Raw genomic sequence first — 72,089 nt, 5'->3', positions numbered from 1 at the left:
GGGTAATAGTAGCCATTGTTCGCATAGGGCGTCCCATGATGATTTCAAATGGACTCAATTTGTGTCTCTGGGACGGGGATGACCGAATTTCCATAAGGGCCAGTGGTAAAGCAGCTGGCCAGTTTAACCCTGCAGAACTACAGATTTTTGCCAGCTTATTTTTAAGCACACCATTTCGCCTTTCCACTGCCCCTGCACTCTGTGGATGGTAAGGGCAGTGCAACGGGTGGGTGACATGTAATACCTGGTTTAGATGTTGTACAATTTTTCCAGTAAAATGTGTTCCCCGGTCACTAGACAAAGTGGCAGGAATTCCCTTGGTAGGGATAATGTGGTTTAACAGACATTTTGCAACGGACAGTGAATCAGCTTTGCGACAGGGAAAGGCTTCAATCCAACCCGAAAACAGACATATTATAACTAAAATGAATTCATATTTCTGACACTTTGGCATTTGTACAAAACCAAGTTGCCAGTGTAGGAAAGGTGCTTGAGGCAAACCCCGGAACCCTTGTGTTACTTTTACAGATTTGCCAACATTGTGGCTTTGGCAAGTAACACAAGCGGCACAGTGGCGGGTTGCAAAGGAGCTGAAATGGGGAGCCCACCACCCCGCCTTACTCATAGCAGAGACCATCCCCTCCTTGCCGACATGCAAAACACCATGTAGCAGGGTGTCTAGAGACAGGTAGAGTGAGAGGGGGGCTACAAAGGTACCGGTGGGCGATCGCCAAAGGGAATCAGAATGCAAAGAGCAACCCAAAGCACTCCAGGAGTCTCTCTCTGTTTCTGGGGCAGAATCCTGGAGCTGAGCGAGATGAGACAGGGATGGTGGCATTACAGAGACAGAGAGGGGACCAAGAAACGCTTCTGGTGAAGGTTTTATAGTGGCGGCATGTTTTGCAGCAGCATCAGCAAGTGCATGACCTTTTGCCACCTCGGTGTCTGCCACTGAGTGGCCAGAACACTTAACAATTGCCAAGGCAGACGGTAGTAAAACTGCCTACAGGAGGGCGGCCATGTAGGGGCCATTCTTGATAGGGGTACCAGGAGAGGTAAGAAAACCTCGAGCCTGCCAGAGGGTGCCAAAGTCATGCACAACCCCAAAGGCATCCCGAGAATCAGTAAAAATAGTGGCAGAGAGCCCCTCGGCTAGAAAGCAGGCACGGGTTAGAGCAATCAGTTCAGCCACCTGGGCAGAGGTCACAGAGGGTAAGGGCGTAGCTTCTATGGTCTCAGAGAGAGAGACCACAGCGTACCCTGCAAGAAGGTGGCCTTGGTCATTTCTATAACAGGCCCCATCAGTGAATAATACCAGGTCAGAGTTAGGGAGAGGTACATCTGAAAGGTCGGGGCGCGGGACAGTGACAGCGGAGACAGTTGCAAGGCAGTCATGGGGTTCACCATCACTAGGTAAAGGAAGGAGGGTAGCAGGGTTTAACCGGGAGCAGCGCTTAATAGTGATATGTGAGGCTGAAAGCAGCAGAAGTTCATACCTAGTGAGGCGAGCAGAGGAGAGGTGAGCCGTGTTGCGTTGCAGAAGGAGAGTTTCCACAGAATGGGGAACCATGAGAGCGAGAGGAGAGCGGAGGACAAGAGCCTCACACATCTCGACCAGGCGTGCTGCAGCAGCTACAGTGCGTAGGCAAGGGGGTAAACCTTGGGCTACAGGGTCCAAGGTTGCAGAAAAATAAGCCACCGGGCGATTTCTGTCACCGTGCTCCTGAGGAAGAACCCCGAGGGCACAAGCAGATTGTTCATGACAGAAAGGGGTAAAAGGCTTGTCATAGTTTGGTAACCCTAAGGCAGGGGCAGAGGCTAAATTCTGCTTAAGGGAGATGAAAGCAGCATTTGCTTCAAGTGGCCATGGCATGGGGTTAGGTACAGAGGATCAAGTGAGTTCTTGGAGTGGTTTAGCCAGAGAAGCATATTGGGGAATCCATTGCCTACAGAACCCTGTCATGCCTAAGAATTTTCTGACCTGGCGTGGAGAGCAAGGCTGGGGAAAGCTAAGGATGGCTTGTACCCGGGCTGGAGAGAGTGTACGGGAACCCTGGGAGAGAAGGAAGCCTAGGTATGTGACAGAGGTTTGGCAGAGCTGCAATTTTGTGCAAGAAGCCTTATGACCCTTGTTTGCTAAAGCTGTGAGAAGCATTAGTGAATGAGTTTCTGAGGCAGACAGAGAGGGGGAGCACAGGAGTAAGTCATCCACATATTGGATCAGTGTGGATCCTGATGGGAAAACCAGATCAGCGAGATCCCTGGCTAGGGCTTGAGAAAAATAGGATGGACTCTCTGTATACCCCTGGGGAAGGGTAGTCCATGTATATTGCTGACCCTTGTAGGAGAAGGCAAAGAGATACTGGGATTCAGAGTGAACTGGGACAGAGAAGAAAGCGGAGCACAAATCTACAATAGTAAAGTGGGTTGCATTTGGAGGAATAGACGCGAGTATTGTAGCAGGGTTAGGAACCACTGGAAAAGAAGGTATGACAATACGGTTAATAGCTCGAAGGTCTTGAACAAATCGCCACGATTTGCCATCAGCCTTTTGAACTGGGAGGATAGGGGTGTTACAGGGGCTGGAACAAGGGACAATAATTCCTTGTTCTTTTAATGCAGATATAACTGGAGCAATCCCAGCCTCTGCCTCAGGATTCAAAGGATACTGAGACAGGCGAGGCAGAGGTTTGGAATTGTCTACAATAATCCGAACTGGGTCAGTATTTAATCGGCCCACTTCAGATGGGTGAGTTGGCCATAGGGAGGAAGGAACCTGAGAGATTAGGTGCTCTAGGGACGGAGTTAAGGGACAGCAAGGGACCGGAGTGGAGAGGGAAGTTTCAGACAGCAGGGAGGCTACAGAATCACATAAGGAAGACTGAGGGATTTGCAGATAGACACCATCTGGGGAGCAGTAAATAGAACAGCCAAGTTTGCATAGCAAGTCCCGTCCCAGAAGGTTTGCAGGGGTGGCATCAGAGAGGAGGAATGCATGCTCCTCAGAGCAAAGGTTTTGAGAGGGGAAAAGAGGTAGGGATCCCTGTAATGCCAACAGCAGACACAGATTTTCCAGATCGGGGAACCTCAGGCAAGTCAGTGGTGCGGATTGTAGAAAGAGAAGCTCCAGTATCAACAAGGAAAGGGAGAGAGAGATCATTTACAGTCAGGACACATTCTCCAGTAGGGGACAGAGGTAATAAGGGAGCTAAAACTTTGTGAGGTTCCCCAGCATCCCGTCATTGTTGGGGTGAAAAATAGGGTTGGGGATCACCTGGAGGAACTAGCGGGGGGTTCACTTGATTTCCCATACAATTATTAGGTCGTCTTGGACAGTCTTTTTTCCAGTGTCCAGGCTGTTTACAGTAGTTATAAACCCCAGTTAATCCAGCCCCCCACCCCCTTCCGCAACCCCGTCCCTGTCCCCGGTGTGGTCTGCTTAGTCCTGAATAATGCTGTATCTGCAGAGCCATTAACTTTTGGGAGGACTGTTCCTCCTTTCCTTTTAAAGTGCAGTGGCAATGCTCTGCTACTGCCAGCAATTTGTCCATGGTTTCAGTCTCCCATCCCACACTTATTCATTTGAACATGCTGCCTGTGGCAGGGAGAAGACCATCAACAAATGCATGTGCCAAGGCCCCCTGCCCATTTACATCGGGCTCTTGTATTCCTGAATGTTGTAGGAAAATATCAGTTAGCCGGGACCTATAGTCGCCTGGGCTTTCTCCTTGCCCTTGCTTACAGCAACGTATTGCTGTCCAGTTTGTTTTAGGAGACCACACTTTGGGAATGGCTTGATGCAGGCACTTCCAAAGAGCCATACACCGGTCTCTGGATGCTGAATCTGGGCCAGTACTTTTTATGGTTGAGTGGCGTGCCTCAGCTGGCCAGTCTGCGGCAGCCAACCATTTTTCATAATAACTGGCAGGAGCTAACAATTTACACAGTTGGAGGAGATCTGTCTCAGAGGGTTCATAGGTTTCACAGATTAACAGAAACTCCTCAGCAAATTTGACAGAGTTTTCCTGTGGTTTGGGAAAACTTTTAACTATAGATAAAACTTCCGTACGAGTCCAGGGCTTATAATCCCATATGGACTCACTTTCTCCCATCTTAAGGACTCGTAAGGGTGCCACAACAGTTTTATCAGAGTCTCTCATTAACCTCCCATCAGGTTCTCTTTTCCAAGAAGAGATGTCAAGAGAATCTTTGCAGTCTGCTTTGGATTTCTTCTTCATAATATTTTGCAGAGCTGCGAGGCCAATGAGGGTATCTTCTTCACTTTCATTATCTGTAGTCACTGAAGATTTTTCCTTTTCTGATTTCTTATTTGCGCAGGAGTATGGTGGGGGTCGGGTTTGATCCGGATCATTGCACAGGACTGGGCAAAGGGGAGCGCTCGGACTCGTGGTGGGAGAGACTGCATCCAATTGAACTGTTAGTTTTTTGATAGAATTTTTAAGAGAGGTGAGTTTTGACTCAGTCCATCTACGATTTGCCTCTTCCCACCACTGCATGAAGCAGTCTACTTCTCCTCTCTCCAATTTGGTTTTTGGGAGGACGAGTTTGCTTTTTAAAGCGTCCACTCGATCCTTGTCCCAAGAACCTAACAGTGGCCACTGTAATTTGGGGTTCTCTAGAGCTAATTTGAACCATTTTTCAAGAAACCTACAAGAGTCCGGACCCCTCCTAAAATACATAAAATAAGCTGGAGTTCCCTTAGGGAACTGTTCTACCTTAGACTTCTGATTACCCATCCAGGAGGAAGTCACACAGCACTCACACAAGAAGAAAATTCAGGCTCAGCAGAGTGGTGCCCGGTACAACACACAGAAAGGAGCCCACAGGCTACTGCCTCAACTGCCCTTGCTTTCACACCAGGGGTTATACCCAAGGCGTGGTGAGGCTGCAGCTGTGCAGATTTCACTTATTCAGACCGTGGGGACGGGGACCCCTTGGTCAGCCAGTCTCCGGACAGAGATGGCTCCTAGATTCACACACACACCACGGGAAAGACGGAGAGACACAAAGACAAGACAGTCCTCAAACCGGTTAAAGCACAAAAATAATAATTACCTGAGACGTCTGATTCCAGAAGCTGGATCCAAGGACCCCTACCCGAACAGAGTGGGAACCAACAAGTTCAATGGCCTAGACTGCGCTGCTGCTGTGTACCTTTCTGTCTTGTGGAGGATCGCTTGGACTAAGCGTCCAGGCGCCGGCTGCCACGATCGTCCTGCAAGGCAGTCAGGGATCACACAGCCTCAGTGAAGCCGCTTGCCATCTCGGTGGGACCTCCAAATTGTCAAAGTTTGACAGGGGACATGGCTGGGGGCTGGGAGCTCTGGGTATAGGGAGGAGTCCCCCTGGCTCTGGGGGCACAGAGAGGGGCCTCCTGGGAGCGGGGGTGGACTAGAAGCTGGGGGACTGGATCGGGACCCCCTAAGACTTACTGTCTCTCTGCCCTGCAGTTTTAGTTCCCAGTCCCTTCCCTTCCCCTCCCGTCGCTTCCCAACCTGGAAGAATCTGGCAACTTCCCGCTCCCATTGGCTGGCCCCATTCATCTTCCATTGTGCCCATGGAAAGAGGAATGGCAGGACTGGGACCATCTGGGGTGGTGGTGGGAGGGGAAGGGGAGTATGGCGGGTTCACTTGTAGAGCCCCCCTTGGGACTGTCACTTGATTCCTGAGCTACCACGGAGCCTAACCCTTCTGCCAGCCTGGGCACCCCTTGACTCTGCCTTGCTGAGCCAGACCCTGCAGGCCCCCTCCAGCACAGACCCAGAGATAGGGCCACACCCTCTGCCGAATACAGACACGAAGAATCCCTCAGCCCTGGGGCGGCTCAGTTAACAGGGTCTTGCCCCAGCACCCAGTGCAGCGCCTTCCCGGGAGCCTGAACCCCAGATAAACTCCTCTCACCCTGTCTAAGTTGTACGCAGTGTGAGTTCATATTATTCGCCCTCTTTCTCCTTCTAAAGAGAGATCTGCACAGACTGCTCTCCCCCCAGGGACCAATGACTTACACTGGGATTATTAATGAACAAAAGTGATTTTATTAAGTATAAAAGGTAGGATTTCAGTGTTTCTAAGAGATAACAGACAGAACAAAGTAAGTTACTCAGTAAAATAAAACAAACACAAGGCAAAATCTAATACACTAAGAAACTGGCTCCATGCAATATCTCACCCTCAAAGATGTTCCAATGAGCTTTTTTTCACAGACTGGACGCATTTCTAGTCCGGTCCCAATCCTTCCCCCTGTTTAGTTTATGTTAGTTCCAGCAGACATCCTGGATGGTGAGCAGGGGCTTTCTGCTGACTGGCCGCAGCTTCTCTCCTGTTTCACCCCCTTATATAGATTTGGCAAAAGGCGGGAGTCCTTATTTCAGCTTGACCCTCCCAGTTCCTTATGGAAAAGTACCTGGTTTAAGATGGATTCCAGTATCAGGTGACATGGTCACATGTTCCTGTGAGACCCCAGTCTCCATACGTTATGGGCTTGCCCACACATCCGCAGGAAGGCTTACAGGAAAACAAAACCATTCACAACTAGTTCTAGTTAACTGGAGCCATCCAGTTCCTGAAATACCATTAATGGCCCTCCCTTCATCTGACGACATTAGTAATCCATGTTTACACCTCATATTTCTAACTTCAGACATGGAAATGACACATGCAGACAAATAGGATGAACACATTCAGTTGATGAGAACTTTTTCAATGATCTGTCACAAGAGGCAGTTTGCATAAAGCATATTCCAGTTACGTCATATTCATACTCGTGAGCACATTTCCGTACAGAATACGGAGTGCAGCGTCACAGGGAGACCCGGCTCGCAGTGGCAGAGGGCAGGGGCAGAACTTGGAGCCAGGCTGCGAGGGACACCCTGAGGGTGGGGAGCAGCGGGGCTCTGCTCAGGAGCAGGGAAGCAGACGCTCTTGCCACGCCAGGCTGCACCCCGCAGGCAGCCTCTGCACCACGGTGCCCCCTGGCTACAGCACTCTCGGCAGGGGCCCACACTGCCCTGCCCTAAGACTGGCCCTGGCCACATGCTTCTTGGGGCCGAGGGGAGCTCTCGTGTCAGGACTCCACCCCTGCAGCTCCGGGCTGAGCGCTGCACAGGCCTCCAGGAACCTACACTTCAATCTCCCCACGTCCGGTTTCCACAGCCGTTCCTCCCAGCTCTGCAGCACTCTCCTGCCCCACCAGCCCATGCTAGTCGGCCAAGCCCAGACGGGCGCTCCACCCAGGGAAGCCACTCCAGGAAAATGTCATGCAGAGGTAACTGCCCAATTTCCTCCTCCTCCTCCTCCAGCCATACATCCAGGGCATCACTGGGGGTGTCTCCCAACCCGTCCAAAGCTGTCTGGCTGTGTGACTGCCGTGACACCTGGAGCAGCCTGTTTGTATCAATGACTGTGGGGATCGCACCACTCAGTGGTGTTTCCTTCATGCTGCCTGGCAGCTACCTAAGTTCCCTCTAAGCCGCGCGGCTGTGCAGCAGGCTATCAAGGCCGTGCAGGCGGGGAGAGGTGCCTCTCCCTTGGCCCCGGGCTGCTGCACAGAGAGAGGGCTGGGGGGACTCCTCACTCCCCGCTGCAGCCTGTACCCCTCATCCCTGGCTCCACCCCAGAGCCTGCACCCCTAGCAGGAGCCCTCACTCCCCGTACCCCAACCCTCTGCCCCAGTCCTGAGCCCCCTCCTGCACCCCAAGCTCCTCAGACCCAACCCCACCCCAGAGCCCACCCACCCCAGCTGGAGCCCTCTCCCCCAGCACTCCAACCTTCTGCCCCAGTCCTGAGCCCCCTCCTGCACCCCAAACTCCTCAGACCCAACCCCACCCCAGAGCCCACACCCCCAGAACTCCAACCCGCTGCCCCAGTCCTGAGCCCCCTCCTTATGTGGGCTGCATCCACACAACACAGATACTACTTGAATGCCCCTGAGGATGTCACATGAGCTACAGCTGTGTGCTGATTGGGCTGCAAGTGGCCCACAGGCCACGGGTTCAGAACCACTGAGCTAAACCTTCCAGATCTAGGAATGCATGATACCTGCAGGGAATAAACGGCAGAGCCCTGCTAGACTCTGTAATTTAAAAGAAACACGTCAAGAGACTTCCCTGACGGTCCCATCTCACCCCATGAAGGCCCATTCTCACATTCTTCTCCTCTGCAGATGAATGAATCTGAGAAATCCAGACCCATGTTAATCCTCCTCCTTCACAGCAGGAAAGTCACAAATAAACCGTCACCCCAAGGCCAAGCTCAGGACATTGCATTTCAAACCTCATGGAGACCATTATTGCTCCTGAATGTATCCATTTTATTAAATAACGTGCTATCAAGTAGAAATGAAAAGTGGGACCCTACCCCTATGCTGGATAGACAAACTGGAGGACTGGGCCAAAAGAAATCTGATGAGGTTCAACAAGGACAAGTGCAGAGTCCTGCACTTAGGACGGAAGAATCCCATGCACCGCTACAGGCTGGGGACCGACCGGCTTAGCGGCAATTCTGCAGAAAAGGACCTGGGGTTACAGTGGACGAGAAGCTGGACATGAAGGCTAACAGCAAGAAGGCTAACGGCCTATTGGGCTGCATTAGTAGGAGCATTGCCAGCAGATCGAGGGAAATGATTCTTCCCCTCTCCTCGGCTCTGGTGAGGCCACACCTGGAGTACTGTGTCCAGTTTTGGGCCCCCCACTACAGAAAGGATGTGGACAAATTGGAGAGAGTCCAACAGAGGGCAACGAAAATGATTAGGGGGCTGGAGCACATGATTTATGAGGAGAGGCTGAGGGAACTGGGGTTATTTAGTCTGCAGAAGAGAAGAGTGAGGGGGGATTTGAGAGCAGCCTTCAATGACCTGAAGAGGATGGAGCTCGGCTGTTCTCTGTGGTGGCAGAGGACAGAACAAGGAGCAATGGTCTCCAGTTGCAGTGGAGGAGGTCGAGGTTGGATGTTAGGAAACACTAGTTCACTAGGAGGGTGGTGAAGCACTGGGATGGGTTCCCTCGGGAGGTGGTGGAATCTCCCTCCTTCGAGGTGTTTAAGGCCCGGCTTGACCAAGCCCTGGCTGGGATGATTTAGTTGGGCTTGGCCCTGCTTCGAGCAGGGGGTTGGAGTCTAAGTTCCCTCTCAGCTGCGCGCTCGCACAGCAGCGATGAAGGGCCACGCAGCAGGGGCCTGGAGAGGAGAGGGGTAGATGGGAAGGGAGCCAGCTGGGGATGAAGGGCTGCCACAGGCCTCTCTCCTGGCCCCAGAGCTCCCTCTTGCCAGCACCCAGCAAGAGAGAGAGGCCCCTTCCCCCCGGAGCACCGTGCTGCTGGTGGGGAGAGGGTTTGGGGGAGTCCTCTGGCCCGAGCCCCCGCGCAGCCTCTTTGGGCCCAGGGCTATTCGATTCTGTGGCCCCCAGGCTCCAGGCTGTGGTGAAAAATGCAGGGTTCAGAGCGCAGGAGGGGCTGCAGGTTGAGGCAGGGGAGGTGGGTGCGGAAGGTGGTGAGGGGGCCGACTGGGGGTGCGGGCTCTGGGGCAGGGCTGGGGATCAGGGGTTTGGAACGTGGGAGGGGGCTCAGGGGAGGAGGTTGGGGTAGGGGTGGGGTCTGGGGGGAGTTAGGGTGTGGGAGGGGGCTCAGGGCAGGAGGTTTGGGTGGGGGTGGGGCTCTGGGAGAGAGTTTGGGTGTGGGAGGGGGTTCAAAGCAGGAGTGTTGGGGTAGGGGTGGGGGTCTGGGAGAGAGTTAGGGTGCGGGAGGAGGCTCAGGGCAGGAAGTGGGGGTGGGGGTCTGGGAGGGAGTTAGGGTGCAGGAGGGGGCTCAGGGCAGGAGTTTGGGTGGGGTGGGGTCTGGGAGAGAGTTAGGGTGCGGGAGGGGGCTCAGGGCAGGAGGTTGGTGTGGGAGTGGGGGTCTGGGAGAGAGTTAGGGTGCAGGAGGGGGCTCAGGGCAGGAGGTTGGGGTGGGACTGGGGTTCTGGGAGAGAGTTAGGGTGCAGGAGGGGGCTCAGGGCAGGAGTTTGGGTGGGGTGGGGTCTGGGAGAGAGTTAGGGTGCGGGAGGGGGCTTAGGGCAGGAGTTTGGGGTGGGAGTGGGGGTCTGGGAGAGAGTTAGGGTGCAGGAGGTGGCTCAGGGCTCGGGCTTGAGGTGCGGGGTGCTTGCCTGGGGCAGCTCCCATTTGGGGGTGCACTGGGGTTGAGGCAGGCTCCTTGCCTCAGCCTGCCTTTAGCCATCTAAGGGAGGGGTGTTCGAGAATGCTCAGGGCACAAGTCCTATTGACTTCGAAGAGCAAATCCTGATGGTGGAAGCATTTCAGCTCTTTACTTGTGGAAGTACAGTGTCCTGGCCAGAAATCCTCTCGCTCTTCCACGTCGCTTTTCACCAGTAGATCTAAAAGCTCTTGACCAAGGAGGCGCAGAGCACAGGCTTCTTGATTTTCAATTCTGCATCTGTATAGTCTCATACTAGGGGATATTAATGAGGCCTTGGGCTTGTCTTTTTCAGCACAGATGAGCATTTTAAGTGTGAAACTTCTTAGTAGAAAAATATCGACATAAAATCCAAAATCTTATTAACACTTAGGAAACTAAAAAAACAAACAAGTAGAAAACATCCACTTTGACAGTTTAAGACCATAAAATGGAAGAGAAGAACTAGCAATATGTAGATAAGAAATTTGATGTAAATTTTCTAATAAACCCTATATTTAAATGTCATAATTTAAATAAAAATTTTAGTTGTGATTTTTAGCCACCCTAAGAAGGGGAGCTCCCAAAGGGTGCTGATGAAAATGTGGACAGGTAGGAGAAACACCAAAACAAAACCAAGACCCGTTGTTTGAAAACACAAGAACATAAGAATGTAAGAATGGCCATATTGGGTCAGACCAAAGGTCCATCCAGCCCAGTATCCTGCCTAACGACAGTGGCCAATGCCAGGTGCCCCAGGGGGAGTGAACCTAACAGGTAATGATCAAGTGATCTCTCTCCTGCCATCCATCTCCACCCTCTGACAAACAGAGGATAGGGACACCAGTCCTTACCCATCCTGGCTAATAGCCATTAATGGACTTAACCTCCATGAATTTATCCTGTTCTCTTTTAAACCCTGTTATAGTCCTAGCCTTCACAACCTCCTCAGGCAAGGAGTTCCACAGGTTGACTGTGCACTGAGTGAAGAAGAACTTCCTTTTATTTGTTTTAAGCCTGCTACCCACTAATTTCATTTGGTGGCCCCTAGTTCTTATATTATGGGAACAAGTAAATAACTTTTCCTTATTCACTTTCTCCACACCATTCCTGATTTTATAGATCTCTATCATATCCCCCCTTAGTCTCCTCTTTTCCAAGCCAAAAAGTCCTAGCCTCTTTAATCTCTCCTCATATGGGACCCGTTCCAAACTCCTAATCATTTTAGTTGTCCTTTTCTGAACCTTTTCTAATGCCAGTAAATCTTTATTGAGAAGAGGGGACCACATCTGTACGCAGTATTCAAGATGTGGGTGTACCATGGATTTATATAAGGGCAATAAGATATTCTCCGTCTTATGCTCTATCCCTTTTATAATGATTCCTAACATCCTGTTTGCTTTTTTGACTGCCGCTGCCCACTGTGTGGACGTCTTCAGAGAACTATCCACGATGACTCCAAGATCTTTCTCCTGATTAGTTGTAGCTAAATTAGCCCCCATCATATTGTATGTATAGTTGCGGTTATTTTTTCCAATGTGTGTTACTTTACATTTATCCACATTACATTTCATTTGCCATTTTGTTGCCCAATCACTTAGTTTTGTGAGATCTTTTTGAAGTTCTTCACAGTCTGCTTTGGTCTTAACTATCTTGAGCAGTTTAGTATCACCTGCAAACTTTGCCACCTCACTGTTTACCCCTTTCTTCAGATTGCTGATGTATAAGTTGAATAGGATTGGTCCTAGGACTGACCCGTGGGGAACACCACTGGTTACCCCTCTCCATTCTGGAAATTTACCATTTATTCCTACCCTTTGTTCCCTGTCTTTTAACCAGTTCTCAATCCATGAAAGGGTCTTCCCTCTTATCCCATGACAACTCAATTTACGTAAGAGCCTTTGGTGCGGCTTCAGAGTGATAGCCGTGTTAGTCTGTTTCAGCAGAAAGAACGAGGAGGACTTGTGGCACCTTAGAGACTAACCAATTTATTTGAGCATAAGCTTTCATGGGCTAAAGCCCACTTCATCAGACGCATGCAGTGGACAATACAGCAGGAAGATATATAGATATATATACACAGAGAACATGAGAAAATGGGGGTCGCCATTCTAACTCTTAACGAGACCAATCGATTAAGGTATCACAACAAAAGTGTTTTTTTCTCCTGCTGCTAACAGCCCACCTTCATCGATTGGTCTCGTTAAGAGATGCTATGGTGACCCCTATTTTCTCGTCTTCTCTGTATCTATATATCTATATCTTCCTGCTGTATTTTCCCCTGCATGCATCTGATGAAGTGGACTTTAGCCCATGAAAGTTTATGCTCAGATAAACTGGTTCGTCTCTAAGGTGCCACAAGTCCTCCTCATTCGCTTTTCCTGACTGATTGTGCTGGGGGCTCTGCCTGGCTCCAGCGCTCCGGTCCCTCAGCTACCAAGGCTACCTGGGAACCCTGATCGAATCCAGCTTCAAGGAGTGCTGAGATCCATCTGTCTCTTTCTGTGCCTCTGTCTCTCTCTAGGTATAGCCTCCTGACCCTGCCTCCTGTGATCAGTTATAGTTTGCTAGCCCACCCAACCCCACCTCCATGGGTGGTTTTGGCTTCTCCATTCACTCTGCAGCAACACTCCTTGTACCCAAGCTAAAGATCCCTGCAGCCCCAAAAGTCCTCGGGGGTTTGCTCATCAAGTGGGTTACTAGCAGAATGGTTGTGGTGTGAAGGTGGAGATAGGGATGTGCTGAACCTGGGGCATAGCGGGGTGGCAGATTAAGGTGTTGCTCAGCCCAGCCAGCTGAGTCCAAGGACATAGGAGGGGACCAGCTTTAAATTGTTGTTCAATCCAGCCCACTGAGTCCCGGGACACATCAGGGGTCAGCTTGTGACTGCTGATGACCCAGTCCTCTCTGACATGCTATGTTCATGTGTGTGTGCGTGTGTGTCTGTTCATGTTCATCACATCTGGGGGCTGGAAGACCCCAGCCCTGGGGAACCGAGGTCCTGCAGGGTAGCTCCATTGGGAGGGAACTTGCAGAAGGAAGGAGTAGTGATCCATAGGAAAACACAAGTGACAAAAGCAGCACATTGACAGAATTGCAGAATCTCCCCCCCCCACCAGAAGAGTAACCCTAACAAATGGGCGTACCCCAAGGTAAAGGGCAATTCTGGTAACAGCTCATTTGGGGCTTGTTTGGAATGGGGATGGACGTCATTCTTGGGACAAGTCACCTGCTATGGCAAAAAACACTTTAGCCCTGTGCGCCCTTCCAGACAAGTCTTATGTCCCAAATACTTTGGGGCCAGTTTTGTTTAATATCTTCACTAATGATCTGGAGGATGGTGTGGATTGCACCCTCAGCAAGTTTGCAGATGACACTAAACTGGGAGGAGAGGTAGATACACTGGAGGGTAGGGATACGATACAGAGGGCCCTAGACAAATTAGACGATTGGGCCAAAAGAAATCTGATGAGGTTCAACAAGGAGAAGTGCAGAGTCCTGCACTTAGGATGGTAGAATCCCATGCACCGCTACACACGAGGGACCGAATGGCTAGGCAGCAGTTCTTTAGAAAAGGACCTAGGGGTTACAGTGGACTAGAAGCTGGATATGAGTCAACAGTGTGCCCTTGTTGCCAAGAAGGCCAATGGCATTTTGGAATGTATAAGTAGGGGTATTGCCAGCAGATCGAAGGACGTGATCGTTCCCCTCTATTCGACACTGGTGAGGCCTCATCTGGAGTACTGTGTCCAGTTTTGGGCCCCACACTACAAGAAGGGTGTGTAAAAATTGGAAAGCGTCCAGCGGAGGGCAACAAAAATGATTAGGGGACTGGAACACATGACTTATGAGGACAGGATGAGGGAACTGGGATTGTTTAGTCTGCGGAAGAGAAGAAGGAGGGGGGATTTGATAGCTGTTTTCAACTACCTGCCAAGGGGGTCCAAAGAAGATGGATCTAGACTGTTCTCAGTGGTAGCAGATGACAGAACAAGGAGTAATGGTCTCAAGTTGCAGTGGGGGAGGTTTAGGTTGGATATGAGGAAAAACTTTTTCACAAGGAGGGTGGTGAAACACTGGAATGCGTTACCTAGGCAGGTGGTGGAATCTCCTGCCTCAGAAGTCTTTAAGGTCAGGCTTGACAAAGCCCTGGGTGGGATGATTTAGTTGGCGATAGGTCCTGCTTTGAGCAGGGGGTTGGACTAGATGACCTCCTGAGGTCCCTTCCAACCCTGATATTCTGTGATTCTATGATCAGTCTGGAGTTTCACACACTGAATGATCGGAATAAAGTGACCTGCAATGAGCTACAGACCAACAACCATTCGCACTGATTCTTCAGCAAGTGTTTTAGAAGCACGAGAACACCAGCGAGAACCAGGAACGGCTCAGAGACAATCAGCAGCGAGAAGGAGAACAATTCACCAAGCAGATGATTGGTTCTGGCTTATTTGCTGGGCCTTAAAGGAGAACAACAAAGTCCTGAATCTCCTCCCTGCCACGAGACCCCCTGCTCAGCCAATCAGCGTGGAGACTCTGGCAGTGGGCTGAGGGTTCCCCAGATGGCCCAGGTCACCGGTGAGGATCACTCTCAGAGCACGCTTCCTGTCCCATCTCTTTGGGAGGCCTCCCACCATGAGGGCTATAGAGCAGCCCCCTCCTCGCCAGTGGACAAAGGGAAGCAGAAAAAGGAAAACCAAAAAAGACAAACCCCAAGGACTCAAAGGGACAAAGGCCTAGCTGGGGGAAAATTGTCCCACCTTAACCTCCTGTTTTCCATGCCGAGAATTTGGCCAGCACCAGGTGGATCAGGCTGCCTAGGTACCAAACTTCTCTGGGGCTCTTCCCTTCTCCACAGGGACGTCTGTCTTCTCGCTCAATGAGCAGTGGGAAAGGAGAAAACTCCAGAGGGGCTTCACCTCGCGCTCACATACGAGACCCTGAATTCTCTCTCAGTCCTCAAGGAGACACCTCAAGAAGGAGACTCCCTACAGCAAAGCCCCGGGGGTCTCTGAGATCCCCCTGCCCTGTAGCCTGTCCTCCCTGGCCGTTGTCGTGGACTCTCTGTGAGGTCACCGCCTCCCAACCTCCTTTCACCAATCAGCTGAGTGCTGCAAAAGGCCCTTGTGATGTCACTGCCCCCCCACCCCTGCCCTGCAGGGCTCATGTCCTGCCCCGAACAGGCTCCTCTGAATGTTTGAGCTGCTCCCCCTGGGTCACCTCCACACACTCAGTGGTCGTGCAAGGGTTCACGCAGGCCACATGTGGAACCATCAGAGGATGCTCAATGTGCCGCACTCGGTTTTGCAGAGATTTGGAGAATTAAAGGCCAGAAGAGACTGTTAGATCATCTCATCTGGCCCCCCTACACATCACAGGCCTCCTGCATGGCGCAGTCGCGAGTTGTCATAAATATAAAGGGAAGGGTAAACCCCTTTAAAATCCCTCCTGGCCAGAGGAAAAATCCTCTCACCTGTAAAGGGTTAAGAAGCTAAAGGTAACCTCGCTGGCACCTGACCAAAATGACCAATGAGGAGACAAGATACTTTCAAAAGCTGGGAGGAGGGAGAAAAACAAAGGGTCTGTGTCTGTCTGTGTGATGCTTTTGCCGGAGACAGAACAGGAATGGAGTCTTAGAACTTAGTAAGTAATCTAGTTTGGTAGGTGTTAGATTATGATTTCTTTAAATGGCTGAGAAAAGAGCTGTGCTGAATAGAATGACTATTCCTGTCTGTGTGTCTTTTTTGTAACTTAAGGTTTTGCCTAGAGGGATTCTCTATGTTTGAATCTAATTACCCTGTAAGATATCTACCATCCTGATTTTACAGGGGTGATTGTTTTTACTTCTATTAAAAGTCTTCTTGTAAGAAAACGGAATGCTTTTTCATTGTTCTCAGATCCAAGGATTTGGGTCTGTGGTCACCGATGCAAATTGGTGAAGATTTTTACCAAAACTTCCCCAGGAAGTGGGGTGCAAGGGTTGGGAGGATCTGGGGGGGAAAGACGTGTCCAAATTACGTTTTCTCAGGAACCCAGATAAAGTTTGGTGGTGGCAGTGGAAGTTCAGGGGCAAAAGGGTAAAATAGTTTGTACCTTGGGGAAGTTTTAACCTAAGCTGGTAAAAGTAAGCTTAGGAGGTTTTCATGCAGGAGGGGGTTGAGGGATGCGGGGCGGCTTACCTCGGGATGGGGGGCTCCCCAGCTCCCACCGGCATAGCCCTGCAGCTCCTAGGTGGCAGAGGGGTTGGAGGGGGGGGTGTCTCCACACCACTCTGCCTGTGCCTGCAGGCCCTGCCCCCCGCAGCTCCCATTGGCTGAGGTTCCTGGCCAATGGGAACTGTGCCCACCCCCCAGGACCAGCAGGGGTCCCACTCCCAGGCTGCGCACTGCAGCCCCCTCCCCCAGCACCAGTGGGGTCCCGGGCCTCCTCCCCCAGCACCTGGGATGCCCCCGATCTGCCCCTAGTAGTACACACTTAGTAGATTACAAGCTTTCTAATGATATGTTACATGGGGAATTTAGCATAAAGCATATTCCAGGCATGTTATATTCCTGTTCATAAGCATATTTTCATAAAGCATATCTGTGCAACGTCACAACAACCTCACAGAGAGTAAAGTTACCATGAGCTGTGGGTTTAGGGAACCCCGGGGAGCAGACCAGGCTCCCTGCAGTGCAGGAATCACTTCATGGGGCGAGGGGTGCTGCGTGGAGTTTACAACATGGCCACTGTGGTCACTGTTGCAGGGAATGGGGTATTGCGGGACAGCTGCTGGAGGATGGTTAGGGTAGATGTAGGCCAATGCCATCTGGAGAGGTGGTTTTACTGCATCACCGTAAGGGAGCAATTACATTGGCCAAAGAGAAATTTGAGTGCAGAGCTGGGCACAGCGAGGTGAATGCAAGGCAATGTATGCCAGCCTAACTGTGGTGTTGACAGGCCTAAGGGGCTTGGTTGCTTGAGGCACAGCTAGCCATGCCATGGTGTACGGGCCACTACCAGCTGTTCTGCCCACACTACCCTTGGGGAGGAGAGGCCTGGCCCGTCCCTCCTCTCCTCTCTGCTCCCTCAGGAACGGCAGGAAACCCAGCCAGACCCAATGGGAGATGAGGGCAATAGAGCAATGACTGCAGCACTAGGAGAGCAGCCACCAGGGGCTGTCGCCAAGGGACCCACCGAGGGATGTCCCTGTACGGTGACAAACCCCAGAACTGCAGGGCAAATCTTGCCTTGCTGAGAGGCACTGTCTCTCCCCCTTTCCCCCCTCCCCACACATGTCCCAGCCCCAGGCTCTGCATGGGCTGGACCTGGTCCCACAGGAGTCAGTTATGGGGCCTCCGTGGCCAGATGGTCTATGTCCTTACCCCATTGCTGGGCCAAGCCAGCATCTCTGCCCCCTGCCACCCTGCCCTCCCCACAACTGCTCCTGGCTGGGCTAGCTGCTGGTGGTTCCTTGGCCCCCCAGGGGCACCGTCAGCCTGGCCTTGGAGATACCCAAGCTCTGGAAAATCCAGTGACAGCTCCTGAGTCTAGCTGGGACCAGGAGCCAGCCAGGAGAGCTTGGGGCCAGCTGCCCCCAGTCTGCAGAGTGGGGCTGGCCATGTCCTGGGCTCCCCTGGTCTGAGGTGCTGGCCCCAAGAGCATCACAGTGACTTTGGTAAATGCACCCTGCTGCCCTGGTGAGAGAATTTTGGGAGAAGGAGGTGATTTTGTGGGGCCCCCTCTAGGGCTTTGGGGCCTCCCCCAGCCATGTGCTGCAGGAGTAGCAGAGACCAATGGCTGGTGCCAAGGCCTGTGCAGAGCAGCCGCTCTCTGATGGAGCGGGGAGGTGGCCTCTGCCTTCTCTGCGCCCATTTAACAGAACACTGAGGCACGGTGGGGGTCGGCCAAATCCTGTAGGGGATGAGGATGTGAGTGCTTTAAATGTCAGTGTTAGCCTCCAGGGCCTGGTCCCCACAACAGGCCCAATGGCCTCAACGATCAAACCTGGGGCCTCAAAAGAGGCAGCTCATTATGATTTTAAGGGGAGCTGAAAGGGTTGGGGTCTGCTCTGGGCCCTGCCTTAACGGGGAAGGGGGGCACTGAGTGCCCTGTATGGGCCACCCCACAGCCAGAGGCCGATTAAGGTTTCCTGGGGCCCTGGGCCAGAACAAGTGCGGGGCCCTTCCCCACCCCTTCCAACTGTGGTCCTGCCCCCATTCTGCCTGTGGCCCTGCCCAGGGCCCCACCCCTTTCTGCCCTTTCCCCAGGGCCCTGCCCCTGTTCCAGACGGCCTCCCCCCACCCCCGCTTGCCCCATATTGGAGAAGCTGAGGCCGGGGCAGGCAGCAAGAGGTTTTCCAGCCCCGGGGCTGCAGCACGGGGCGGGCTCAGGGGGCACTAGGGGCTTCTCCGGCCCTCCCCACACGGCTTCCGCCAGGGAGTGGGATCAGAATGTGGGGGCTTTCCTCGCCCTGCCTGCCTGGCAACCCCTGGGCACAGGCTCAGTGGCTAATCTGCCATTGCCCCCGGCACTTCACCCTGGGTTGGGGATGAGACCTGCCCCCGGAGGTACCCGCTCTGCTGGTTCAGCCCTGGCAGGGTTTGGACTGGGAGCGGGATCTCTGAACAGCTGCTTGCCATGAGGGGTGCTAGGGTCTTTGTGTGAAATCAGCTGTCGGGGGGGGCTCAGCCCTGCAGGATGGGCACTTGTGTCCCAGAAGCCAGCACGACGAGCGGCACCGACAGGGTCCCACAGCAAAGGGGTGAATGTGCCCCTGAGACTGAGCTCCCCTCTCCGGGGCTGCCCCGGCAGGGCACTGGATGAAGATAGAGGCTCGAGGGCAGGATAGCCCTGCCCTTGCCCTGCCAGCGCTGCCGGCCCTCGGGGCTGAGGGGATTGGCTCAGGGCTGCCAAGCCACTAAACACACACCCCACCCCTCAGTTCCTGCAGTTTTGTTTCACTAGTGTTGGGGACCCTGGGGCATGGCCACTAGGTAACTCGAGGGGATGGAAGACCACGAGTGTCGATGAAGCCCCCTCGCACGAGGCCCAGGTGTCCTTGCCCCCCCCTCCCGCCTGGAGGCACTCGCAGCAGCTCTGCGTACTAGGCCCAAGTGTCCTTGGCCCCCCGGCCTGGAGGCACTCGCAGCAGTTATGCTGAGGATCTGCAACAATATGGTGCAGAGTCAGACTGCCTGAAACTAAACAAGGCCGAACAGGGCAGATATGGAAGAACAATGCTGAATAAAGCAGCTTTATGTATAGGTTAACAAATGATACAGAGAACAAGGGAACTAGCTGGGAACGGGATTGGCTGGCTAGATGGATACTTAGGGTATGCTGGGAAAAAGGATGTATAAAAGCCTGTGTAACTTCCTTCTCTGGGTGCAGGATTTGAGATTCTATTCTCCCTGGATCTTTTTGCAGCTGCAAATAAACTTTTCTGCTTCTCCACCCCGTTGTGATGATTGGGTGTAGCACACCGGGTAGCGAACCAACCCCAGCTGTTGTTTAGCCTCTCGGCACTGCATGCCGGCAACAATAACAATTATCAAAAAGTGTCATGTTTTCTCTAGTGACATGCTAACATATTTTGCCACCAGGATAAATATGGAATAATTCTAATGAATTACCACAGATTTACATTGGTGTAACTGAAATTATGCATTCAATATCCTGTTTCAGGTTAGTAAAAATAAAAGAATGCTGTGGGTTTTGCGGACGTGTACAAGATACAGATTTATAAAAACAACATGAAAACAGGTAGTTATGCTGGGGAAAGCGGAAGCCTTTTTGAAGCTGGTGAGCATACCAGTTGTCCTTTATTCAGAATCAATGTAAAAACAATCAAGCTCTTTTGTGGAATAGATGGCTGACTTAATAGAAGTCAACATCAAGTAAAGCTGGAATAGGAGTTGAGCCATACAGTGGAAGGGGCTTTCACTCGGGTCTGAATGCAAATGCAGGAGGATGGGATTCGGGGCGGGGGGGGTGGGGGAAGGAAGAGAGGGAGTGTGACACTGCAGAAGCACAAAGGAGCCCCAGAGAAGTTTTTGTAGTGTGATCTCAGAAAAAGTTGAGAGAGAGAGAGAGAGAGAGAGAGCGCTTTAGGGTAGACTGCTGGATAGAAAGAGGCTTGGAATTGTGAGCCAAGAAACTATTCCTGCTGTCGTTAGGGAAATAGAACTTTGGGTACATTCTTTGTAAATAAGCAGGATTGTGTCAAAAAAATACCTGACTCCATCATCCATTTCTCCCCCTAATGGAAACAACTCACAAGACCCAAAATAGTCACTAATTGCTCAGGTCAAAAGGGATAATAATATTGTGAATGCTTTTGTTTTCCTGTTCTTAGATAAAGAATAGACCTGCTTCAGTAAAGAACCATAAACACTGAAAATACTGTTTTGTTCTCTCAGAGCTCGCTCTCAGTAGATCTAGAAAATAAGAGGTTTCAGAGGAACAGCCGTGTTAGTCTGTATTCGCAGAAAGAAAAGGAGTACTTGTGGCACCTTAGAGACTAACCAATTTATTTGAGCATGAGCTTTCGTGAGCTACAGCTCACTGTGAGCTGTAGCTCACGAAAGCTCATGCTCAAATAAATTGGTTAGTCTCTAAGGTGCCACAAGTACTCCTTTTCTTTTTAGAAAATAAGAGTGTTTGTTGTTACACAACAGCCCCACACATTCTACAAGGGAATCCAAAGTCAGATCAGTGGCGTTCAGTGAAGGGTAGCTGCTCTCTTTGAACATCCTGATAGATGAAATAAAGGACTGGGGGTCATCATTAAAAGTACCTTAAATGGGAGCTCAATCCCCAGAACTATGATTGCCGAACCAGAAAAAAACAAGAAAGTATGTCCTCTCAGGGACTGGCACATTCAAGTTTACAAGAGAGACGATAAAGACTGGCCATGACGTAGAAAAATCAAAATTCAAGTTTGCCAGTAAGAAAAGAGCCTGAGTAATAGTCAGCTAAAGAATGGAAGGGACCAGTTTACCCAGGAAGTTACAAGAGCCTTTATTAAAATGGAGAGCTACTTTTGTCCTTCTGTCTGCTTGCTTCTGGCAAAGGTTGACTCAGGAATAGAGGGGGAATCTCTTGGGGTCCAGCAACTCTGCTGGCTTGGGAAAGTGTGCACTGCATCACCCACTCCTCCCTGTGTGAGACAATCTCTGGGCCTCTGTTTCGACAGTTCAAAACCCTTAAAAATATCTTTCTTTACAGCTCAATACAGAAATTGCCAGAACCTAGTCCTGTACTTTTTTCTTTAAAAACAAACAATGAAATGGGGATGTTTGCACGACAATGATATGAATCGATGTCTGTATTTTTATATCTTTAGACGCCCAACAAATATATAAAAATCTGCATTAAAATAACAATTAGTAAGTTTGTAAAACTGAGCAATGGAAAGTTCGGAAATGCCAGGATTCAGGGAGTCTGAGTACTGTGCACGTGCATTTTGACACAGTCTTTAATTGCACAATTGTACTATTTTTTTCCACAGGCCCCTCATTCAGTGACCATTGAAGTGCTGTTTGCCTTCAGACACTGTGTACATACTTCTGCAACGTGAACACATCAAGTCAGGTTCCAGGTCGCAGTCCTTCTCTTCCAGGGGCTCAGTAGCCAGGGCCCAGTATATCTAAAATATCAGGTAAATCCCTGGGATTAGGGTTGTGGCTGACAGGGCCTATTTCTCAGGCACCATGAAGTTTTCTACTCTAAGGATGAGGCTTGTCTGTGCAGTAGATAGAGCTTTCTCAGGGGACAGTCTGTGACAGGAGAACACACTCCCATGTCATTCCGAGGATATTAGAGAGACAAGGTGGGTGAGGGATAGGGTGACCAGATAGTAAGTATGAAAAATCGTGATGGGGGTGGGGTGGGATTGATAGGCGCCTAAACCCCGAATATCTGGACTGTCCCTATAAAATTAGGACATCTGGTCACCCTAGCTGAGGTAATATCTTCTGTTGGACCAACTTCTGTTGGTGAAAGAAATAACCATTCAAGGACCTGAAGGAGAACTCTGTGCAGTCCTTTCACCAACAGAAGTTAGTCCAATAAAAGATATTACCATGACAGATGTGCGTCATATTATTAATGTACTAGAGGAAGCTGCTCAGATACTTCATTGGTGAGAACAATATAAAAACCTATATAGAATAAAGTGAAGGAGAAAGAGAGAGCCTCTTTCTGAGATTATCCTTTTCCTTCTCCCTAATGATCCTATTTGCTCACAAATATATACATTCTTAGTGCTGTTGTGGCTTTGTGCAGAAGTGTGAATTGTCTCAGTAGATTCTGATGTATTTTATCTTTTAGGCAAAGATATCGAAAACAGGGAATACAAACAACACGTTATGCAAACCCACACCACTAGGTGGAAGCGGATATTTTCAGTTGTCACATTAATTGAGAAATGCTTTCAAAAAGCGAAGTAATGTTCTTGGAATTCTGCTTTAAGCCACAAGGCCCACAGCTAAGCAGAGTCATCTTTTGAGTGCTGGATCTTTAATTTTTTTTCCATAAGAGAACCTGCTTAAAATCCCATTAATAAACTGTGTTCTCTTCACTCGCCTATTGATCTGTGCTGTGACGGAAAAATATAATTGTCTGTCAAGAATGGCTTTTATTTGAAGCAGAGAGTTAGAAAACATGTGTGTAAAATGCTTTGAAGAAGAAAATCTCTCTAGAAATGCAAATTATTATTATTGTTGTTATTTGGTCAAATTTTACAGTCGGTATTTAGGCTCCTAGCTTCCACTGATTTCAGTGGAAGTTAGGAGTCTAAAGACCTTTGAGGAGCTGGGCCTCATACCCTACTCAGGCAAAACTTTGACTGACTTTAATTCAGCCTAGCCCTGCGTTGGGTTAAGCCCAATATCTTACTGTACATTGTACAGAAGCTTCTTGCTAGCAGGAGTCAATCTGCAGCTGTTTTTTCAGTAATGCTGTCAAGGTTCCTTCCCCACTCTGAACTCTAGGGTACAGATGTGGGGACCTGCATGAAAACCTCCTAAGCTTACTTTTACCAGCTTAGGTTAAAACTTCTCCAAGGTACAAATTAATTTTACCCTTGGAATTTCCACTGCCACCACCAAACTTTAACTGGGTTTACTGGGAAACGTCATTTGGACACGTCTTTCCCCCCAAAATCCTCCCAACCCTTGCACCGCACTTCCTGGAGAAGGTTTGGTAAAATCCTCACCAATTTGCATAGGTGACCACAGACCCACACCCTTGGATCTTAGAACAATGAAAAAGCATTCAGTTTTCTTACAAGAAGACTTTTAATAGAAGTAAAGGAATCACCTCTGTAAAATCAGGATGGTAGATACCTTACAGGGTAATTAGATTCAAAACATAGAGAATCCCTCTAGGCAAAACCTTAAGTTACAAAAAAGACACACAGACAAGAACAGTCATTCTATTCATCACAGTTCCTTTCTCAGCCATTTAAAGAAATCATAATCTAACACATACCTAGCTAGATTGCTTACTAAAAGTTCTAAGACTCCATTCCTGTTCTATCCCCGGCACAAGCAGCAGACAGACAGACACAGACCCTTTGTTTTTTCTCCCTCCTCCCAGCTTTTGAAAGTATCTTGTCTCCTCATTGGTCATTTTGGTCAGGTGCCAACGAGGTTACCTTTAGCTTCTTAACCCTTTACAGGTGAGAGGATTTTTCCTCTGGCCAGGAGGGATTTTAAAGGGGTTTACCCTTCCCTTTATATTTATGACAAATGCATTTTCTGTATTTACCAGCTTTGTTTTCTTGCATCCTCAGTCATTTTGGGCCTTGTACAAAATGTGTCTAAATGGAATATTTATCATCCTCTCTGACTGTAATGTGTTTTAAGTGATGGTATATTGTCAAGCTGCATTCAGTATGGGTTGATCTGTTGATCCTCATGAGTGAGAGAAGTGTATGAATTACGAGCCCAAGCAGGATCCCGCTGCTCATTGCTGCAGCTCAGCTTGCACTGCTGCAGAACACTATTTGTGTGTGTGCACAAGGCTTGTGTTGTGAAAACCTTGCCCCCTGTAAATACACTCAAAGTCAACCTCTGATCCAGCTCTTGTCAAATGCAGCCAGTTAACATCACAGTGACCACGGGTGTAAAGCTGTGGCCTCCTCCTTTTGAGGGTCTACTGTTGCCCAAGCTTTAAGTCAAGCTGAGGCAGTGTTTGGGGGATGATGTCCTAATTTATGAGCTCCTTGATGCCTGCACAGTGTTTGTCATGGCTTTGCCACACATACTGTTGTTCTGTTCTTGATCTTAATTTGTTCTGTGGCATTACATAGTTCATGGTGTTACTTGTCACATGCATGGACACTCTTCCCATCACTGGTCTGTCCATAGTGGACTTATATGTGGATGCCTTGCCCGGATGTTAACAGCTGCAATGAGCAAGCATTCTTACAATTACCTGTGCTCCTACCTGATGCTGCATTTTGGAAAGGCCCGACTTTATGGAGCCAGGTGTAGACAGTGAGGGGTGCAGAACACCAGCACAGAGACAGGCAAACTCTCTGTGCTGACCATGCCCTTAGCTTCTTGCAGAGTGGCCTGCTGTTTATGTACTAAAAATGGAGTAGGCCTCAACTGTGTGCCACTGTATACTTTCCATCTTGTGCAAATGTACGAGTCCCCACTTTACACAATGGCATGGAACAGGGGCTGAGTCACATCAGACCCTGTCTCAGGAAGAAAGTTCCCGAAATAGGTAGCACTATATTAGTTATCTACTGGTATCTGGTCAAAGGGGGCTTTTTTTGCTTGCTTTATTATCCTCTTGTCTGTTTGTTGTGCTGTTAATATGTGTTAATTAATGACAGTTAAGGACCATCTTGTTCTCTGTTTGTACAGTTCCTAGCGCAATGGGATCCTGGTTTGTGACTGGGACTGTGAGGCTGTACTGCAATACAAATAATCACATGTTGATCTCCAGAAATATTTTTATACCGTGGCCATCCCCACTAGCTTAAGAGATTAGTCACAGAAAATGGAAGTATGTGAACCTGACATCTGCAGTTTAACTCAGTCCCCTTGTCTCCTGCACTGAGTGTTCTTTCTGCTCAATACACACTCAATGGTAGGCATGCCCACAGAATAGGGTTATGAAGATGGGTCTCTGGGAGGGTTTGACTTCCTCTACCATGGGATGCTATTGCAGGAAGGAGGTTTGCTGGGAAGAGATGGGGTCCGTCTGACCAAGGAGGAGAAGAACCTCTTCATGCACTGACTCACCAACCTTAGGAGAAGAGCTTAAAACTAAGTTCAGAGGGGGCAGGTGAAAAAAGCCACCAGGTAAAAAAAGTGGCCTTAATAGAGGACAAGCTGTGTGGGGAGAAGTAGATGTGGAAAATTGCAGTAGAATTATAGGAGAAACAAGAGGGAAATCCATGGGGGCATCTGCTTAACATCTTAGATGTCTGTACACACAAGCAAGGAGGAATAATAATGGGGAATAAACAGTAAGAACTGGGAATTTTAGTACATAAATCTTAACTGAGCTTAACTGCATCACGGATACTTGATGGAATAACTCTCATGACTGGACTATTGGTATAGAGGGCTATAGCTTGTTGAGGAAGGACAGGCAGGAAAAAAGAGAGGACATATTGCATTGTAAGCCTGTTCTGAGGTCAGAAGGAGGTGAGAAGCAGACCAGTTGAAAGTCTCTGAGTAAAGATAAAAGAGGGAATAAACAGGGGTGAGGTCCTGGTAGGGGTCTATTACAGTCCTCCAAATCAGGAAGAGGAGGAAGAGGAGGCATTTCTAGAACAAACAACAGAAATATGCAAAACACAAATCCTGATCATAATGGGGGACTTTACCTACGCAGACAGCTGCTGAAAAAGGAATATGGTGAAACCCAAAATTACCCAATAAGTTCCTGGAATGTACTGGGGACAATGCTTTGTTTCAGAAAATGGAGGAAGTAAGCGGGGGGACAGCCATTTTAGACGTGATTCTGACCAGCAGGGAGGAGCTGGTGGTGAATGTGAAGGTGGAAGGTGATTTGGGTGAAAGGGATCATGAAGGACAGATTTCATGATTCTAAGGAGTGAGAATGACAGGAGAAGGACTGCCAAAAGCAGACTTGAACATCCTCAGAGAATTGGTAGGTAGCGACCCCTGGGGAAAAAGTCGAAGGCCTAAAGGAGTTCAGGAAAGCTGGCAGTTTCTCCAGGAGACAATATTAAAGGCACAACTGCCAATGCAAAGGAAAGAGAGGAAGAACAGTAAGAGGCCAATGGCTCCATCAGAAGTTTTGTAATGACCTGAAAATCAAAAAGAAATCCTACAAAATATGGAAACATGGACGAATTACTAAGGAGGAGTACAAAAGAATGGCATGTCCGTGTAAGGGCAAATTCAGAAAGGGTAAGGCACAAAATCAGTTATACATAGCAAAGGACACATGTAATTGGAATTCTTTTTCCACATGGTTTACTGCAAAGAGTGTCATCACTCTGAATGCTTTAAAGGCAACATAATCTCCAGAATCAAGTGTGGGCTCTACCTATGGCCATACATATGACACCACACTGTATTAAACACAGCAAAAAATAATTTAGTTGATTTGTTTGGCGGGACATGGAAATGAAGAATAAATTTCAATTCATTGTAAAACAATATAAAAATCAATATTTGTAATACAGTCCAATAAGATTTCATCAAGCTTTTTAATCAACCAAATTAAAAAGCAAAGGAAACCAACCACCCACACTCAAGTGTCACTGTGCATTCTCCAAGGCCAGATTCTTCTCTTTCTTTGTTCGGTGCTTTTATTTTCTATCAATTCAACCAGGAGCAGATTTTCCAGTAAAACCAATCTTGGAAAATGTGGCAAACTGAGAGAGGGACGGAACCAAAATTCAAAATGATTTAGAGCAAATGAGAAATTCTACACTGGAGCAAATTTAGCCACCTATTGGACTGCGTACATGGATGGGCCCAGATATTGAAATGTATTTATAATTTCACCTAGGAACCCTACACTGAACCCCAAAACTTGTCTTGGACGAAAACATGTCAGTCTTTAGGAGACAAAACTGTTGTGTGCCATCGGCAGAGGACAGGAGAGACTGAGGTTCCACCAATGCCTGAGGCCCTTGCCATGGTCGAGAATTGATTAGGTCAGATATACTCAGATTATCCTAGCAGGTGATCAGTGCCCCATCCTCCCACTCAAAGGGCCCTGCCAATCCGACCAGGAGGAAATTCCTTCCCACCCACAACTCTGGAGATCAGTTGGGCATGTGAGCAGGACAGCTAAGGAAACAGATTCTCTGAACCATCTTAGAGCACTGGTCCACCCTACCAGGTGTCCCATCTCCTGCTATGGTCAATCCCTGATGCTTCAGATGAAGGTTGGAGGGACCCACCCCACCCCACTCACAGCATACACCTCGCCAATTGTGCATGGGGGTGGGGGGGCGGGGGAATTCCTTTATGACCTCTACAGGCAACTGTACAGGGATAGCTCAGTGGGGTTTGTGCATTGGCCTGCTAAACCCAGGGTTGTGAGTTCAATCCTTGAGGGGGCCATTTAGGGATCTGGTCCAAAAGTTGGGGATTGGTCCTGCTTTGAGCAGGGGGTTGGACTAGATGATCTCCTGAGGTCCCTTCCAACCCTGATATTCTATGAACTGGATGAACTCCATTCCATGAGTCTTCTCTGCAAGTATTTAAACTACCATAAAATAAGATTAAAGTCTTTCTTCAAAACAAGGGGCCTAAAGTTAGGCTTCTAAATTCATACTGAGGTCTACAACATTGGCCTGATTTTCAAGAGATACCAAGCCCCAAAAGTTCCCAGCATAGGCAATAGGTACATCTGGGTGTTCAGGATTTTTGAAAATGAGGCTCTGACTAATCAAAACTCTTAAGCATGTGCTTAGCTTTAGCTCTATTTCTTGGCTTAGAGTTAAATTATTACTCTGTATGCTATCAAAACTCATCAATTGACAGTAAAGAGGGAAAGGAAGATTATTTTACGTGGGGATCTACTTGAAAGGAGCACATTTGCTTCATTATGATTTCCCCCCAAGCACACTGGGTAGTTCAGCAAACAAACCTGGTCATGAGGAGGAAGGAAGAGGGTTTCCAGGATTCCCAGGTCTACTTCTCACAGTGTTTGGGCTCCTGCAGAATCTTTACTGGATAGTGAATTAAAGAGGCCAGCACCAATTTCTACTATCAGTGGTAACCAGCCGAATCCTTATATTTAATTTCAGGTGTTTATAATGAGGTTGTTTCCCTTCTGGCACATATGGATACCAAAATAAGGGCAAAATTGCCCTCAGGATTGCCTTTATAGCCGAGACCAAGCTGGCTATCGTTCTGACAGTTCTGCTTGAGAAACTGCAAAAGGATGAGGTAGGGCAGTTTCATGAAATTACATCCGCTTTCCAGGTGTCCACACCAAATTCTGCCTGACTTCTTGGGGGTACAGGGGACTGCACGGGGGTAATTCAGTGTAGAACTTGGCCTGGCGCACCATCAGTAGAATCAGTATTCGCCCTTCTGTCCTCAGGCGTAAACTCATTGTGCAAAATGCTGTTCTTACAGATCAGGATGATATAATGCTCTATAAAGAGAGCATTGTCCTTTTACACACAGTGGAGTACATGGGCTGTAGACAGTAAAAGTACACGATCGGACTAGCAGTAATCTCTTCTAATAATACTTTGCCCTTCTTTGGCATCTTCGTCCAAAAATCTCAAAGCACTTCCCTAATACTAATGAATTAAGACTCATAGCACCCTTGTGAGAATGGGAAGCATTATCCCCATTTACGGATGACTTGTGTCACAGGGAATTAAGTAACTTGCTCAACACCACTTAGCAAGTTAGTCAAAGAATGTGAATAAAACCCAAGTGAACTGACTCCCTCCTCTAAATCCTAGCCAACACTCCTTTATTATGATGACATATTATTGAGATTATAGCATTGAAGGGACCCTTATCTATATAGTTTCTACTGGGGGAATTCTGCAACAAAAAAATAAAAATGATGCATACAATATTTTAGAAGTGCTGCAAAATTCTGCATATTTTGTTTGTCAAAATAATACAATATAATTACACCCGTTAACATTATTTTTGGTTATTTATTTCAAAATACCTGTCAGCAAGTATGTCTGTATGAATACAGACAACAAAAAGGATTCAGGAAATGTTTTTTGACAAACCAATTCCTTACTATGCATGTTAATAGAGAACTCTGAGTAATAATTCATTTAAACTCAATACAGAACCATATTTCTTGCACCCCTTAGGCTCAGTGCAAAGGCTTGGTAGAGTCAGGGGTAATGGAGGAGCTGAGGGAGAGGGAAGTAAATTGCTGCGAAGGAGCCTGGGTGTGAACTTGGAGCGTTGCTGGGTATGGGTGGGAAAAGTATGGAACAGTTTTTTTGGGAGGGGCGGGGAGGAATTGTTAGGTAGCTCCCCCCATGCAGACCCTGTCTGACCCCTAACCTCTCCCATTCAGTAAGGCACATCTGCCCCTGGCTCCATGTGTTCCTGCACACTCATGGGTCCTTGCACCCCCTGTTCACATGTGTCCCTCCACCCCCACTCATAAACCCACTCCCCCCATCCCCATGTGTGTTAGGGGGCTTATTCCTTGATCCACTTACTTTCCTGGTCCTTCTCGCATGAACAGAGAGCAACAATACCCGAAGTCGAAAGGTGCAAACAATTCGATGTTTATTGGGTGAACTTCCAGCAAGCATGATTCCAGTTTCCTTCCTTAGTGTCCCCCTTCCCAGCTCTGACACCACAGAGCCTTACACCTGTGTCCCTGTTCCCATTCCTGCCCTTAGCCAAACATGATTCCAATTTCCCCACCCCCATTCCCTGTTCCCATTTCCCCCTTCAGCAAAACATGATTCCAATTTCCCCACCCCCATTCCCTGTTCCCATTTCCCCCACCCACACACCCACCCCCTCACTTCCTGATTGACTGCAGACTATATAGTAAAACTCGAGTTTTGCTTAGCTCTACCTTAACCAATCATTTTCCTGAAATTTAACTAACCAATCCTAACATATTGTAACAGGATTATTTAACCAATTATATCCCACCACCTTAATTAGTTTACACCCAGCAAAATTAATTATACAGCAGAGAGAAACAATCACAGAACCAGGCAGAGATTATACAGACAAACAATGGGGAAATGGGGACTACAGTGATAGAACAAACACAGAAATGAGGATTTCACATCCCAGCTAGTGATAAGTGAGTTCTTGCCAGACAGGATGCTATCAAACTAAGTTTCCTTTTACATCTTCTAGGCCCTTCCCTTTCTCTGGAGGCGATAGGCATTATCAGGACAGGATTGTGTTCCTAACAGCCCAATAGCACCTTTTTTCAATGTGACTAGTTGGGAATGTGAGGAGGTGACCTGTCACTTCCCAGCTTATGGCTGCGTCTGCTGCTTAGCCAAAGGCCTTAGCCTAAGCACAGGTCCTCAGACTGTCACAGTAAGAGAAAGACCTTACACTGGCAGACAGTGATTTTGATTCTTTCTTCTATACCTCTATCACTAGCCAAGTGATAAGAATACACCTAAATGCTTAGATTATAGGCCTTTACAGACAGGTCTGAACATCTATATCCTAACAATGTGTCCCTGTACCCCCTCCCCCTGTCCCCATGTGTCTCTGTACCCCCAGCCAACCACCCCCTGTCCTTAAGTAGCTCTGCACCTCCTCCCCCATCACTATGGGGCCCTGAACCTTCCTCCTCCTCTAACTCTGTGCCTCCACTCCCATTCAGCCCCTGCCCCAGTCTGTCCTCCCCCACTAGCCCTTATGAGCCCCTGACTGACCCCACCCCAGCATCCCACACTGTCTGTCTCCCCATAGCCCCTGTCTGCTGACCTGGCCTGCTGTGAAGAAGACAGGCTCTCTCTCTTCCTTCGCTGATAGGGAGTTGCTGCTTTATTCTATTGCCACAGCACCCTTTGGTGGGCAAGAGATGGAACGGCAGGTGCATTTCAGCAGAAGCTTTTTACTGTGCAAAAAAATAAAAATATGCGGGGCTCATTAATTCTGCATGTGTGCAGTAGTGCAGAATTCCCCCAGGAGGAATATTCAGACCCCTTTTTTCCATTGATTAATACTTGCATCTGACTGTCATAAATATAAAGGGAAGGGTAAACCCCTTTGAAATCCCTCCTGGCCAGGGGAAGGCTCCTCTCACCTGTAAAGGGTTAAGAAGCTAAAGGTAACCTCGCTGGCACCTGACCAAAATGACCAATGAGGAGACAAGATACTTTCAAAAGCTGGGAGGAGGGAGAGAAACAAAGGGTCTGTGTCTGTCTGTATGCTGTTTCTTGCCAGGGACAGAACAGGAATGGAGTCTTAGAACTTTTAGTAAGTAATCTAGCTAGGTATGTGTTAGATTATGATTTCTTTAAATGGCTGAGAAAAGCATTGTGCTGAATAGAATAACTATTTCTGTCTGTGTATCTTTTTTGTAACTTAAGGTTTTGCCTAGAGGGGTTCTCTATGTTTTGGAATCTAATTACCCTGTAAGATATCTACCATCCTGATTTTACAGGGGGGATTTCTTTATTTCTATTTACTTCTATTTTTTATTAAAAGTCTTCTTGTAAAAACTGAATGCTTTTTCATTGTTCTCAGATCCAAGGGTTTGGGTCTGTGGTCACCTATGCAAATTGGTGAGGCTTTTTATCGAACATTTCCCAGGAAAGGGGGGGTGCAAGTGTTGGGAGGATTGTTCATTGCCCTTAAGATCCAAGGGTCTGGGTCTGTAGTCACCTAGGCAAATTGGTGAGGCTTTTTACCAAACCTTGTCCAGGAAGTGGGGTGCAAGGTTTTGGGAAGTATTTTGGGGGGAAGGACGCATCCAAACAGCTCTTCCCCAGTAACCAGTATTAGTTTGGTGGTGGTAGCGGCCATTCCAAGGATAACGGGTGTAATATTTTGTACCTTGGAGAAGTTTTGACCTAAGCTGGTAAAGATAAGCTTAGGAGGTTTTTCATGCAGGTCCCCACATCTGTACCCTAGAGTTCAGAGTGGGGGAGGAACCTTGACATGGTGGCAGCGGTGGGATTAACCTGAAATCATTTTGAGATCCAGTTGAGATTTTTTGAACTAGAAATGCAGATTTTAAAAAGGAATTTTTAGGAAGTCCAGAAAGCAGCTTTGAAACTGAAAGCAGCTTGGTTTCTCTCTGCTTTGTGGCCAAGCAGAGACAAAAGGGGATTATCTTTGTGAATTGCAGGTTTTCTTTGCCTGGAGGCAGGGTACTTAACTCCTGCAGGGAAGTTCACAGTCTTCCAACCCAGAGTTTTTTTTTTTTTCTTTTCTTCCTAAAAGTAAATAGGGGGTGTGTGTTCTACCCATTTGCCTGGAGACAAAAGTGGCAGGGTTTTTTTTTTTTAGGATTTTGATTTTTTTTGTTTTACAAGGAGCGCAGGTTTGAAAAGGAATTTTTTTTTTCCTTTGGGCTGCTGGTAAGCAGGTTTCCAAGTAGTTGGAGGTTTTTTGCTTTGATTTGGGCCCAGAGCAGAGACAAGGGAATTGTCTTTTTCTGTAGGCTGACAATCACTATCAGAGAATAGGTATTCTATTCCAGCACAGCAAAATTTTACAGCCAAGTTTTGTTTGTTTATTTCTAAACCTTGGGTGTAAAGTTAGTTAAAAACAGAGAGGTTAGAATGACAAAATCCACGACTCGACAAAAGCTGGAATTAGCCAGATTTCAGGCTGCGGAAAAACAAAGGGAACATGAAAGACAGATAGAACTCATGCGGCTGAAAATGGAAGCAAGGGACAAAGAAATGGAAGCAAGGGACAAAGAACTGGAGGAGAAGGAAAAAGAGAGGAAGCATGTGGAGGAGGTGGAGAAGATAAAGGCTCAGCGGAATATCCCAACAAACCCTAGCAATCCTTCTCCAAGCACCACTTCCCATCCCCACCTACAAGGCAGGTGATGATACTGAGGCCTTCTTAGAAAACTTCGAAAGGGCCTGCCTTGGGTACAACATCTCTACTGACCAATACATGGTAGAGCTGAGGCCGCAGCTCAGTGGACCCTTAGCTGAGGTGGCAGCTGAAATGCCTAAAGAACACATGAACAAGTATGAACTGCTTAAATCCAAGGTGAGAGTCAGAATGGGGATAACACCCGAGTAGTCTCGTCGGAGGTTCAGAGCCCTAAGGTGGAAACCAGACATGTCATTTACCCGACATGCCTACCACATTGTGAAACATTGGGATGCCTGGATATCAGGAGCAAGTGTTGAATCTCCAGTAAATTTGCCCTTCCTAATGCAAATGGAACAATTCTTAGAGGGTGTTCCTGAGGAAATAGAAAGATACATCCTAGATGGGAAACCCAAAACTGTAATTGAGGCAGGAGAGATTGGAGCCAGATGGGTGGAGGTGGCAGAGAAGAAGAAAACTGGTTGCAGTTGGAGCGGAGAGCAGAAGGGACCACCCCAGACCACACCCTATTACCGGGGGCCGCCCAAAGCTCCACCTACCTCCCAAAGAACCCTCCAGACCCCTTATCGTCCCACCACCCCGTTCTCCAGCAACCCTCCTCGCCCCAGTGACCCGTCAGCTGGACGATGTTTTAAGTGTAACGAGCTGGGGCATGTGAAGGCCAACTGCCCCAAGAACCCCAACAGATTACAGTTCATTGCACCGGAATCACACCAGAGGTCCACAGGCCCAGATACCTCCCAGATACCCTTGGAGCGGAGGGAAACTGTGAGTGTGGGCAGGAAGAAGGTCACCGCGTGGAGGGACACCGGAGCACAAGTGTCAGCTATCCATGCTTCCTTAGTGGACCCCAATTTAATCAACCCAGAGATCCAAGTGACGATTCAACCCTTCAAGTCCAACTCTTTCAATTTGCCTACAGCCAAGTTGCCTGTCCAGTACAAGGGCTGGTCAGGAATGTGGACTTTTGCAGTCTATGATGATTATCCCATCCCCATGCTGTTGGGGGAAGACTTGGCCAATCATGTGAAGCAGGCCAAGAGGGTGGGAATGGTCACCCGCAGCCAGGCTAAACAAGCCGTGAGGCCTAGCTCTGTTCCGGAAACTTCTATCAGGACCCAGTCAGAAGTGATGGACCCGGACCCCAGGCCAATGTCTGCAACAGCAGTAGTGGATCCAGTCCCAGAGACCCAGACGGAACCAGTCCTAGAACCGGAACCAGCCGAACAACCAACACCAGACCCCGTGTCAGCACTGAATCCAGTACTTGCAACCTCAACACCAGAGGGCCCCACCGAACCTGAACTGGCAGCAGCCGATAACCCTACACGAGAGGCTCAGCCGGAGCCTGAATCCCAACATAGTGCACCAGCGGAGAGCGGTTCACAGTCAACAGAAACAGCTCCATCCCCTATATCGCTTCCAGAGGGACCAAGCCTAGGTCCACAATCCCATGAGGAACTGATGTCCCCAGCATGAAGGGAACAGTTCCAGACCGAACAGGAAGCAGATGAAAGCCTCCAGAGAGCTTGGACGGCGGCACGGAGCAACCCACCGCCTCTCAGCTCTTCTAATCGATCCAGGTTTGTTGTAGAAAGAGGACTTTTATACAAGGAAACTCTTTCTGGTGGACACCAGGAAGACTGGCATCCTCAGAGACAGTTGGTAGTTCCAACTAAATACCGGGCCAAGCTCTTGAGCTTAGCCCATGATCACCCTAGTGGCCATGCTGGGGTGAACAGGACCAAAGACCGTTTGGGGGGGTCATTCCACTGGGAGGGAATGGGAAGGATGTTTCTACCTATGTCCAGTCTTGTGAGGTGTGCCAAAGAGTGGGAAAACCCCAAGACCAGGTCAAAGCCCCTCTCCAGCCACTCCCCATCATTGAAGTTCCATTTCAGCGAGTAGCTGTGGATATTCTGGGTCCTTTTCCGAAAAAGACACCCAGAGGAAAGCAGTACATACTGACTTTCATGGATTTTGCCACCCGATGGCCGGAAGCAGTAGCTCTAAGCAACACCAGGGCTAAAAGTGTGTGCCAGGCACTAGCAGACATTTTTGCCAGGGTAGGTTGGCCCTCCGACATCCTCACCGATGCAGGGACTAATTTCCTGGCAGGAACTATGAAAAACCTTTGGGAAGCTCATGGGGTAAATCACTTGGTTGCCACTCCTTACCATCATCAAACAAATGGCATGGTGGAGAAGTTTAATGGAACTTTGGGGGCCATGATACGTAAATTCGTAAATGAGCACTCCAATGATTGGGACCTAGTGTTGCAGCAGTTGCTCTTTGCCTACAGAGCTGTACCACATCCCAGTTTAGGGTTTTCCCCATTTGAACTTGTATATGGCCGTGAGGTTAAGGGGCCATTGCAGTTGGTGAAGCAGCAATGGGAGGGATTTACACCTTCTCCAGGAACTAACATTCTGGACTTCGTAACCAACCTACAAAACACCCTCCGAACCTCTTTAGCCCTTGCTAGAGAAAACTTACAGGATGCTCAAAAAGAGCAAAAAGCCTGGTATGATAAACATGCCAGAGAGCGTTCCTTCAAAGTAGGAGACCAGGTCATGGTCTTAAAGGCGCTCCAGGCCCATAAAATGGAAGCATCGTGGGAAGGGCCATTCATGGTCCAGGAGCGCCTGGGAGCTGTTAATTATCTCATAGCATTCCCCACCTCCAACCGGAAGCCTAAGGTGTACCATATTAATTCTCTAAAGCCCTTTTATTCCAGAGAATTAAAGGTTTGTCAGTTTACAGCCCAGGGAGGAGACGACGCTGAGTGGCCTGAAGGTGTTTACTACGAAGGGAAATGTGCTGGTGGAGTGGAAGAAGTGAACCTCTCCATGACCCTTGGGCGTATGCAGCGACAGCAGATCCAGGAGCTGTGCACTAGCTACGCGCCAACGTTCTCAGCCACCCCAGGACTGACTGAACGGGCATACCACTCCATTGACACAGGTAATGCTCACCCAATTAGGGTCCAACCTTACCGGGTGTCTCCTCAAGCTAAAACTGCTATAGAACGGGAGATCCAGGATATGTTACAGATGGGTGTAATCCGCCCCTCTGAAAGTGCATGGGCATCTCCAGTGGTTCTAGTTCCCAAACCAGATGGGGAAATACGTTTTTGCGTGGACTACCATAAGCTAAATGCTGTAACTCGCCCAGACAACTACCCAATGCCACGCACAGATGAACTATTAGAGAAACTGGGATGGGCCCAGTTCATCTCTACCTTGGACTTAACCAAGGGGTACTGGCAGGTACCGCTAGATGAATCTGCCAAGGAAAGGTCAGCCTTCATCACACATCTCGGGCTGTATGAATTTAATGTACTCCCTTTTGGGCTGCGAAATGCACCCGCCACTTTCCAAAGACTTGTAGATGGTCTCCTAGCGGGATTAGGAGAATATGCAGTCGCCTACCTTGACGATGTGGCCATATTTTCGGATTCCTGGGCAGACCACCTGGAACATCTACAAAAAGTCCTTGAGCGCATAAGGGAGGCAGGACTAACTGTTAAGGCTAAGAAGTGTCAAATAGGCCTAAACAGAGTGACTTACCTTGGACACCAGGTGGGTCAAGGAACTATCAGCCCCCTACAGGCCAAAGTGGATGCTATCCAAAAGTGGCCTGTCCCAAAGTCAAAGAAACAGGTTCAATCCTTCTTAGGCTTGGCCGGTTATTACAGACGATTTGTACCGCACTACAGCCAAATCGCTGTCCCACTAACAGACCTAACCAAAAAGAAACAGCCAAATGCTGTTCAGTGGACCGAAAAGTGTCAGAAGGCCTTTAACAAGCTTAAAGCGACACTCATGTCTGACCCTGTACTAAGGGCCCCAGACTTTGACAAACCGTTCCTAGTAACCACGGATGCGTCCGAACGTGGTGTGGGAGCAGTTTTAATGCAGAAAGGACCTGATCAAGAATTCCACCCTGTAGTGTTTCTCAGCAAAAAACTGTCTGAGAGGGAAAGCAACTGGTCAGTCACTGAAAAAGAATGTTACGCCATTGTCTACACCCTGGAAAAGCTACGCCCATATGTTTGGGGACGGCGTTTCCACCTGCAAACCGACCATGCTGCACTGAAGTGGCTTCACACCGTCAAGGAAACTAACAAAAAACTTCTTCGGTGGAGTTTAGCTCTCCAAGATTTTGATTTCGACATCCAACACATCTCAGGAGCTTCTAACAAAGTGGCCGATGCACTCTCCTGTGAAAGTTTCCCAGAATCAACTGGTTAAAATCGTCCTTGAGATGTGGAAAATATTGTTAGTCTTTATGTACTTGGTAGTATATTTAGAGATGCATGTGTCTTATTAACTCTGTTTTTCCTAGAGCTCCAGGAAGAAATCCAAGCCAGTGTTCCACCCTAGCTGAGATTTGGGGGGCGTGTCATAAATATAAAGGGAAGGGTAAACCCCTTTGAAATCCCTCCTGGCCAGGGGAAAGCTCCTCTCACCTGTAAAGGGTTAAGAAGCTAAAGGTAACCTCGCTGGCACCTGACCAAAATGACCAATGAGGAGACAAGATACTTTCAAAAGCTGGGAGGAGGGAGAGAAACAAAGGGTCTGTGTCTGTCTGTATGCTGTTTCTTGCCAGGGACAGAACAGGAATGGAGTCTTAGAACTTTTAGTAAGTAATCTAGCTAGGTATGTGTTAGATTATGATTTCTTTAAATGGCTGAGAAAAGCATTGTGCTGAATAGAATAACTATTTCTGTCTGTGTATCTTTTTTGTAACTTAAGGTTTTGCCTAGAGGGGTTCTCTATGTTTTGGAATCTAATTACCCTGTAAGATATCTACCATCCTGATTTTACAGGGGGGATTTCTTTATTTCTATTTACTTCTATTTTTTATTAAAAGTCTTCTTGTAAAAACTGAATGCTTTTTCATTGTTCTCAGATCCAAGGGTTTGGGTCTGTGGTCACCTATGCAAATTGGTGAGGCTTTTTATCGAACATTTCCCAGGAAAGGGGGGGTGCAAGTGTTGGGAGGATTGTTCATTGCCCTTAAGATCCAAGGGTCTGGGTCTGTAGTCACCTAGGCAAATTGGTGAGGCTTTTTACCAAACCTTGTCCAGGAAGTGGGGTGCAAGGTTTTGGGAAGTATTTTGGGGGGAAGGACGCGTCCAAACAGCTCTTCCCCAGTAACCAGTATTAGTTTGGTGGTGGTAGCGGCCATTCCAAGGATAACGGGTGTAATATTTTGTACCTTGGAGAAGTTTTGACCTAAGCTGGTAAAGATAAGCTTAGGAGGTTTTTCATGCAGGTCCCCACATCTGTACCCTAGAGTTCAGAGTGGGGGAGGAACCTTGACACCGACAAAGTCCATTTCTCTATTAAGGGCCAACACAGAAGGCATTTTAGTTTCCATTAAAGTACTAGGAGGTCAACTGAACTGCTTGTCTTGGCCTCCGACTCCTTTAATTATTTGAATTACTTGATTAATTATAAAAAGAAAAGGAGGACTTGTGGCACCTTAGAGACTAACCAATTTATTTGAGCATAAGCTTTCGTGAGCTACTGCTCACTTCATTGGATGCATTCAGTGGAAAATACAGTGAGGAGATTTATATACACACAGAACATGAAAAAATGGGAGTTATCATACTCACTGTAAGGAGAGTGATTAATTATGTTAATTCATTTGATTAATTACTTGAATTATGTAGTGCTTATGTATTGATAAGTTCTCAGTGACAATTTTCAATTAAAAAAATCCTCCTTACATTTAAAAATGAATGGAAGGGGCTTCTCCCCAGCGGAGTTGTCTGTTATGATTGCAGTTTGCAGAAGCATGCCTTTTAAAGCAGAACCACTGGAACGTTTAGCCAATCAAGAGATCTGATGCAGACCCCGTCCTACCCCCTAACCTCTCCCATTCAGAGATCTGATTGGCTTTGAACATTCCAAAGTGGGTTATGACCTTGGCATGCAGGTCACACAGATGTCGAGACTCACAGGAGACCGAGATGGACAAGACCTATTGGATCATCCAGTCCATTTCCCTGCTAATGCAGGAGCATTCCCAGCAGCCATTTTCCACTGTTTTGGCCAAACTAATTTGAAAAGCCCCTAAGGACTGAACTTCTGCCTCTTTCCTAGGAAGACTATGTCATAACCTAATAGCCCTGTCTCACAGTTGGGGCATTTTTCCTGTTAGCAAAGTCTAAATTGAATGTCCTTTTTTAGCTTACTCCCGTTACTCCTACTTTTACCGAAATGTATTATCCTAAAAAATTCCTCTCCCTCCTTGGTGTTCACACCCTCCAGGTAGTTGTATGGTATTATCCTCTCTCCCTCCGAGTCATCCCTTGGCCGCATCGGACACAGACAGCTCTTTCCGTCTGCCTGCAGAAGTAGGGGTCTGCTCGGGCCCAACCTGAACTGGCCCCTGCCCCACTCACCTCACCCTGAGAGGCTGAATCATTTTCCATCCTGGTCCCAACCCTTCCCCCCAGACCGGATCCTGCCTCTGCATCCTGCTCCTGGGGCTGGTGCAGCGGCCACTGTGAGCAGCAATGGCTCCATCCTCTGACACGGCCCCTGCTGCGCTGGGTCTGTGCTGCAGAGAGAGGGCGATGCTGTGACTCCTCGGCATCCTCGCTCCACAGCGCGGGCAGCGCAGGAAGGAGGTGGTGGCTGGCAGGAACACGCAGTCACGGTTGTGCCGATCCCAGGGGCTAAAGGAGGAGAGCCGACCTGACCCCACCCCAAGAGGGTCCAGTTGTTTTCTCACCCAACCTGACCCGGACGCCTGTGGTCCGGTCCCCTAGGATTTGGGTCAGGTTGCAGGGCTCTATCCAGAAGTCACTTCTGCCAGCCCCCTGCATTCTTTTTTGCTCTCCCAGGAATGACTTCCCATTTGTTGATCTCTCTGGGAATGTGGTGCTAGAAAAGGCACTCCTCCAGCTGCAGTCACAGCTCAGCTGAACAGAGAGGAACTGTTGTCTTCCTGCTTTGTGCCATGAGACCTGTGTGTAAAAGACCCAACCCACCTGGCTCTTTGTGGTAGCCATCACACCTTGCATATACCTGTTGACTTTGTTTTCCACCGTCACCCCCAGGGCACTTGTTGCTTCTCACTTTTCTCCCTCCCACTATGTCAGTTACTTCTATGTCCTCTCCAGAGGTGCTAGTTTGCAGTTTTCTGAAATGAATCTTGTTCTCTCCTCAGGCTTTTCATTTCTCTGTGTCCCGCTTTATTTTTTCTGGGTCCCAACTGATCCTACAACTCCTCCATAGTTAGTCTCATCTGTGAAGTTCTACACTGATGGGCCGCATAAAAGACACCTTCGCGCATGCTACTGTCCGTGTGGACCTCACGGCTGAGCTCATTGCCCCGGGGAGCTGCTGAGGACTTACTGCATGAGTTGGGTATTTTCTATTCCACATTTACAAATTCTGCCTGGAGCGGCTAGAGCAAGGGCAAGGTGCTCATTTTTATTGTTTGTGCTGAATAAATGAAACTGGATAAGGGGGCAGTGAAGGGCGCTTCCTCTGGCTCTTGTCTCTCCAGGAAGATTAAACGATGTCACTTGCTCGGCTGCTTCTGAAGCGCTGCTGAATGTGGTGCATGTGGAGGGCAGGGCACGTTTTATGCCAATTAAGCTGCCAATTAGGGCAGGGGCTTATTAGCCAAATTACTGTATGGTCTTCAAGAAAAACTTTTCCCAATTCTTCTCCTTTATGTTTTGTCCCCAGCAAAGCAGAGTAGACATTTATTGTGCCCTGGAGAAAGTCTTACAGCAGGATACCCAGGGCCTGGAGAGAAGGCTTCTGGAGAAAATAATAACACTAGCCTCCAACCACATGAGAGACACTCAGGTAAGTTAGTTCTCCCGAGATATCAGTCCAAGGATCCAAAGCTTTAACTCATTCAAACTCTCTTTTTGGGGGATAAACTATATACTAAAATGAAAATGTATTCTTCTGTTAGAGGTCCACACCTTCCTCCAGACCAAAGCCCAGGTCCTAGACAGCACTTGTGCACATGCATAAGATGGGACAACTCACATGCTGACAGTTACACATGTGCTTAAGTGCTTTGCAGGATCAGGACCTGAGACACATGATCTCAGACCCAGAGACAGGCCTATGGTGTCTTAAGGAGCAAGTCTTTCCCGAAGTCTAATCAGGATTTCATTATTGATACTGATTTTATGTGGAAGGCACTCTGATACTGTAGTGATAAGTGGCAGTATAAAGCCCCAAGCCAGACAGAATCTGAGCTATCTCCAAAAGAAGCAGCATTGGATTTAGAATATAGTTTGCCAGCAGGAAAACCCCTGCTGGAAAAATCCCTCTCTTGTTCCAAAGGAAGTCAGCCTCCTTTTTGGGGACAGTTTATTCCAGGAAAGCTCTCGGAATATCTTGAAGCTGCCCAGTCTGTGTCTCACTTACCGCCTCAGGGAAGGGCAGGGAAAATATCATGTGACTGTGGTGACCAGTCACCCACCACAAGTAGCTAACAGTGAATAGGCTAACGAAGCAGCTTGCAAGCAACTCAAAGGCCGAAAACTGTTTAGCCAAGTGACTCGAGGAATATTTATGACGAATGACTCTACCCTCAGAAAGTTGGGTTGGTTCATTCACAACTTGTGCACAGAAATAAGGACTTGACTCATGTTCAGAACTCTGGCTAGTGCAACCGGCTTCAGTCACCTCAGTCTCTCTCTTTTGGTTTTTGTTTTTAGGAAGCAACAAATGAACTAAAAGTGGCAGCTAGCAACACCTTAGTGACTCTGGCATGCTGCTATTTCAATGATGTCATGTGCGAGCTGCTGTATTGTCTGGAGCTGCCTGAAGAGTTTATTTTCATTACGTTGGGCAACCTGTCATCCGCCTATGGTACGGTCACTTCCCTCTTTTCTTTCAAGGTTATTGTTTTTCATTTAAGGACAGGGAATTGTCTCTCTACCTAAAAATGTTACCGCTAAACAGAGCTCTGTTTGAGTGTGTGTGTGTGTGTGTGTGTAGCAACACAAGATTAACTGCTGTTGCTAGTTCTGGCCTCCAGACCATGAGCCATCTAGCCGGAGGTGCAAGCTCTAACTTATGCCCCTGAGTGAAGTACCTTAAGGATGGGAATGAGTGGAAGATCAGGTCTCGTGGATCTCTTCTCCACCCCACTTCCCATCCCACCCCAGTGCTCTTTCCCCTTACTCTGGGAGTGAGTTGGGCATTGGGCCCAGCTGTACACTTGTGGAGGATTCCCCTCTTCAGGGTGAACCCCCCACTGGCTTTCAATGGCTGCTTTAAAGCCATTCTGCTCTGCTTACGCAGCGCCAATGGCCTCGGAACCCATAGCATCCTGCCCCACAGTGTTTCTAAGTGTGTTTTCAGAAGGCAGAGAGCAGCTGATTGTCTGTCTTCCTTCTCTTCTGGCCTTTCTCTGCAGCTCTTGAGTGTATCCCTTTTGTGGGAATGATCCTGAATGTCATGATCTCCATGCTGGAGTTAGTCAAGGACAGCAGGATGAGACAAGCATTTTGTGGTGGTAAGTGCCAGCACTTCCTGTAGGTGCCCCAAATGGATATTTAGGGGGTCTTGGTACAGATTTAAGTGACTGACCAAGTTTGCAAACAGGCCCTGAACTGTGATCCCTTTCCTGGATTGCACCAGGTGCTGCGTTCCTTGGCTCCCGTGGCACTCAGTGAAGTTGAGAGTGCTCCTTACTTTGCAGGAGGTGCTGAGCATTTGTAAGTTCAGGCCCTTTATGACTCACGCATATCGTTTAAAATGAACAGAAACAAAGGCTGAAGCTGCCCCTCTGCCAGGAGGCTCCTGGGGGAGGAGGTGAAGGGAGCAGATTTCATTACTGTACATTTAAAAATCCCCTGTTTCCCACTCCTCCACCCATTCTCTCTCCTTAGTTTCTTCATCATCATCATCTCCTTTCACCCTCTTTCTCTGTCTTCTCTTCTTCTTCACTTCTCTCTTCCTTTGCTTTTCAGGTGATGCTCAGTAAGGGGTTAATCCTGTGCCCTTGAAGGAAATGGGAATTTTGCCATCCACTTCATGGAGAACAGGATTGGGCCCTAATTCGTCTTAGCAAGGACACTAGATACACCTACTTTTAGGGCAAAGTGCTCCCCACTACCTTCAAATCCCAGGAAAGGCAATGGCAGTTGGGGCATTGAACATCTTTCAGACAAACTGTAACTCAAGATGAAATCATACAGCGTTCGGGTTGAATAAATAATAACTGCAGAGGACGCGAGTCTTCAAATGATGGTAATTGAAAAAAGATGGAGAGATGTACAAAGAAAAAAGCCTGTTAAGAAACAAGAAATGGAATGGGGGAAAGAGAAATAGCTCCAAATTGATATGGGATTTCAGCATCTAGTCCTGAACTGAGCAGTAGCTGCCATGGAATGGGAGTAAACGATAGGCCTGGGTGTCTTCTCTGAGAAAGCAACTTCTCCTCATTACTACTGTGTCCTTTCCACATTGCCTGTCTTCTCTCCTTCCGTGCAGTTCTAGAAAAATGCTCAAGGGCAGTAAATGGATATTTTACGAACTGGGGAAAGTGCCCATTCCCCAGAATGGGTGAATCACAATTCTGCAATACAATTCTTCCCTTATATTGTCATGTGACCAGCAACTGGCTGATCTGTGAGGAGCTGGAGGTGAGAATTGCTGGCTTTCTAAACCTTTAGCGGAAATTGTGATGTTACATTCTGTGCGTCTGGCACTCTTTGTGATGATGGCATTTAATGGTAGGTCCTTTTGGATGGAACAGATTGTCATGTAAAACATCGAAAACCCATACGTTTATAATGTCACCACATCATGGAAATTCGGTCTGTACCCAGTGTACATGGATTCTAGTTTTGTGCACCTAATGTGCAGATGAACACAGGAGAGTGGGCTAAATTAATTCCTGGTGGAAGGATCCCCGCTGAGTTGGTGGCAGATACCCCTGCGCCCTGGGCTGGGACCCTGTGGAATAGGTAGGACCCAGTAGAGAAGGGCTCACCACTAGGCAACACTTCCCTGCCGCAAAAGGGGGTTCTATCGACGCTGGCCACTAGGCTGCATTGCCCTGCAGCCAAGGGTGGGTCTATTGACTTTGGCCACTAGGCCGCATTGCCCTGCAGCCAAGGGTGGGTCTATTGACTTTGGCCACTAGGCCGCATTGCCCTGCAGCCAAGGGTGGGTCTATTTACTTTGGCCACTGGGCCGCACTGCCATCCCTAGAAGGGCAGCCCAAGTGACTCAGGCTGTTGGGCCGCAGACCCTCACCCAAGGCTGCTGCACTGATCCCGACCATTATGCGATGCTGCCCTAGGAGCCCGGACTGCTGTGGTGGCTAGGGAGACTAGGCCAGTTGGGCCACTCCAGATCTACTTCAATTCCTCCTCAACCTGATACCACCCTGACGGGGTGGACCTATCCTGTGACAGGGTGACTTAATTACAGTCTATAATATCTTACATGAGGGACTCCTATTATATAATGGGCTCTTCCGTCGAGCATAGAAAGGTGTCACTTGATCCAATGGCTAGAAACTGAAGCTAGACACTTTCAGACTGGAAATACGGCGTACATTTTTAATGGTGAGATAATTAACCATTAGAGTCATTTACCAAGGGCTGAGGCGGATTCTGACGATTTTTCAATCAGGATTGGTATGTTTTTCTAAAAGCTCTGCTCTGGGAATGATTCTGAGCAAGGTCTATGGCCTGTTTCATACCAACCGGAGGTCAGACTAGATGATGGCAAGAATCCGGTCCGGCCTTGGAATCTAGGAATCCCCTGAATTTGCTTCAGTCACTACATATGGCTCCTTTCTGTGCCCACCATCTGACTTTTGCCCTCTGTTGCAGAGTCTGAGCCAGCTCTTGGAGGTCTCTGGTGAATATAAGATCCCTCTACCTAAAGGGAAGTTTCAAGCCATCTGCAGTGCTCTGCACAACCAGGTGAGGGGTGGTTTTGCTTGGATCCCTTGAGCTTAGGCACAGCAGATCTGAAGCATATTAACACTAAAAAATCGATGGAATGATTGTGCAGAGCTTCGGGACCTCCTCATGCCTTACTGATTTCTGCAGGCTCAAGAGTAAGCAGGGAGCGGTCTCATTTTCTTAGCTACTATCCAGCTCAGTTTGTAAAGCAATTTCACCATAAGCCGATTACCAGGGGGAGTCAGAGTTGTAAAGTCAAAACTGTGGCTGTGTCTTGATTAGGTCAGCTCTGCTGCTCAAAACACTTCAGCTTCTCTTATCTAATGTATTGGTCATTGTCTTTGAGTCTCGCTGTGCACGCAGGACCATCTCCCTGGGGTTCAGGCCTCTCGTTGGACAAGCAGGAAGTGGAAGCTTAGAAATTAATTGAACATTTTTCTTTTCAGTTGCTTCTGATTAGTTTTTCTTTAACCATTTCCCTTCTTCCCACAGATCTGTTCTCCAGCTAAGCAGCTCAGCATCGAAAACCACAAAGAGCTCTTCCATTGTGTACTTCTGCTAGGTAAGGGGAAGAGACTCTGAGTGACACAGTGGTTTCTTTGTAACTTCCTTACCTTTGTGAGGTACGGTAAGAAGAAGAGTTCTGCAGACAGTGAGGATGTGATTTCTTCCCTTGCAGCCCGTTCTTCTCCTGATGATCTGCTGGCATTTCTACACGAGCAGCTGGAGATTGAGCATGAGGCCGTTCCTGTGGCGTCTTTAGATCTCCTGAGAGCTATTGTTGGTGCGGACTGTAAGTAACACAGGAGCCGCTGTGCCAGCTGCCCTCTTGGCCGACATGCTGAGGGTTGAGTTGAGGACATCCAGAGCTAAAAGCTTGAGCTACTAGAGACTGAGCTAAAGAACCAAGGCTGTGTAGGCACGGCAGGGCTGAGACAGACTCATCACCTCTGCAGCCGGGGCACAGAGGCTCCAGAACACACGGTCACCAGTGGTTTGGGGATCCACTAAGGGACCAAATGCGGCCCTAAGTTACTCCCAGGTGGCCACACATGGAAATCAACAGGTTCAACTAAGTGCTGAATGTAGCCCAAGATATTTGTCAAGGTCTTTTTCAACTTCAAATACAGAAGTCAACTTGGGGCTAATGCATGTTAACAATAATCAGATAAAAATAGAATAATACTCCTGACTCGAGAATCGTAAGTATTATACACTCTAGACTAGATTCTGAGTCCTGTTATGCCGGTGTAAACACAGATTAACTTCAGTCACCTCAGTCTATCAAACTCCTTTATAATATTTCCATCATGGCAGTAGGATGGCACTATTTAGAGAAATGAAATTACTTTAGATTTACACTGGTGCAACTGAGACCAGAATCAGGTCCTATGTTTTCCCCACTGATTCTGTAGAGGAGAGACGCTTGGTACTATTCTTAACTAGGGACCTTTGAAATCCAGGATTAATTCCAAAGTGGAAAGTGAGTGTGTGTGGAACAAGGAAGGACTGTACACCTCTCCTTAACTTTCAGTGCCTGAGACAAGAGTTAAAAAGCTTCTGATTGTGAAGGCAGCGAAATCCACTCTCAGTGATCAGAATGCTATGGTAAGATTGTGTGTAGAACAGTGAACTATTTCAATTTTTTCAGTGTTATGGGATGAATGGATATCTGGGTGGAGCTTTCATTCAGATCCAGATGAGAGACTGCAGAAAAGAGAAGGCATGTCATTCTCCTGCCAGTGTTAAATGTATCCATGTTTCTAATCCAAGGAGACAAAATCAAAAGCATAAGGACTCTCATATCATATCCTAGCTCCTATTTCAGGCAGAAGGGCTAACAAGAAGTCCTATGTGTAATCTCTACCCTTGCAGGTGAGGAAGGCAGCTCTTCATTTCATCAGGACGCTGCTCAGTTCAGGAAGGGTGGAGAATTGTGCAGCATGGGATCTGGTACCATATGTTTTCAGCGAGTTCAGTGTGTCCACCAGCAAACTGGTAAGGAGAGTTCTTAACACTTAGGACTCAGTCCTACCATTCTTGCATGCTGATTGCTCCCCTTGACTTCAGTGGGAGTTTTGACTCCAGGTCCAGCTGGACTGACTGAACAGAGCCAGAGTCGGATCCGTTATATTGGCGTAAAGTCAGGGTAACTCCACTGACTTGAGTGGTGTTACTCTGGGTTTATACTAGTGTAACAGAGACCAGAATCTCACACTGGGTATTTCCATCCAACAGAGTTATCTGTGCGGCTCCAACCTCTGACGCGCCATTGAACAGTCAGAAAACACCATTTTTCAGGGACATGTTCTTGTACAAGGAAGCACGTCTTTTTGTTTTAAATAGACTCTCCAGAAAACAGAACGATGCCCAGTTCTGCGGCTGTCAAAGCAGACCTAAACGATCAGCAAAACACTCAGGTTATGCAGGCTGCATCACAGACTGTCTCAGGAGCCTGGAAAAGCTTGCTGCATCTTTCACTCACTACATGCTCTACTCTACATGGACTAGTTTAAATATATCTTCAATCCGTATTTCTATCCATGGACACAGCCCCGGGCTCCAGACACTTTGTGCTCCAAGACTGAATCCATGATATGTATGAACGTAAACAGTTCAACTTGACAGTAAGCTGTTGAAGATCTTAGCTCTGCCTGGCCCCTTTTCTACAACGTTGGAGCTTGTGGCCACACACACACACACACACACACACACACACACACACACACACACACACACACACACACCTTAAAGAAGGCTGCTTTTTCTCATCATAGGCCCATTGATAGAATCACACTCACTACACACAGAATGACCAAGCTGGTTGGGGCATCAGAACAAAGAGATTGGATCCCCCTGGTTCTGCATATTTATTTCCCCTGGGCAGAAGCGGAATGTTTTTCCTCAGAGATCAAAAGATGAAACAGTTTTTCAAATGTTAAGAAATTGATCACTGTTGGGGGAACTCTTCTGTGTCCAGTGAATCATTCCCTTCATTTTAGGGTTTTCCTAAGCCTGGGATCTGACCCACCGGTTCGGAGTTTCTGTCATTCTCTTCCCTTCAGACGTTTGTGCACTTCCAGTGCAGTATAAAAGCAGGCAGAGGTCAATGCTCAAGATGGCTTTGTAAGAGAAGGCCACTGGTTCTATTGCCCGTGTCTTACTCCGAGCGAATAAGTTCTACGCAGCTATCTCACAGCAGGGTACAACACTTCTCACCCAGGGTGTTCAGGAAGAAAGCACGGTCCAAACCCTGTGCATTGACATCCTGCAATGTCTGGACACCTCAGTCAATGGAATGACCCAAGTAAGTGACCTCTTGCTACTGCTTCTTGAAATAGGGACGTTCTTCCTTACGTTCCTTGTACCCCTCCACAAGGAAGCTTTCTGCACAGTCAGCATAATGGAGGATCAGCATGTCAAATTCATGTCAGGGATGATGTGACCCCTTCATGATGGAGTAAGCGGTTCACATTAGAGAAAAGATATAAAGCAACTTAACTGGAAGGAATCATGTTGCAGAGATCGTCTCTTCATTCTTTCCACTGTCTGAGTGCAACTTCCCCTTAGATCCCCCATGAATACTTCTGAAATGTAGAGTTGGTGATCCTGGATTTGAACAGATATTGGGGCTGGGACTGTGCCTTATATAGGTCTGTCAAGTTCTGGGTAAGCTTATGGTACTATCTAAATATCTCCATAATGCTCTAATGCTGGGAAAGAGGATCCATCTCTGGGTGAGAGCCCAGTTGCTCACCAAACAAGATAGTGTCTTTAAAAGACAGAGTGAGGGGGCACCGGACAGGTAGAGTGAGATAATGGGGAGAGAGAGATGAGGTGATAGGTTAGGGAAGGGTCCGTGAGGAATCGAAGGAGAAGCTAGGTGACAGGGAGGGATTCAGACAGCAGGATACTGGAGGTGGGGGAACGGAAATAGCTCCGTACTGAGCAGTCTCGCTCTTCTCTGCAGGTGTCATGGCCAAGGCTGCTGGGGTCTGTGGTACCAGCTCAGTACACGGGTACTTTGAAGCCTCTCTGCAGATGCCTGAGGGAACTAGCTGAGAAAAGGCAGCAGGAAGGAGAAGCAGCTGCTTGCCTCGACTACAGTGGACGGGGTTTATAACAGAAACTCTTTCATTTCTTCTCTCCAGGCACTATGAAATGAACAGGTTCAGTCTGCTCCAGTTCTCTCATCTGCAACCAGGAGGCTAAAATGAATGAGGGATGGTCTTGTGATTACAACACGGCCATGGGAGGGAGCTAGGAAATGTGGGTTCTGTTCCCAGCTCGCCACCAAAATTCTGATGTGACCTTGGGGAAATCACTTGATCTTTCTCTCTCAGCTTCCCCACTTGTGAAATGAAGGAGTAATTCATGCCAACCTCACAGAGGTGCTGTGAGGTGGAATTCATACATGTTTGTAGAGCATTTTGAGATGCTCAGACTGAAAGCAGTATGGAAATGCAAATTATTATCAGCTGTATTCAACATTGGTGGGCATGTTGGAAATGGATCGGTGAAGAACATCAGCAGGACTCTCTGCAAAGCCTGGCATAATTAACGCTATTCTGTTTCTTTCCCTAGTGCAACTCCCTACACCCCAGGGGCTGCTGGCGCGACTCCTGGTGAGTAGACCATGAGAATAGGTTTTCTGTGGAATGGGACAGTTAACTCTACAAATTGGTTTTGTAGCTAGATGCTTGACTTAGGCTGAGGAATGTGTATGATTGGGTCTCTCTCTCTCCGGCCTCTCCTGAGACACACTGTTCTGCATCCTCCTATGAGCCAGAATACTTTCTTCTTCAGGAAGGCCCTGCAGTAGAAGCAACAACTCTCTTGGATGGTCTCCACAATGAGAGTCTCTGAACTATTCCCTCCCTCAGGAACAACCTGGTATTGTGCTGACAAAACTTAGCCTGTTCTTTCTCTCTCATTGACAGGTAGTAGCCTCATCCCCTTATGAAAGAGAAGGACACGGATGTGCTGCCTTGCGGTTACTAAAGGCCCTGCACCAAACTATCCATGCAGCAGTGGGTGAGATGTGGGGAGTAGAGATCCCATCTCTGCTGCAGTACATTGAAGGTAAAGTGCTAGTTAGGAGGAGCGTGGTCCATGGAGAATAGAAGGGAAGCCAGAAAATGAAGCTTCGTATTGACATGTGTTGTGCCGTTCCTGTTGCCGTATGTGGGAACAGTGGGGAATTGAAATAGGGCTTCTAGGCCCACACTTTTCCTTCCTCTGGATAACTGTGAACCACTGAGGCCAATTCAAACAGGGCAGAAGCAGGCCAGGAAGGTTTCAGCTGAATGGAAATTTCACAGCAGTTTCCCCCACACCTTTGCTAGGTTATTTTTTGGGAAGGTCAATACGCATGAAGCTGGAGGTTAGTGAAAGGTTTTGGGGTTACATATAGAGTCTGATTTTGCAAATGCACTTTTTCTGAAAATTAAACCCCAGGTTTACTTTCAAGGGGGATTCAATTAAAAAACCCAGAGTTTGTCTTTCTGTAAGGAAACCTGAGCCATAAAAGCTAGGTTGGCCAAGTGGGTGCCCTAGGGAGAATCTAGGTATTGTGGGCCTAATAATGTCTTTCACCCATTTTACAGCGGTATGAATCTATTGACGTCCATGTTAAAACCCTTCAGTCAGCGCAGGCTGCGTCTACACGACGGCGTTATGCCCGCAGAGCTGCAGTGACGTAGCTGTGCCTGTCTAGGCTCTGTGGAGCAGGACAGACCCTAAGCCCAATAGGTTTCTCATGAACGTCGAACCCCCCAATGGACAAGTGGGTTTGATATTCCAAAAAAGATTTAAAAAACTGAGCTGCATCTTCCCTCCTTGCTGCGGCTGTACAGAGTCCCCAGCACGACACTGTGCCGACATTAAAGAAGGCTAGGTTAGAGCTGGACACTCAGAAACAGGGCCCGATTCTCACTGATGTAAATCAGTATAATTCCATTGACTTCAGTGAAGCTACACCGATTTACAGCCAGTTCGGATCAAGTCCAGAATCTCTGATTCTGCAGGAAAAGTTTGTATTCCTATTAAACCCAGTCTTCTGATGTGCTGAACAGTTTTGTGAGGTGCTCAGCACCCTCAGCTCCCATTCAAGTCAAGAGGAATTGGGAGTGCTCAGCGTCTCACTGCTGGGGGGTTGACGGATGCTGAATAAAAATGCCAGCAGGGTACGTAACATCTGATGAAGTGAGCTGTAGCTCATGAAAGCTTCGCTCAAATAAATGTCTTAGTCTCTAAGGTGCCACACGTCCTCCTTTTCTTTTTGCGGATACAGGCGGACACGGCTGCTCCTCTGAGACAGGACACTTGCTGTTGGTCCAACAAAGAACGTCGGCGCAGGTCCCTGTGACGGCGCAACGACTCACCCTTGCAGCGCCTCCTGCTGGCCACCTGGGAATTAGCTCTTTCCAGCACAGAGCACCCTCTGCAGGCCCGTGTCCCTCTCAGACCCCGGTGCCCTTTTTACCCAGGGTGCTGCGCCCTGGCAGTATCCCCTCAGTCTCTATGGGTCTCCCTTCTCTGGGGAACGCCCAACCCTCTAATCCCCACCTTGCCTCAGTCTGGGCTACTGCCCATCATCATCATCAAGCCCCTGCACCCTGGGGCAGATTGCAGTGTAAGAGCCAGTCACCCCAGGCAAGGGGGTTTGGGTCTGCTGCCTTTCCCTGCAACCCAGTACCCCTATGGGCCTTGGACCAGGCCCGATAACCTGGGGAGTTGCCAGCCTAGAGCTTCCCTGCTCCTCTGGCCTTTCCCCAGCCTGCCCTCATTCCCAGTACCCTTTCTGCAGGCAGGCCCTGCTCCCTTCAAAACTAGAGAGAAAGACCTTCTCCTACTGGCCCATGGCCCTCTTATAAGGGCCAGTTGGGCCCTGATTACCCTGGCTACAGCTGTGGCTGCTTTCCCCATCAGCCCAGCTGTTGTTAATCCCTTTCATAGATTCATAGATATCAAGGTCAGAAGGGACCATTATGATCATGTAGTCTGACCTCCTGCACAATGCAGGCCACAGAATCTCACCCACCCACTCCTGCGAAAAACCTCTCATCTCTTTCCCTCCTACAGCCTTCGCCCAGGGCTGTTTTAAGCCCCTCAGGACAGGAGCGGGGTGACTCTCCCAGAACCCAATAGGTACAGTCCCATTTCGCCTTGAAAGCCCAGGTATGTTACAGCTTGGCAGACCAGGAGTTTTAGAAGGACTGATTGCAAAGGAGATACCTGGGATGACTCTTCTTGCTAATCTAGGTAACACTATTGTTTTGCCTCCTGCTTTATAGGAAACACAGAGAATTCCCTGGACTATGCACGGTGGGAACACATGCTGCTTCAGGTAGAGGATGGCTTTCAGATGTATTGTCACAGTCCTCCCTTCCCCCTCCAAATGTATCATCTGGGGAAAAAAATAATGATAAATTATTCATTATAAGCTGAGCTGGTCACACCATTTCATTTGCAACTTTTGTTCAATTAAAAATGGCCTTTTTATTTTCATGGAACATTTTCAAATTTTTCAGGGTTCTTTTTTTTTTTTAAACACAAAAAAACCCCAAAACAAAATAACCCCAACCCAAATAGAAAATGTTTACTTTTTTGAAACTGAAGCTGATTTTTTTTTCAGTTACTTTGCTGTTTGTCTCCTTCCCCCCCCTTTTCAATCACAAAGTGGAAGAGGGCGAAAAAAGCACCTTGGATGAGGGATAAAGGGAAGGAAATGGGGAAAACAAAGAATTGAACAATGGTCATTTTTTATTTTGAAAAGCAAAATATTTTTGTGTTTTCACTTTTCATTTGTATGTTGAAAAATCAAGAAAACAAAAAAATCCCACTTGTTTTGTGAAATGGACTTACTATTGTTCAACCAGCTCTCGTTATAAATCCCTCTGTATTACCCCTGGGAACAGCACAAAACTTAACCAGAAACCCAGCCTGCTAATGGTGCGAATGCATCACTGGGGGACGTCTAAAGGATTTTTTTTTTCTATTTGCCACTCAAAAGAAAACTTGCTCTGAGAAACCCAAAAAGAAAAAGAGACAAGACAAGGTTTGGTGTGTGTATCTCATGGAGAAGCCTTTCTGGTCAGAAAGAGCTCTTTACAGCCTCATGTAAATCCAGACAAGGAAGATTTTTATGGCGAGGGCTGAAAATGAAAGGAAAGGACCTGGTGACAAAGAAGCCCCAGAAGGTTTGGAGTTCCATTTGGGGTTGGATTACACTCTAGAATTTCCCATTCCAGATCCAGCCTCATTTGAAATTCTTTGGGCTCAAAAATCAACTAAGATTAGGTTCTCTTGTGAAGTTTCTGATATTTCCTGGCTGCTGTTCAAAATTCGGGCCTGAAACAGCAAAGTGCTGAGAGTTACTAACCTCTGGCTGACTTCAATGGGAGTTGAGGGTGTGACCCCGGGTCCTTTGGGTACCCACTGGCAGAGGCCATAGGAGTGCATAGGGTTCCCAGGATTCCCTGGATCTGATCTCTATATCATCAAAGGGTGTCATGTAAAGCCTTTCCTGGATACCTGTGCCACACTGCATAATCCTCATAATCATTGCACAGTGACTGGATGGATAATATATAAGGCGTGTGGAAGTATAACATTATATAAGGGGACATGCTGGATACATTGTATATGAGAGGGCATGCCAAAACATGTTACAAAGTATCTGAGGGAGCACATGTAGGGACAGTTAGCTTTTGAATGGAGAAGCAATTAAGATAGAGCCAGCACGTCTAAGAAGCAGGCATCAGAATGGAAGGTGTGAAGGGCAATTAGTTAAGTTAACTGGAAGCTGTTAAAGGAGATTGTTAAGGGTGGCAGGCAATTGAAGATACGTGACTGGTTTCAGGGATCTCGAAGGCTGGTGACTAAAATCTGTTTCTTCTTTTGTCTGTAACTTCTCTGTAACTTGTTCTCCAAAAAACTGTATAAATTAAAAGACGCAAGCCCCACTCGGGGGGCTCACTTCTAAATGTATTAGCAGAGCAGCTTTGCTAATAAAACAGAGTGGTCTGATAAATTGTGAGTCTGAGTCAAACTTTGACAATTTGGAGGTCCCACCGAGATGGCAAGCGGCTTCACTGAGGCTGTGTGATCCCTGACTGCCTTGCAGGACGATCGTGGCAGCCGGCGCCTGGACGCTAAGTCCAGGCGATCCTCCACAAGACAGAAAGGTACACAGCGCAGTCTAGGCCATTGAACTTGTTGGTTCCCACTTTGTTCGGGTAGGGGTCTTTGGATCCAGCTTCTGGAATCAGACGTCTCAGGTAATTATTATTTTTGTGCTTTAACCGGTTTGAGGACTGTCTTGTCTTTGTGTCTATCCGTCTTCCCCGTGGTGTGTGTGTGAATCTGGGAGCCATCTCTGTCCGGAGACTGGCTGACCAAGGGATCCCCGTCCCCACGGTCTGAATAAGTGGAATCTGCACAGCTGCAGCCGCACCACGCCTTGGGTATAACTCCTGGTGTGAAAGCAAGGGCAGTTGAGGCAGTAGCCTGTGGGCTCCTTTCTGTGTGTTGGACCAGGTACCGCTCTGCTGAGCCCGAATTTCCTTCTTGTGTGAGTGCTGTGTGAAGTCCTCCTGGATGGGTAATCAGAAGTCTAAGGTAGAACAGTTCCCTAAGGGAACTCCAGCTTATTTTATGTATTTTAGGAGGGGTCCGGACTCTTGTAGGTTTCTTGAAAAATGGTCCAAATTAGCTTTAGAGAACCTCAAATTACAGTGGCCACTGTTAGGTTCTTGGGACAAGGATCGAGTGGACGCTTTAAAAAGCAAACTCGTCCTCCCAAAAACCAAATTGGAGAGAGGAGAAGTAGACTGCTTCATGCAGTGGTGGGAAGAGGCAAATCATAGATGGACTGAGTCAAAACTCACCTCTCAAAAAAATTCTATCCAAAAACTAACAGTTCAATTGGATGCAGTCTCTCCCACCACTAGTCGGAGCGCTCCCCTTTGCCCAGTCCTGTGCAATGATCCGGATCAAACCCGACCCCCACCATACTCCTGCGCAAATAAGAAATCAGAAAAGGAAAAATCTTCAGTGACTACAGATAATAAAAGTGAAGAAGATACCCTCATTGGCCTCGCAGCTCTGCAAAATATTATGAAGAAGAAATCCAAAGCAGGCTGCAAAGATTCTCTTGACATCTCTTCTTGGAAAAGAGAACCTGATGGGAGGTTAATGAGAGACTCTGATCAAACTGTTGTGGCACCCTTACGAGTCCTTAAAATGGGAGAAAGTGAGTCCATATGGGATTATAAGCCCTGGACTCGTACGGAAGTTTTATCTATAGTTAAAAGTTTTCCCAAACCACAGGAAAACTCTGTCAAATTTGCTGAGGAGTTTCTGTTAATCTGTGAAACCTATGAACCCTCTGAGACAGATCTCCTCCAACTGTGTAAATTGTTAGCTCCTGCCAGTTATTATGAAAAATGGTTGGCTGCTGCAGACTGGCCAGCTGAGGCACGCCACTCAACCATAAAAAGTACTGGCCCAGATTCGGCATCCAGAGACCGGTGTATGGCTCTTTGGAAGCGCCTGCATCAAGCCATTCCCAAAGTGTGGTCTCCTAAAACAAACTGGACAGCAATACGTTGCTGTAAGCAAGGGCAAGGAGAAAGCCCAGGCGACTATAGGTCCCGGCTAACTGATATTTTCCTACAACATTCAGGAATACAAGAGCCCGATGTAAATGGGCAGGGGGCCTTGGCAGATGCATTTTTTGATGGTCTTCTCCCTGCCACAGGCAGCATGTTCAAACGAATAAGTGTGGGATGGGAGACTGAAACCATGGACAAATTGCTGGCAGTAGCAGAGCATTGCCACCGCACTTTAAAAGGAAAGGAGGAACAGTCCTCCCAAAAGTTAATGGCTCTGCAGATACAGCATTATTCAGGACTAAGCAGACCACACCGGGGACAGGGACAGGTTGTGGAAGGGGGCGGGGGCTGGAGTAACTGGGGTTTGTAACTACTGTAAACAGCCCGGACACTGGAAAAAAGAGTGTCCAAGACGACCTAATAATTGTATGGGAAATCAAGTGAACCCCCCGCTGGTTCCTCCAGCTGATCCCCAACCCTATTTTTCACCCCAACAATGACGGGATGCTGAGGAACCTCACAAAGTTTTAGCTCCCTTATTACCTCTGTCCCCTACTGGAGAATGTGTCCTGACTGTAAATGATCTCTCTCTCCCTTTTCTTGTTGATACTGGAGCTTCTCTTTCTACAGTCCGCACCACTGACTTGCCTGAGGTTCCCCGATCTGGAAAATCTGTGTCTGCTGTTGGCATTACAGGGATCCCCACCTCTTTTCCCCTCTCAAAACCTTTGTCTGTTCAGGTCGGTCCCCTCTCTGAGGAGCATGCATTCCTCCTCTCTGATTCCACCCCTGCAAACCTTCTGGGACGGGACTTGCTATGCAAACTTGGCTGTACTATTTACTGCTCACCTCCCCTCTGCTCGCCTCACTAGGTATGAACTTTTGCTGCTTTCAGCCTCAGATATCACTATTAAGCGCTGCTCCCAGTTAAACCCTGCTACCCTCCTTCCTTTACCTAGTGATGGTGAACCCCATGACTGCCTTGCAACTGTCTCCGCTATCACTGTCCCACGCCCCGCCCTTTCAGATATACCTCTCCCTAACTCTGACCTGGTATTATTCACTGATGGGCCCTGTTATAGAATGACCAAGGCCACCTCCTTGCAGGGTACGCTGTGGTCTCTCTCTCTGAGACCATAGAAGCTGCGCCCTTACCGTCTGTGACCTCTGCCCAGGTGGCTGAACTGATTGCTCTAACCCGTGCCTGCTTTCTAGCCGAGGGGCTCTCTGCCACTATTTTTACTGATTCTCGGGATGCCTTTGGGGTTGTGCAGGACTTTGGCACCCTCTGGCAGGCTCGAGGTTTTCTTACCTCTACTGGTACCCCTATCAAGAATGGCCCCTACATTGCCGCCCTCCTGTAGGCAGTTTTACTACCGTCTGCCTTGGCAATTGTTAAGTGTACTGGCCACTCAGCGGCAGACACCGAGGTGGCAAAAGGTAATGCACTTGCTGATGCTGCTGCAAAACATGCCGCCACTATAAAACCTTCACCAGAAGCGTTTCTTGGTCCCCTCTCTGTCTCTGTAACACCGCCATCCCTGCCTCATCTCGCTCAGCTCCAGGATTCTGCCCCAGAAACAGAGAGAGACTCCTGGAGTGCTTTGGGTTGCTCTTTGCATTCTGATTCCCTTTGGCGATCGCCCACCGGTACCTTTGTAGCCCCCCTCTCACTCTACCCGTCTCTACCCGCCCTGCTACATGGTGTTTCGCATGTCGGCAAGGAGGGGATGGTCTCTGCTATGAGTAAGGCGGGGTGGTGGGCTCCCCATTTCAGCTCCTTTGCAACCCGCCACTGTGCCGCTTGTGTTACTTGTCAAAGCCACAATGTAGGCAAATCTGTAAAAGTAACACAAGGGTTCCGGGGTTTGCCTCAAGCACCTTTCCTACACTGGCAACTTGATTTTGTACAAATGCCAAAGTGTCAGAAATATGAATTCATTTTAGTTATAATATGTCTGTTTTCGGGTTGGATTGAAGCCTTTCCCTGTCGCAAAGCTGATTCACTGTCCGTTGCAAAATGTCTGTTAAACCACATTATCCCTACCAAGGGAATTCCTGCCTCTTTGTCTAGTGACCGGGGAACACATTTTACTGGAAAAATTGTTCAACGTCTAAACCAGGTATTACATGTCACCCCCCTGTTGCACTGCCCTTACCATCCACAGAGTGCAGGGGCAGTGGAAAGGCGAAATGGTGTGCTTAAAAATAAGCTGGCAAAATCTGTAGTTCCGCAGGGTTAAACTGGCCAGCTGCTTTACCACTGGCCCTTATGGAAATTCGGTCATCCCCATCCCAGAGACACAAATTGAGTCCATTTGAAATCATCATGGGACGCCCTATGCGAACAATGGCTACTATTACCCCAGCCCCAGACCTAAACCTAACTCACAGCACGCTCCTCCAGTACTGCAAAGGGTTAATGCAAGCGGTGAGCTCCTTCCATTGGCAGGTGGGAGCAGCTTGGCCGAGGGAACCCACCTCTGCTGCCTGTCACACCCCTGAGCCTGGTGAGTGGGTCTGCCTGCGGCACCACCTTCGGAAGCCCGCCTTGGAACCCCGGTGGGAGGGTCCGTACCAGGTACTGCTCACCACCCAGACAGCAGTGAAATTATCCGGCATCGCTGCACGGATCCACGCCTCACAGTGTAAGCCAGCGCCACCTCACGGGGACCAAGCACCTCTGCAAGACCACGCCGAACCAGCTTCAACCCCAGAAGACAAAGAGGAACAGCCTGCAACACCTTACAATCTGCGCTCTCGTAAGGGTTGCCAGAAGCAGAGGGTAAGCAGACAGCAGGACCCAACAAACAAGAAGCAGCAGTGAGCCGAGCGCCTGCTGCCTGGTGGACGTAAAACCGTGAGAGCGGTTCCCTCGAAAGGGGTTGTCGGAACCAGAAAGGGTCCTGCTTCCAACATGTGTCCTTTGAGAAGCTTAATCCTCAGCTCCTGTGTCCTGAGGGTCTGGGGAATCCAGAGAGACAGTGACAATTCTTTCATCCAACAACAGGTGCAGATAGCCCAGATCCTGAATATTTCTAATTGCTGGGTCTGCAGCCACATCCCAGCTCACTCACAAGCTAGTATCCCCACCATGGCAATCCCTTTGATTTCCTCAGAGCTCGCTGGAGAACCCTATCCACTTAAAAGGACATGGAAGGAAAATGACACTTGGGGGCTGGGAAAAACATATGTTCCTAAACTTATAAGTGTGGTGAAAGGAAAGGGCCACTGGTGCTGGGTGTGTAATGGGACAGGGCTGAATCTAGGGAGGAGCAGCTGTCTCCAATACATCGTGTCCCATGGTGTATGGGACTATTCAAACAAGGTTGGAGAATGGCGAACCGGGTATGGAAAGATAAACTTCCTCTCAACCTGGGACCAAACCAAAGATTCAATCTCTTGCTTCCCCTACAGCCTCCCTGAGAAAACAGCACCATCTACAAATGTCCTGTGAATGCTACCTCTTCTCCCAGTGAAAATCATCCTGTGCCCTTTGGGGGATACTATTCCTCCTTCGTAAATTCTTACATGTCAAAGGGTTGCAGTCAACCCTTCCCAGCTTTAATGGGACATCATTGGGTTTGTGAGGAAAATGCTTACACTGTGTTACCAGCAAATTGGTCAGGTATCTGTTATCCTGCTCAGCTTTTCCCACAATTCTGGGTGCTTCAATCCCTCCCACGAAATCGCCTCCGTAATTTCAGGCGAAAAAGGAGGGACTTGCCAGATGCTAAATGGTGTGTGGATAACATAAGCCCCCTAACTTGGGAAGAAGCTGTTGGCATTTCTTTAGTCCCAGTAGGGGGGGTAATCCACCATGCAAAAAGGCTTTTAAGGTTACAAGCGGTGGTTGAGATCCTGGCCAATGAAACAGGAGAGAGCTTAAAAGCTCTAGCCAAAGAAGCAGGAGCGGTCCGACAAGTGGCCCTCCAAAACCGTCGGGCATTAGATATAATACTGGCAGCCAAAGGAGGGACCTGTGCTCTAATTGGAACAGAAAGCTGTGTATACATACCTGATAATACTAATGAGGTAATAAATCGTGCTAGCCATCTGGAGCAAATTGCATACCTTCCCCACGAAGAACCAAGTTCCTTGTGGAAATGGATAAGTAACTTATTCAATTTCTCTAGTCTGGGAAAGTGGTTGTTCCAAGGAATCCTGACTATCCTATTTGGAATTCTCATAATCTTTGTGTGTTTTCAATTGATTTCTTGTTGTATCCAAAACTGCACAAGACATACCATCCATCAGGTTACCCCTAACCAGAGTGCAAATCTAATGTTGTTAAATATCACCAGTGAAAGTAATGAAAAAGAAAGATTGACGTATGGAATCCAGTAAGTCATTGGTCATGGGCGTAGCCTTGACCAAAAGGAGGGATTGTGGAAGTATAACATTGTATAAGTATAACGTTGTATAAGGGGACATGCTGGATACATTGTATATAAGAGGGCATGCCAAAACATGTTACAAAGTATCTGAGGGAGCACACGTAGGGACAGTTACTATTGAATGGAGAAGCAATTAAGATAGAGCCAGCACGTCTAAGAAGCAGGCATCAGAATGGAAGGTGTGAAGGGCAATTAGTTAAGTTAACTGGAAGCTGTTAAAGGAGATTGTTAAGGGTGGCAGGTAATTGAAGATACGTGACTGGTCTCAGGGATCTCGAAGGGTGGTGACTAAAATCTTTTTCTTCTTTTGTCTGTAACTTCTCTGTAACTTGTTCTCCAGCAAGCTGTATAAATTAAGAGAGCAGCTTTGCTAATAAAACAGAGTGGTCTGATAAATTGTGAGTCTGAGTCAAACTTTGACAGTAAGAAAAGGTTCCTGATCAGCTGTGGTTATGAGGGAGAAAAGGTCCCATTTTCAGAGGCTGCTCGTTTCTCTGGTCAGGAACGGTGTCTCATAGAATCATAGAATATAAGAGTTGGAAGGGACCCCAGAAGGTCATCTAGTCCAACCCCCTGCTCAAAGCAGGACCAATTCCCAGTTAAATCATCCCAGCCAGGGCTTTGTCAAGCCTGACCTTAAAAACCTCTAAGGAAGGAGATTCTACCACCTCCCTAGGTAACGCATTCCAGTGTTTCACCACCCTCATAGTGAAAAAGTTTTTCCTAATATCCAATCTAAACCTCCCCCACTGTAACTTGAGACCATTACTCCTCGTTCTGTCATCTGATACCATTGAGAACAGTCTAGAGCCATCCTCTTTGGAACCCCCTTTCAGGTAGTTGAAAGCAGCTATCAAATCCCCCCTCATTCTTCTCTTCTGCAGGCTAAACAATCCCAGCTCCCTCAGCCTCTCCTCATAACTCATATGTTCCAGACCCCTAATCATTTTTGTTGCCCTTCGCTGGACTCTCTCCAATTTATCCACATCCTTCTTGAAGTGTGGGGCCCAAAACTGGACACAGTACTCCAGATGAGGCCTCACCAATGTCGAATAGAGGGGAACGATCACGTCCCTCGATCTGCTCGCTATGCCCCTACTTATACATCCCAAAATGCCATTGGCCTTCTTGGCAACAAGGGCACACTGCTGACTCATATCCAGCTTCTCGTCCACTGTCACCCCTAGGTCCTTTTCCGCAGAACTGCTGCCTAGCCATTCGGTCCCTAGTCTGTAGCTGTGCATTGGGTTCTTCCGTCCTAAGTGCAGGACCCTGCACTTATCCTTATTGAACCTCATCAGATTTCTTTTGGCCCAATCCTCCAATTTGTCTCGGTCTTTCTGTATCCTATCCCTCCCCTCCAGCGTATCTACCACTCCTCCCAGTTTAGTATCATCCGCAAATTTGCTGAGAGTGCAATCCACACCATCCTCCAGATCATTTATGAAGATATTGAACAAAACCGGCCCCAGGACCGACCCTTGGGGCACTCCACTTGATACCGGCTGCCAACTAGACATGGAGCCATTGATCACTACCCGTTGAGCCCGACAATCTAGCCAGCTTTCTACCCACCTTGTAGTGCATTCATCCAGCCCATACTTCCTTAACTTGCTGACAAGAATACTGTGGGAGACCGTGTCAAAAGCTTTGCTAAAGTCAAGAAACAATACATCCACTGCTTTCCCTTCATCCACAGAACCAGTAATCTCATCATAGAAGGCGATTAGATTAGTCAGGCATGACCTTCCCTTGGTGAATCCATGTTGACTGTTCCTGATCACTTTCCTCTCATGCAAGTGCTTCAGGATTGATTCTTTGAGGACCTGCTCCATGATTTTTCCAGGGACTGAAGTGAGGCTGACTGGCCTGTAGTTCCCAGGATCCTCCTTCTTCCCTTTTTTAAAGATTGGCACTACATTAGCCTTTTTCCAGTCATCCGGGACTTCCCCGGTTCGCCACGAGTTTTCAAAGATAATAGCCAATGGCTCTGCAATCACAGCCGCCAGTTCCTTCAGCACTCTCGGATGCAACTCGTCCGGCCCCGTGGACTTGTGCACGTCCAGCTTTTCTAAAAAGTCCCTAACCACCTCTATCTCCACAGAGGGCTGGCCATCTCTTCCCCATTTTGTGATGCCCAGCGTAGCAGTCTGGGAGCTGACCTTGTTAGTGAAAACAGAGGCAAAAAAAGCATTGAGTACATTAGCTTTTTCCACATCCTCTGTCACTAGTTTGCCTCCCTCATTCAGTAAGGGGCCCACACATTCCTTGGCTTTCTTCTTGTTGCCAACATACCTGAAGAAACCCTTCTTGTTACTCTTGACATCTCTGGCTAGCTGCAGCTCCAGGTGCGATTTGGCCCTCCTGATTTCATTCCTACATGCCCTAGCAATATGTTTATACTCTTCCCTGGTCATATGTCCAACCTTCCACTTCTTGTAAGCTTCTTTTTTATGTTTAAGATCCGCTAAGATTTCACCATTAAGCCAAGCTGGTCGCCTGCCATATTTACTATTCTTTCGACTCATCGGGATGGTTTGTCCCTGTAACCTCAACAGGGATTCCTTGAAATACAGCCAGCTCTCCTGGACTCCTTTCCCCTTCAAGTTAGTCCCCCAGGGGATCCTGGCCATCCGTTCCCTGAGGGAGTCGAAGTCTGCTTTCCTGAAGTCCAGGGTCCGTATCGTGCTGCTTACCTTTCTTCCCTGTGTCAGGATCCTGAACTCAACCAACTCATGGTCACTGCCCCCCAGATTCCCATCCACTTTTGCTTCCCCCACTAATTCTACCCGGTTTGTGAGCAGCAGGTCAAGAAAAGCGCCCCCCCTAGTTGGCTCCTCGAGCACTTGCGCCAGGAAATTGTCCCCTACGCTTTCCAAAAACTTCCTGGATTGTCTATGCACCGCTGTATTGCTCTCCCAGCAGATATCAGGAAAATTAAAGTCACCCATGAGAATCAGGGCATGCGATCCAGTAGCTTCCGTGAGCTGCCGGAAGAAAGCCTCATCTACCTCATCCCCCTGGTCCGGTGGTCTATAGCAGACTCCCACCACTACATCACTCTTGTTGCACACACTTCTAAACTTAATCCAGAGACACTCAGGTTTTTCTGCAGTTTCGTACCGGAGCTCTGAGCAGTCATACTGCTCCCTTACATACAGTGCTACTCCCCCACCTTTTCTGCCCTGCCTGTCCTTCCTGAACAGTTTATAACCATCCATGACAGTACTCCAGTCATGTGAGTTATCCCACCAAGTCTCTGTTATTCCAATCACGTCATAGTTCCTTGACATCACCAGGACCTCCAGTTCTCCCTGCTTGTTTCCAAGGCTTTGTGCATTTGTATATAAGCACTTGAGATAACCTGTTGATCGCCCCTCATTCCCAGTATGAGGCAGGAGCCCTCCCCTCACAGACATTCCTGCCTGTGCTTCCTCCTGGTATCCCGCTTTCCCACTTACCTCAGGGCTTTGGTCTCCTTCCCCCGGTGAACCTAGTTTAAAGCCCTCCTCACTAGGTCTCCTCTGTCTCCTCTGCAGCTGAAGGTTGGATCCAAGAGGATGACTCCAGGTGGTGAGTGGCTTGCCTTGCTCTCATGTTTCTCTATCTTCTCAAGTGTGTTCGCCAACTCTCTCTCTCTCTTCTCTCCTCTTCTCTCCCCGTGCCGTGTCCCTTCATAAGACACGGGTAGGTGTGCATTCCCACAGGTGAGGTCTCGGGAGCCATGGAGAAGTCGGAGCGGAGGAAAATCATGCCGGGCATGGGTGCGAGCGTGGAGTGGTGACTGTCGGGGTTAACTCTGTCTCGGTTCATCACGTGGGGCCGATGCGCGGATGAAGGCAAGATTTCCAGCACCAATGGAGCATTGTATAATGATAGCCTACGCGATGTGGCCCACTGAGATGGTAACTTCTTTGTTTTTCCTCCTTGGTCTGGGTTTCGTACAAACAGTTGACTCCCCTCATTGGATGGAAAGCGAGCGAGAGTGGTGAGCCCGCGAACGCTGTTGATGCAGCCAGGAGTCGTCCGGTTGGCAGCGGAGCAGTCGCGAATGTCAGTGAGATAAGTGTCTGGTTTGGTTAAGGCTTTGCTCACGGCCTGCCTGGCTCCAGGTAGGGACTCCCCATTAGCTGGGGCTGGGTTTGTAAGAAAAGGTTCCTGACCAGCTGTGGTTAGGAGAGAGACAAGGTCCCCATTTTCAGGGGCTGCTCATTTCTCTGGCCAGGAACGGTGTCTCCTTTGCAGGAGAAGGTGGCATCTAGGAGGATGACTCCAGCTGGTGAGTTGCTTGCCTTCCTCCCATATTCTTCTCTCTTCTCTTGTGTGTTGGCCAACTTTCTCAGTCTCTCTCTCCTCTGCTCTCCTGGTGCCGTCTCCCTTTGTAGGACACGGGTAGGTGTGCATTCCCACAGGTGAGGTCTCGGGAGCCATGGAAAAGTCGGAGCGGACGAAAATCATGCAGGGCAGTAGAAAGGCTGCTGAAAGTACCTGAAGAGACAAAGGAAATGAGAAGGGGGAAGTCCAGACTAAGACAGGAGTCTAGTCTGTAAAGAGAAACAACGGGAAGTCTAAGCTACAGAAACTCTTCAAGTTGCCAAAAGACATTTAGGATGGGAAATTACTTCTTGAATCCAGTCTCTTTAAGATCTTAGGCTTAGTATGTGTGTGTATTTGTATTTGCTTAGCAATCTGCCTTCTTCTGTTTGCTATCCCTTATAATCACTGAAAAACTGCCTTTTCTAGTGAAACTATTTTTCTTTATTATTATTATTATTAAACTCAGTTTGTGCAACGGGTGCTCTGGGAGGAAATGATTTGTGTGTTACTCCAAGGGGCCGCCCGGTGTCACTGTTGCTCCATGAGGGAAATGATTTGAGCATGACCTGAATTGGCCACCCACTGTCACTGTTGCTCCACGAGGGAAATTGTTGGTGCATGACCCTGAGTGGTGTGAAGGAAAAGTTAGCCTGGGTGACTCCGTTTTGGTTTGGGGCCCACCATTGTCTAAAAGCAAGGACACCATGCACCAGGAGGGTGTTTCTTAGATACTGCATTCCTGTGAAAATCCTCCGCCCCCCCCCCCCCCCCGCCCTTGTCTCCAGCCTGTTTTATCTCCCGGTTTCTGTTCTTTGTCTGTTCCTAACTCCCTGCCTCCTGGCCTTGCTGTGGGCCTCCCATCCTGATAAGAAAAGTTCCTGGTGCATTGCTTTAGGACCATGTAATGTAGCTGAAGTCACGGTTTAGCACGGGGAATGTACCTAGCCGGGATCGGTGGGAGATAAGGGAAGGGTTTGTCTCTTGGCTAAGGTTTCCGATGCACGAGGGCAACGTGTCTTGCTAAAAGGTCTATAATCTCTGTATAACCTGCCTGCGGGGTCCCCTCCTGATGAGCAGGGGGGCACCACGCTTGAGCGTAATAAACTTAGTATTTTGGGAACCCTGCCGTTGTGGACTTCGTTCGTGTGCCTCAGCCTAGACTCGAACTGTGCGGGACCAATCGGGTATAATTCACAGCAGTTCCTGTGCGTGACCTAACGGGTATAATTCGTAGCAGTGGCCACCCGGGGTCACTGTTGCTCTGTGCGGGAAATGGTTTGTGCATGACCTGAATTGGCCACACACATCACTGTTGCTCCTGGAGGGAGGGTGGGGGGGAGATGGTTTGTGTGTTACTCCTGAGTGGCCACGTTGTGTCACTCTTCCTCTGTGAGGGGAATGCTTTGTGTCTTACCCTGTGTGGCCACCCAAGACAACACACACATCACACACAAAACATCACACACACAAAACACGACAGACGACACTCACACACAACACAACACCGACACTCACAGAGAGAACACGTCACACATACAGAAACACGTCTCTCACACACACACAACACAGGACACCGACACACACAAATAACATGACAAACAAATAAAATGACACACAAAACAGCACACAACACGACACACAAAAATCACACACAACACACGACACCGACACATACACACACACACACGAGACGAGGCACAAAACGGCAGACAACGTGACACAGAAATCACACACAACACCGACACCCACACACAATACGACACACAACACCTCACATGACACACAAAACGGCACATGTGACACACACACACAACACGATGCACAAAACTTCGCACACAAAATATCACACACCCACACACAACACGACACACACACAAACACGACCCACGACACCGACACACGACACACAAAACGGCACACGACACGAGACACAAAAATCTTACACAACACATGACACCGACACACACAACATGCACACAAAACGTCACACAACACGGCACACACCGTCACATGCACACAACACAGCATACAATATGGCACACACACACTCAACATGGACCACAACACGCACACAAAAACACGTCTCACACACACAAAACGACACACAAGTCACACACACAACACGTCACACGACACATGCAACACGACACACACAACACGTCACACAGCAGAAGGTTTCATCGAGGAGGAGGATGTCCCGGGGTCCCCGGGCGATGCTCTGGGACTGCTCCCCAGGAAGCCAGGCAGGACTCTGGGGAAGTCTCCTCTCGGGGAGCAGCCTGTCTGCAGGACACACAGCTCCCCCGGCTCCACCTTCCTGGCTCTGACCTCGGAGCCTTCACCTCCTCTGCCCCTCCCTGCGCTTCCCACAGCCAGTCCGCCCAGGCGGGGTCCTGGGGGGGCAGAGGGTCCTGCCCCCCAACTCCGCAGTCAGACGGGACTCTCAGCCAGCCAGGAAAACAGAGGTTTATTAGACGACAGGGACATGGTCTAACACAAGCTTGTAGGCGCAGAGAACAGGACCCCCTCAGCCGGGTCCATTTTGGGGGGCAGTGAGCCAGACAACCCCGTCTGCCCTTCACTCCATGTCTCCAGCCAGCCCCCAACTGAAACTCCCCCCAGCCCCTCCTCCTCTGGGCTTTGTCCCTGTCCCCGGCCAGGAGGGCACCCGATTCCTTTGTTCTCCAACCCTTTAGCTCTCACCTCGCAGGGGGGAAGGGCCCAGGGCATCAGGTGCCAGGAAAGAGGGTGTCGGCCATTCTCTGTGTCCAGACCCCTGCACACACCTGCCCTCCAGAGCTCTGCAACGATCATACACCCTTACCCCACCCCCTAGATCCTTAAGAACTGCATAGGGGAAACTGAGGCACCCCCACACAATTCAGAGGAAACATGAAGTCCCGCTTCATCACAGATGACTCCAGGAGGTGAGTTCCTTGCTATCCTACCATGTTTTTCTCTGTCTCTCCTCTAGTATGTTGGCCATCACACACACTCTGTCTCTGTCTCTGTCTCTCTCTCCTCTCCTCTCCTGGTGCCAACGATGACCAGGCCCTGGGTGCCTGGGCCCCAGTTCCCCGCCTGTGCTCCATCTCTTCCTGTATCTGCCTCGCCCCTTCTCCCAGCCCACACTGTCCACCGCTGCCTGGATGATTTCCCCCTCTCCTCCATTGCACCCCCCTCTGTGGGGTCCCTGCCACTCACCATCTGCCTCCTCTCCTCCACCCCCTCCCCCGCTTCCCCACGGGTCACTCTGGGGGCCGGTTTTCTTCACCATCTTCGTGCATGATCTGGAGGATGAGATGGATTGCACCCTCAGCAAGTTCGCAGATGACACTAAGCTGGGCGGAGAGGGAGATACGCTGGAGGGTCGGGATAGGGTTCAGAGTGACCCAGACCAATTAGAGGATTGGGCCAAAAGAAATCTGATGAGGTTCAGCAAGGACAAGTGCTGAGCCCTGCACTTAGGAGAGAAGAATCCCATGCACTGCCCCAAGTATGCCATGTCCCCGCCCCGAACCGACCCTCCCGGAGCATCCTCAATTCCATGAAACAGCTGTTCTGGGGTGGGCAGGAAGTGCTGGGAAGGAGGGTGGGGAGTTGCTCAGTGGGGGTGTGTCTCTCTGGGTGGGGTCTGTGTGTGTTTGTGCACAAGCTGATTGTGATGTCACGGAGGCCAACAGCAAAGAGTGTTGGGCGTCAGCATTCTTGCCCTGCCGTCAGTCTGCCAACTGGCTTGGTTGACAACGGCTGGTGACCCAAGGAGCTGCTGAGAGACGCGGACCATCCCTCTGTCAGCAACTTCTTGAATCAGCTATTTCCACAGGTGTTTGAGGAACAAAAGGATGAGTTTTTACAGAAGGTAATTCCCAGATTCTTTCCCTGCTCATTAGATCGCACACGACAGGTCGGTGCCTCCTTCTCCTCGGGACGGGTGGGGGCGGGTGTGGCAACAGGCAGGTCTCAGCGTTCCCTTTTGATTTGAAAGTGGCCATCTCTCAGGTCTCCTCCTGCTTCAGCCTGTCAGGTTCTTTGGAGGCAGATTTAGACGATTTCATCTTTCAGCAGACTAGTCGGGGGGAATTTCCAGGGATAGAACCAAAAGGGAAGATAACAAAACTCGTGTAGAATTTAGATTGAGATCTCCATCAATCGTCTTTCCCTTGGAGTTGCCCCTAATGCACTCCTTGCCTTCAAGCTGGGAATAGAAACCCTTTGTCTCCTGTCATGACGGCCAAAGAAATGTGTATTGAGAGAATATCGATCTCAGAATTTACAGGATTCAAATGCACAAAAATGAGCTCAAATAATGCAGAAGAAATTAATCTTAGATATTGAAAGTGATACAGCTCCACTCCCATCCCCTGGCTGTCATCTTGGTAGTTCTCTCAGAAAGAATCTCCTGGCGATAGATCTCAAAACTCTCTACAAATTCTACTCTACCCCCTTGGGCTAGAGAAAAGAGATGTGTCGATCCCCCCCGCCCCACAATTCCTTTCCAGGAAAGGGGTTTCAATCAACTGTCGCCTACATTTGTCATGGGTCTCGCTGTGATTTCTTTGTCCTTGTTTTGGAGGCCTAACTTCTGACTGGATGTTGGAAATAATATGGGTCATTCTTCATTTCAAGTTGACTGATTCTTTCCCCCATGCTAATACATTCCAGATTTTCAAATAGTTGAGAAGAAGTCAACATATTTGCAGCTGCTAATTCATCCTTCCAGACCCTCAAACCCTCGAGATGACAATCTTTTCTTCCTTTTCCTGGCTTCTCTGGGAACAGAGCTTTCTTGGTTTGCAGCTTGGCCCGATCTGTTCCCAGAGTCCCAACATTCTGTGCACAAAGGAGTGGGGTTAAGAAGGAAGCATTTTTGCAACTAGGCCCAGGCAATGACCAAAGAACATAGAAACTGACCTTTTGCTCTTTCTATCCCTAGCCTCTGTTTGCCAGGTGCCAGGAATGAGCAACAGGAATGGATCGCTTGATGATTCCCTGTTCATTCCTTCTGGGGCACTCAGCACTGGCTACTGTCAGAAGACAGCGTACTGGGCTAAATGGACCTTTGGTGTGACCCAGTCTGGGCGGTCTTGTGTTGCATATCTTCTTGGTTGCAGCAACCAGTCCTGGCTATTAGAGGAGCAGATGGCTTCAAAAGACCACTCTCGTGGATCTGGGAATCCTGGGCAAACTAATTCCCTTCCTTTCGAGAAGGACAGAAAAACCCATATCCTCCTTCTTTCTATTCCAGGCTTCGTTCCTTTTTCCAAAGACTCGCCTCTCGGGAGCACAGAAAGATCCATGTGCACAAAGTGCTCGTCCAACCTGCAGCCATTGAGGCATGCTCTGGCCTCAGCCCCCAAGAACAGGCCTTGCCAGAGAAGCCCCAGGGAAGAAAATGCTCATGGACCATCATGAAAAGACTCTGTGTCTGTTGCCAATCCCACAACTCGATGGCAGAGAGCAGTGAGGAGAGAACAGCTTCCTCTCCAAGAAGGTGGACACACTTGTCCCTGCAGAAGAAAGCAGCGGAGACCCAGGTGGAGGCAGAAGAGGTGAAGCTGCAGGAGACGACAGACAAAGTCGAAGTGGATCTTACAGGTGAGATGGTTCAATCCACATAGTTCACGAGGAGCATGTGAGGAACACTCACACCAGGCAGTCGACAAGCCTCGACATCAGGGCCATCTCATGGGACAGTGATGGGTACCTCCGGCTCTGGAATCCATATAGAGGGTGGCAGAGGTCCATGACTGAGGTGGGGAGAGCTGACAATGTCAGGTCACCCCCCTCTGGGGATCTGGCACGGTGGGGTGGGGACTACTAACATTGTTCCAGGCTGGAAGGAGAAGAGAGAGGCTGGACGTTGGAGGAAATCCTTTCTTTTCTCCTGGAATGGGTCCCTTTCCTCAAGAAAATGCTCCAGAGGTCTCAGCAGGTCACATCTGGGAACCGTACCACAGCTGAGTCATTCCTTCTTGGGGGGTTCAATGCAAAAGGAGGCCAGGTGCCCATCACTGACAGGAAAGGGGTGCAAGGGGAGGGGAAGAGTAGAGGACACCATTGAAAAGAAACTGGCCCCGAGGGAAGAGGAAGCCTCGTGTGGTTAAAGCCTCCAGCTAGGAGTCAGGAGAGCAGAGTTCTCTGCTGAGCTCTGCCAACAACCTTCAGTCTGACCCTGGGCAATTCGCTTCAGGGCTCTGGGCCCAACTTCCATCCTCTGTAAACCAGGGGGAAGACATGGAAAAGCAAAATGCTAAGAATGTTTCTTTCTGCTGCAGGGACGAAGAAGGAGCCGTCTGACACGAAGGGGAAGTGGGAAAAAGGAAGCCCAGAAGAGCAGGAAGAAGAGCACACTCCCAGCCCCTCATTAACAAGCAGCTCCCATATGACGATGGTAATGATGCTGTGTGGCCGTGCTCATGGAAAGCATCCCTTGCTGTGTGTAGGAATATCTCCCAGGGGCTGAAAAGAAACACTCGTCAAGGGTGATCAACTCCAGCCAGTCTTTATCTGGGTCGCTTGAACGAGGCCCGCTTTGACAAAGGGGTTTAGGCACCTAAAGAAGTCCAGAGGTGCTTTGTGGGATTGGCAGAAGTGCCTGACTCAGGTGCCCAATTCTCATGCACTTTCCATGGCACACAGGCACGGCTGAAAATCAGACCAGGCCCATCCCTGCCCTGGTCGGGGGAACCCACATATCTCCTGGCTGTGGGGTTCTGGCCCATCTCGTGGCACCAGGACCACTTTGAGACACAGAGAAAAGGAGTCTGCTCTAGAGCCTTAGCTAACAGCCTCTTGGCTTTTCGCTCCTGTGGTCGAGGCTCCTGCACTACGCTCCAGAGGTCCCAGGTTTCCTCCCGCCTGCCAACATCTGGGCTCTGTCCGAGTTACAAAAGCCTTTAGACACCTTTGTAACTCTTCCTCTTCGGGACAGAGCACCCTGCAGCGCATACAAAAGGCTGCAATTCTGGGAGCTTCTGACCCGCTGGGGGTCTGGAGTATGGAGGCGAGTGTGCCACTCCGCCGTGCTCTACTGCATCCTAGGATATCAGGGTTGGAAGGGACCTCAAGAGGTCATCCAGTCCACCCCCTTGCTCAAAGCAGGACCAAACCCCAATTTTTACCCTAGATCTCGAAATGGTCCCCTCAAGGATTGAACTCACAACCCCGGGTTTAGCAAATGCTCAAACCACTGAGCTACCCCCCAGCTGTTGGCAACCAGGACAGACGGTGCTAATCCAGCGCCATGCAGGCCAGCTGCAGTAATCGCCAGGGGGTGCCCTGAGACACCAGGGCAAAGGCCTCCAGCACCCCAAGCCCTGGGTTTAGGTGATCCTGGAACCAGGCCCCCTGGAGTAACATTGTGCCCAGTGAGTTCTCACCCCCAGGGCTCTGGCCCCAGAGGCCCAGGCTTTGGGCTTCTCTTCAGCCAGGCAAACTTGCTTCTTCAGTGTCAGTTACTTTCTGTCCTGACGGCGATTCCTGCCTGTTTTCTGGCAGCCCCACAGGCTGCTAGGTGGGGAAGGAAGAGGGTGTTTCCGTTTGGGCCCTATTCTCAGTCCCTTCCTCGCAGACACTGTGGGCTGCCAGAGTTGCTGAGCCAATCTCCTCAGGCGCTCGGGGTGGGATGGGACATGGGGCAGGTTCTCCAGTGACCCCTCGGCGACACTCAAGGA

Source organism: Caretta caretta, chromosome 4, assembly GCF_965140235.1.
Source record: "Caretta caretta isolate rCarCar2 chromosome 4, rCarCar1.hap1, whole genome shotgun sequence".
NCBI lineage: Eukaryota > Metazoa > Chordata > Testudines > Cheloniidae > Caretta > Caretta caretta.
Note: the sequence above shows the minus strand (reverse complement) of the source record.